The sequence below is a fragment of the Populus trichocarpa genome, chromosome 8 (genome assembly GCF_000002775.5).
Source record: "Populus trichocarpa isolate Nisqually-1 chromosome 8, P.trichocarpa_v4.1, whole genome shotgun sequence".
In the NCBI taxonomy this organism is placed as follows: domain Eukaryota; kingdom Viridiplantae; phylum Streptophyta; class Magnoliopsida; order Malpighiales; family Salicaceae; genus Populus; species Populus trichocarpa.
The window spans coordinates 13703384-13765723 of NC_037292.2; the positions used below are offsets into that span (position 1 = coordinate 13703384).

The following is a 62340-nucleotide window of genomic DNA, read 5'->3' on the forward strand; positions in this document are numbered from 1 at the left end:
GCAAATTGAATCGTTTCTACTAGAACAGAGAAAAGGAATACAGCACTCTTTTGGGTTGAAAAAATCAATTATAAAGTTGAAAAGAGAATAAAATTGAGCAAATCCTTCCAAAGCACCATAAAATCAAAACAAGTGCAAGCGGCTTATGCACAAAATCAATGATTCACAACAACAAAGGATGATGTAAATACTCCCAATCCCTTTACAAAAAAGCAAAATGGGATGCTCGCTTGCTCCCCCCCACCCCAACCCTTCTCCCATGTTAATAGGTTCACTTCTGATCTTTAATCAACAAATCTTTAAGCCATGCCCTGTCCTCTATATTCCTAAAAATAGCAACTGCTTTCTTGCCATGAAGCTTCCACTGATTCAGCCCTTCTCAGGGAAGATCCACAATGGAATGATACCCACAGGGATAAATCCAAAAGCATGCTGATGTTTACAGCTATACTTTAGCCATATCTTAAATAGCAATATAATTCTCAAGTATCCTTGTTGACAAGCAAAACTAGCACACATGTAAGCAACAATTTGACACAGGTTCTTACAGAAATACAATGCACAACCATGTGTGATAATTAACATTGCCCCGTGAATTTTAAGCTAGAAAACAAGAGCAGTTTTACAAAGATCTATTTCTATGATGTTTCTAATAGAAGAATTTTATTAAGAGAGGATCGTGAAGGATAAGACATTGTCATGAAGAAACAACTACTGAAATCAGGGACCAATCAGCTAAGGACATTCATCTAAACTTGCCCATTGAAGAACATATCAAAAGCCATGGAGAGTACTTATATACAGAGTAGTAGGCGAGGTAGATGATTGTCTTGAAATAGCATTTCAAGTACAACAAATCACCATTAAGAACGCACACTATCAAAGAATCTAGCCTCCCTTCATCCTCAATAAATAAATTCTCCAAGTTGTCAGTACAAAGCCAGTGCTCTATTAACTAAGAAAATAAACTATTCCACTGAACTGTGACAGGGCAAAGCAAATAACATATATACTGTATTCTATTAAATAGAGAAGAGATCAAGTTGTTCGCTTCTGTCAATGAAGAAGTCATCTTGCCAAAATAACATATGTACTGTATTCTGTAATGGGGTAGAGCAATTTTGTATTTTTACAATTTCCTTTACACCCACAAATGCAAAGGGGTTACAGTGTCCAAAGCCTCCTTCTATGATCTAATTGCCTACTTGTTGAAAATCTGACTGCAAGTTAGCTCTCAATAGCAATTGAAATATTAAAAAGTAGTTCTAATATGGCGTCAAGCTCTAACATTTTCATTCATCAATGCTGAAACCAACCTTGATAAATATAACAAGAACTTGTTCATATAAAAGTACCCCAAAGAAAAAGAGGATGTTTACCATAGTAGCCCATACGACAGGGATCTTAGTAGTGATTACTTTTCCTTCAAGGATTAGGGTTAGAGCTTCTAAAATATGACTAGCCAAGTAGGAATTTCTATGATTCTTATTTAGCAACCCACGTATAATTAGGATAAGAGGCAACTCAAGCTTGTACTTATACTTATAGCATTTCAATTAAAGTATTGAATAAAGTGCAGCCTCTGCTTAAAACATGAATGCGAGAAGTGTGATGCTTTCATTCAAGGAGAGGTTCCTGGAATCTATTAGTGTGAGCCTGTGAGGCTTACCGTCCTCAATCATTTTACCTTCTATTTTGTTCTCACCATGTACTGTCATTTTACCATAAAAATATCAATCATGTTCATCACGTCAATTGTCCTCAAATAGCTAGCCCAACCGTGACAAAAAGAAGTCTTAACCCTTGAAAATAACTAAATCTTTACCATCCAAATACAATAAATAAAGTGTATAAGCTAAACTAGAAATTGAAATTACCTATTTAAAAAGCAACGCGCTACAGCAACGCGCTACAGTAAACTATCAGATTTCAGATGTTACTTTAGATTTGCTCCTACATCACCATGGCATAGTTGGTCATATCCTATAGTGATGATCATGTGACAGAATATTTAAGAAACTAATCATGACAAAAACATTCATCATGTCAAACCACTTTATTCCACTAGGTGATTAATTAATGCCGATGTTTGGGTCCAAAACCACCATTTTGAATGCTCTTAGAGTAATAATAATTGATTTCTATGAAAAACACTATATTAACTGAGAAGTAAGGGGAAATTGGGGGAGCTCACTATGTACTTTGCCTCAGTTTTGTTATTGTAGTGACAACAAGAAATTTAGCCCAAATATTGGATAACATGAGATCATTCAAAAACAAGTGGAAACAAAAGGTAGCTCACATGACTGTAGATATTAATAAACACATCATAAAATCCGAAATCGAACTAATCATAACAGCATTACGATCAAATATCCAAGGCATATTTAACAAGGGAAAAAAAGAAAGTTACAAGTAAATGCTGTTCTATACCTTTGGCTGGTATTGCGCCACAGAATCTTCGTCCATATGGACTGAGAAAGGAACTTGGAACGGCACATAATTGCCAGCAGCAGCAGCCATTTCCACTGGAGCTTTAATCTCTGGTGTTGTAGTGAAATAATCAGAAGCCATGATCTTATTGAGCTTCTCCCTCAATTCAGCATCTACATAAAGAAACAGCATCCCCATAAATTAATAAACAAAAATTATTACGTAAATAATAATTATTTAAAAAAAAACAAGAAGAAGAAGAGGGATTACAGACAGGAAACGTTGACGTTCGAATCAATTGGTTGGTCAGAATTAGCCAGCCACAACTTGGCATGCTCCATGCATCGCTGCAAAGCATTCTTATGAGATAAGCTAGAATTGACAGGGCGCGAAATGATCAAACCACCACCCAGTATAGAAATCATATCCAAATCCCTCTCGCTAAGCAGATCCGTAGCATCATCAGTGACATAATCATAAGTCAAGCAGCAACCTCTTTCATGCGTCCGAGTCAACATGGTGGCAGTGAAATCGTTCTGGGACCTTACATCAAACAAGCACCCAAAATAAAACAAATGCAACAGATCCTCCACCACTCCATTACTTGCTTCCGGAACAACTGTGCTGTCAGATTTAGGGTTGAGTCGATGGGCAGCAAGCTCAATTTCTTCGGAGACAGCGACGGAGAGAGGCTGGCGCAGCTTCTCAAGCTCATCAATTGCGGCGGCGACAGAGGGTTTGGAACGGAGGAAGTCCTCTTGTTCTTTGTTAATAGGCTTTCCTTGGGCGATTGACTCTTCCATCTGGACGATTCGGTTGAATTTCTTCTTGAGACCGCGAAGGCGTTTGGTGATCAGGCTAAGGACGGGTCCCTCTGTTATTTCTGAGGTAGAAGCGGCCGCCATTTGCTAATGGATGGAGGGGGGAGATTTTTATATACTTTTTTTGTGAACTAGAAAACACCACCAAGTGGTGGTGGGGGTGGATGAGGGTTCTGCGGAGGTTTTGGAGAGGAAGGCCGGAGGTGGAAATACGAAGCGGCGGGCTGGGATTTGAGAGAGAGACTGAGAGAGAGAGAGAGAGAGAGTGAGAGAGGCTAGAAGCGTGGGTTTTAGTTTAGAACTTTAGATGACTGGTTTGGGTAGATGTGGAAGATGTGAGGACTCTTTTTGGATTTTATTTTGTTTTAGTTTTTATAATAATATTTTTATATAAGGAAAAGCAACGCAAAGCAATTTCTTTTAATTTTTTTGAATTGTTGAAACGGTATTTTTTTTAAATTGTTTTTTATTTAAAAATGTATTAAAATAATATATATTTTTTATTTTAAAAAAATTATTTTTAATATTAAAAAATTTAAAAACTAAAAAATTTAAAATCTTGAAAAAAAAATAATTTCAACTGCATACTCAAACATATAAAGAAAGTGTTTTAAAACTATCAGAATTTTGAACCCTCAATTAATAAAAAATAAAATATTAATAAGTTATTTTCTAGTTTATTTTTCATTACATAACCAAACACTGAAAAGTGTTTTCCAACTTGTTTTTCATTATACTACCAAACATCGAAAAATAATTCATTTTACTGGAATCTACTTTTTCAAAATTCACTTTCCAAATTAAAATTACTTTTCAACAAACAAACAGGATCTTAGACTGATATTTCTTTTGAAAAACCCACAAGTTTATATAATGATTCAAAATTATAGTTATTAGACCTTATCCAGAATTTAATATGATAAAAAATTCAGGTAGGTTGTGGATCATTCCAAAATAAAATTGTTTTGGAAGAAAATGTTAAAAAAATCTAAAAAAATATTGATTTGAATAAATTTTTTGATATTGACTTGATTAATTCTCACTTTGGTTTGGTTAAATCACTAAATCACATGTTAATCTATATAATTATTCGAGTTTGAATCAATTTTTAAACAAGTTTTAAAACAAATTCATCTTGTTTTACTTGAAAAGTGATTAGATAAACCTGTTCAGTCAAGCTAGATAACTATGATCAGAATTTTCAATCTCTAGGATTTCAAGTTATTTCAAAAAAAAAAAACTAAAACATACAATTTTCTTTTATAATTTAAAAAATGTTAGTTATTTAATATTGTGAATATTCCCAGGACTAGAAAAATGACTTATTATTATTATTATTATTTAAGTATTTCTAAGCTATACACTCATAACATATAATTAAAAAAAAAAAAAAACAAAGATAGAAGGATACACTTGTAACGTTATAAACAAAGATTACCTTTTTTTCGACAACGATGGAAATTTATAAAATAAAACCCTAATTATAAAATCATTTGCTCAAGTCTTTTAAATTTTAATGATTTAAGACCCTCCACCTTCACAGACATTTTGCACTTTCTAGTCAAATTTCAGTCTTTAACTAGTTAATTAGCTTTTTGTCTCGGATCGGATAAATTTTTTAAAATATTAAAAACTATTAATAGCATGAAAAAAATTTTATGGTGTTATTAAATCTGATTTAATACATTAATTTAAAATCTCGTAATATAACTCTTTATCTAACTCAAGTTTCAAACTAAATCACGTGAGAATTGACCCAAATTAAATTGATTAATTTCATGGATCAAAATATAATTTTAACGACGGTTAAAAACATGGTTTGGCTTTTAACAAAACTCCAAGATGAAATTTTTTTCACTAAAACTATTGAGACAGTGATATATTTGATCGATCTCAATCCCTAAACAAACTGTATCATGGACTCCATTGAATTTAATAATTTGTTTTTTATAAAATATTGTTTTTAATTATAAGATAAAAATATATGGTTAGAAAATCAAGCACCGATCTAAAAATAAAAACTTACTTGAGACAGTGATGACCCTAAAGAAAGTAAAACAAAATTAAGTAATATATTTTTTAACCAATCAAATATTGCAGAATAAAATCGAGAAAAAAAATTAAAAACAATTAACGAACCAAAAACCAAAAAAAAAATCAACTAGGGGGTAAACTCGTCAAACCTATGAACCGGGTAACTTGGGGTAGCATGCCAAACCCGTGAAACGGGTTATGGACTCTAGTGAGATTTGTTTTTCCAAAATTATACGCGAGAGTTGACCCAAATTAAATTGATTAATTTCATGGATCAAAATATAATCTTAACGACGGTTAAAAACATGGTTTAGCTTTTAACAAAACTCCAAGATGAAAATTTTTTTCACTAAAACTATTGAGACAGTGACATATTTGATCGATCTCAATCCCTAAACAAATTGTATCATGGACTCCATTGAATTTAATAATTTATTTTTTATAAAATATTATTTTTAATTATAAGATAAAAATATATGGTTAGAAAATCAAGCACCGATCTAAAAATAAAAACTTACTTGAGACAGTGATGACCCTAAAGAAAGTAAAAAATAATTAAGTAATATATTTTTTAACCAATCAAATATTGCAGAATAAAATCGAGAAAAAACAATTAAAAACAATTAATGAACCAAAAACCAAAAAAAAAAATTCAACTAGGGGGTAAACTCGTCAAACCTATGAACCGGGTAACTCGGGGTAGCATGCCAAACCCGTGAAACGGGTTATGGACTCTAGTGAGATTTGTTTTTCCAAAATTATTTTTTATTTAACTACATGATAAAAAAAAAAATTACAATCGCAAAATAAAACACTCACTTAATACTGAGATGTTGTAAAAAATTAAACGACAAATGAATATCAAAATATTTAACATTGCAACACGAGTAATTTATCTTATTGTGTTTAATAAATTTCTCCATCAAAGTAAACGTGTAATAGAAAAACACAAAAAAGTTTCAATAAAAACCAACACACATAAAATTTATTGAATAAAAATAAAAAATAAATGCAAGGCTACACATATAAAAAATCTATATAAAATTTTAAAAAAATCACAGATAAATCATACCTACCTCTTTAAAAATTAAGCACATCCAATATCATTAAAAAATAATCACAAACTAATTAAAACATAAACCCAAAATTTATGTGAAAAAAAAATCAACTAATGCATTTTTTTCAAAAAACAATTAGACCTAGCCCAAGCGCGTGGGCCTGTATTTTTTTTTTAAGTTTAATAGGGTACACGACGCGTCGTCTGCCCCATTCATCAGGAAACAAAATGACATGTTGTCTATTCATTCCCAAAATCCGGCTAGGCGGCTACTATGGTGGCCGAAAAAACATAGTCTTTTATTTTTTTGCCTAGAAACTCATTTTCAACCTGTTTTTTACCCAAAACACCTAGGAAACCCCCTAAGGACCTTGTTAAACCAATATTTGTTCATGGAAAACATAAAAAACCGCCCTAAAACCCGATATCCACCTGAAAACATAAAAACTTCCCTAGCTTAGATCTGATTTTTCAGGTGTTTTCAATGTAAAAAAAACACGTAATCTTAACTCCCTTCATCATATAGAACCATTTGACACAAAAAATAAAACTATTGTTTTGGTGGTCGAATTCCTCACCAGCAAACACTTTCTTTCTCTGAACTAGAATCCAACAACCTCATCTCTCTCCTCCAACTAAAAAGGGACTGAAAAATTAGTAAAATGAAGTTTGGTATCCAAATTGAATTTTGTAAAATTCAAGGGATCGATCATCTAATAGCTAAAATAGATGGGGAACTCAAATGAAGTTTTGATCGAAATTATCAATCCGTCACCTATGCTACATGTTTTTTTCACTTCAGTCCCCTTTCTTTCAATTCAATCCTCTCTTATAAAAAAAAAAAACATGCAATTAAACTATAATTTGATCTAAAAAATAGTTCAATTGTGAAAAACAAAATTAATGATCAAATTGAAAATCATCAAAAATTGCACTATTGTAATTCACATAAAAATATAAGAGGATGAACATTTTTTTTATGAATAGTAAAAATACCATGTTCTAACTTTATGTATGTATAAAATGTTTCTTGACTACATGATCTTTTAGATAAAAGAAAGCTTTTTATCACATCCTCTTCTTGACTTCATCCATTAATCAATATTATTCCCACTATTTTATTCAAAATGCTTGGAATCCACGTTAAAAATGGCATATGGTACAAGAACTCGAGAGATTCATGTGGTTCAAGTTGCTAAGTTTTTAGTGAAAGTGGAGCCGACGATTGGAATAAATATTTATAAAATGTTCCATCAAAAAAATATTAATAACATGTATATATATAAATGGTATACATTGGAGATTGATTAATAATGTCAAAAAAGTATGTCTTTAAAAATTAATTATGTTAAATAACTTGGCATCATAGTTTTTAAATCCGATCGGGTAATCAACTCAGTTCAAAACCCGGGTCACAGATTTTATCCAGGTCACCAAGTTATCCTAGATTGTCCCCAAATATTTTTTTTATATATAAAGCAAAACAATGTCATTTTTATTATAAAAAAAAGTAGTTAACAAATTATAACCTAGTTTTTTACCAGATCAACTAGATTACCAGGTTAATCTAAGTTTTTGATCAAATCACTAGGATTTTTAGCTTCTCTTAATTTTTTTTTAAACTGGCCTCGGGTCAATCCGCCAGACTGGGTTTTGAAACTATGCTTGATGTGTTTAAATATATGTCACATAAATTCAGAATGTTATATTAATAAATATAGTGATTAAAAAGTTAGATGTAATTAGAAAGACAAATACAATTAGTAATATTTATAGATAAACATAAAGTAAAAAATGAATAATGTTTTTCTAATAGGAAAAGATGAAATGAACAAATCCTAAATAAAAACAAATCCTAAAACGAACATCTTTCCATAAACATTTAGGACCTATGACTAGTTTAACAAGCACATGAAAACACTACACTAACAAAGCATTGAGTTATACCATTGGTATAAAATGATCAACAAATAAAAAATTTAATTAAAAAAGTAATTAAAATTAAAATTAAAATTAATATAAAAATCAAATCAAATTAAATTTTAAAAGATAAAATTAAAAAAGAAATTCAAAACAAAATATACAGCAATCAAAAAATTGAATATCAAATTGAATATAATTAATAAATAACAAGATATTTTTGAACTTTTCATAACTTTAAAAAAGTACTTTCCGACCAAAATAAAAAAAAATATTTTTTAAAAAACTAAACAAATTTTTCTCTGTTTAAAATTTTTTTTCATTGATAAACTTTTTTAAAAGTAAACAACCACGTGAAATCTTAAGAAATGATTTTTAAAAAATCATCTTTCATATAAAACATACAGCCTGAAATTGCATCTTCATACACAATGTCTATACATCAATAAAGAAAACATGTGAGAAAAATAAGTGTCTGCAGAGCTTTTTACCTATCCTAATCCTGTAGTAAGAGAATGAACGAGAGAAAGAAATGGTATGTCTCACTCAATCAATACGTTTACAAGAGAAGAGTCGAAAAGAAAAGGAGGAACACAAAAGCAATCTGCTGAGCGTGCCTCCTTACCTTCTTAGGATTTTGATTATCTTCTCGTGTCCATCGTTGCATGTTTTCTGTGTTTTTATTTGATAATGAGCAGATTATTCTCGTATCCGTTGTTGTTAACAATAGGGCGTAGGGGATCGATCTTCCACTCACCATCAACAACGAACTTGATCTGTACCACAAAGGTATAGTGCTGAGATATACTGTGTTCAAGGGACCTGATTATGCAAGTTGGCAAAAATGATTTACCTCATATCTGCCCGGATACAGTTTCAGATACAAAGAAAAGATACCCACACTAGACTTTTCCATCCTTCTCTGCAAAATGGAAATTCAAGTTTCACACTAGTCTGAAATGATCACATTGAGGACATGTTTAATCAATAGGAGAAATGCGGAAATTTAACAGCATGCCATTGCAAATGGATGACATGCATAGGTCTAGATCTGGTTGCCGAGGCAACAACATATAAAAGATACAAGTAAAGCAACAGAAATGGAAAGATAAAAATGACCTGTAACAGTAGCTAACACAAAAATAAGCAGTCATGACAGCTTTCAACCCGTAATTCTAAAAAATATGGGAGATAATTGTCCTATTCTAGGAACAGTGTATGATCCCAGAAATATGAAAATATTTCAAACAGTTAGACATAATTTTACTACCAAGAGGTCTCTTTTGTTCTTTATTTTGTGCAGGCTGGTGGCAGTGTGGGATCAAACCTAGAACTGCCAGTGGCATTAGCATGGGTTGGATCTAAATCTCCTTCTCCCCAGCCCACCCTGCCTAAATGATATCATCACGTGCCCAAACTAGAGGTTGCAACATAATAGAGAAAGGCGGGCAGAACAATCACAAGGATCAATAAATCTACAAACCAAAATCCATGTATTCGTGGAAAACAACCGTTCCATCAGACCCAACTCTCTCTCTGGGTAAACTACAGCTTTTGTTTTCAACTAAGCCCAACTAATATGAATGATGCCTGCCTGTGTTGTGCAACATGTTTTGTCCACAAACACGGGGCAGTACAGTGCCAGACAACCAAATAACTACCAAGTCCCAACATCCCATTAGGCTGTAGGCTTTTGATATTACGTCTCTCAATATGAGTAGCAAAGTTATGTAGGATATTTCGCTTTAGTACAAAAATAAATGCAAATGCAAATGCATTTTATGCTGCAAAACATCTCCTTGCTATAATTTAGATGAGCCAGTACCATTAATTCTAAGTTTCTGGTCAATCAATTTAGATGGGATCAAACCTGGGTTGCCCAGCCATCAAACGATCCAGATAGGAACACCTCTAAGGCAGAACTAGGCCAAACTATACAAGCAGCGCGGAGAAGCTGCAAAGCTCTAGAAGCATCATCAATCCTTTTCTGTTTCTCTTCTACAAACTTTTGTGCATCACTGTTTAAATAGAAATATGGCATTAATGATAAAGCAAATTAGAGCCATGTACCATTTATTTTTTTCAACTTAGCTATGTGCCATTAGATGAAGAGAGCTAAGCATACATTATTGCAAGTGCCATCTTCCCTTCCAACACTGCCAATTTTGCCCTTATTGACCGTAATTTATCCTGGGCATTCATGATCTCATTTTCCTGGAACTCCCAAGAATCAGAAAGCTTCAGAAAATCACCAGAGGAGCTTCCATTATCCTGGTGAAGAGTATAAAACATGATTTGTAAGAGTTCAAGATATGCTTTGGATAAGGTTCTAAAGAAACTACATGGTGAATCAAATCTACCTGAATTGAGAAAACAAAACAAAAATGAAGATTGTTAATCTGCAAGCTTACTTTCTTTTTTGTAAGAAATAAAACTTTATTCTAGCAAATGCTCCTTTAAATTAAATCCCAAAAATACAAAAGTTGAGAAAGCCTTTTTCCAATTTGATGGCCAGAATATGTGATGAACTTCTTTTATATTTAAATTTTGATTGACCCAGTTAACTAATACCTTTGTAGTTCAACTATTTCTTCGACAGCAGAGAAAAGGGCGAGACAGAGAGAAGAGAGAGAGAGATTGATGACGAAACAAAATAAATCCCACACAAGTGTTCTCGATTCAGGAAAGAAATGACATAGAGGTGATTTCTATTCAAACTTTATCTCCTTTTCTATTTCATTAAAAGCATGTGGAAGATGCATTGCAATATTACTTACCAAACAAACACCAGACAAAATTCATGCACAGGATCAGCTTATATTGACTTATCAATGTGTAACAAACAATAAACAGCTATAAGTTCAGTTCCACATTGACTTCCAGCCTTTTCTTATAAGAAAAAAAAAGTTTAAAAAGAGAAGGGTTCCAAAAATCTAGTTTTAAACAAATTGTATTCAAAGGGGGCATAGTTTAGGTACCACTTTCTGTGATAAACTTTCACCAGTGTTTGACTTCAATGCCTGCAGCACGGAGGAAAGCTCTAACTCCAGATCACGTAGACTTCGTACTTGATTCTGATTAATCCCTCCATCAGAGCAATTCTCTTGACTTCTGCTGACAGTTTCACTAGAACCCTCCTTTGTTTCAAGTATTTCATCTCCTAAAACATTCTCCTCGCTTCCTGTACGAGTTCTATTAGAGCTAAGTTCTTCAGCTGTACATCGATAAACAGACAGAAGTTAGCAGATCCAAAATGTAATGCAATCAAACCTCCTGAACATCAGCTCACATAATACCTTCAAATTGCATGTCTGAAAACCCTGCCCTCTTAATGCTCCAAATTCTCCACGTATCTGGATTTAGCGAATTTCCAGAACCATCAGTGTTTGAGAAAGATCTGCTATGATCAAGCTCACCTTCCAAATCATTGATTACACCACTGTTGGGGTTTAATAATCCAGGTATATTGTCAACATTGAGGCCAGCAACTGTCTTTTACAATGGAAAAAAAAACAGTATGAGTTAGGTTTTGTGAGGAATGTCCAGCTACTAAATCATTTTCATACCAAAAAGCTACATGTACTCACATGACGTTTTAAATTATAACAGAAGTGGTGGAAATGATGATATATATATGACCTAAATGGGATATATTAAAAATTCTATAAATGCACCCACACATCTACAATAACAAGTAATCCACATATGGCTGAGTTATCAGACGTGGACCTTAAGAGCAATTATAGGTAACTGGTTTAAATTAAAAATTAAAACTTACCCCATTCTTTGTGGTTTTAGGGAGCCAATCATGGTTAATGTCGCTACTCTGGACACGAGTAGTGCTTTCAATCTCTTTCAAAGCAAACCCTAAATTCATATTCCTTTCTTTCTCTAATCGATACAGTATACCCCCAATCCCAGCATCATCCTCAGTCGCTGTTTCTCTGAGAGCACAGAATTGGTGGATCAAAAACTACCCATAATATATACCAATTGATGAGAAAATTATAACTTGAGAATTTATGGGAATTTGGCGTGGAAATGGCCATTAAAAGTCATGAATATCTGTTAGTTTTCTTTTAATTCTGGATAAGTGGTTTCCCAATTGACAAACTGAAAAGTGGATGAAGAAAAGAATACGGAAGGAAAAAACTAAAAAGAAGAAGAAAATAGAAAAGCATGAATATTTTGCGACGAGCAAACAAAGGGGAAACGAAAAAATTGAGAGCTTTCAACTTCATGTTGCACTCATGCTCATCTAAAAACATTTGACTCTCAATCCACAGAAATAACAATTGCAACTAAAAACAAGAATGGTTAACAAAAATTAGAAGCCTCACAGTGATGTACTAGAGGACGAGCAAGAAACCTGAGAGCTTTGTCCTTTATTACACTCTAAAGCCTTATCTTGAATTTCTGCAGTACTGCATTCTTTATTATCCGTTAAAGAAGAATAGCAATCCACTACATCAGCATTATCATCAAAATCCCAACCCAACGCGAGCCAACCTCCTTCCTTCAAGATAGCATCAACAAGATCCATTCTTCCAGCATCAATCAACTGTTTCTTGCTGGGAAACATCAGTGGATTTTCTGAATTCTTCATGAACTCCAAAATCTCAGTCTCCAATGCAATATCGCTCCCACAACTTTCCCAATCCCTTCTATTACACCTCCTTACAAACCCACCACCAGAACCCCACCAGCTTCTTTTCAGTTCAAGAAATCCACTCGTCTCCTTCACTGCAAGAAAGCGTAACTCTTGGTTGCTTACTTTTCCTTTTATGAGAAGATTATGACTATTAGATGTAGCTTCAAGTTGCATGGAGGGAAGAAAGATCCGAGGGCTCAAATCTACGGAGCAGTTAGGTGCGTGAGTGATTGAGTGGAGCATGGTTCAGGCATTTCGACGAACAATTGGAGCGCGGTTAGATAAAAGAAAGAGAGACTGGTAAGAGAGTGTGTTATAAGAACAAGCAACGAACAATACCTCCTTGAAAGCGGCGCACGCATTCCAGTGAAGTAGGAGAGATAATTATAAACTAGTCCCTGTAGTTTACCGCAATTACTTGATTAATCACTGTATCATAAAAACTAAATCAAATAGTCCCTGGAACATGAATAATGATGTTATCTTCACCGAAAATGATTATTATAATGAAGGTGATAATAATAATAGAAAAAATAAAAGAAACAAAGCAGTCGTTATAATAATAAAAAAAGGACGAAAATTGAATCTCCCACACAAAACAGGAAGCAAAATAGAGTTTTTCTATTAATAAAAAAGAAAAAGAAAATAAAGCATGTGTTTGGGCAAGTGTAGATTTATTTGGATAGGGTGTGTGGATGAGGTGCACGTGGTCCTGTGATTGGTGACAAGATCCAGTCTGATCTGTTTTGCTTGTCATAGGAGAAGAAGACAACACTTAACTACTTCCCCCTTCAAACAAAATAACAATAACAACAATAATAAAATCTTGTCGTAAAATTTGACTTGTTGTACGGCTTAAAATATGTTTGGTAATGTAGTATAAAATGTTTTTTATTTTAAAATATATTAAAATAATTATATATATATATATATATATTTGATTTAATATAAATATTAAAAAAACATCACATAATGAAACATACTAAAAATAAAATTACTGAACTTTCAAGCATTCTTTTAATTTAAAGTTCATGTTATTGAATTACTGGATGAAGTTACAAACTCCATAATCACTTATATTATCTAAAACATTTTAGGTTTTTTTTATACTATATAAAAATAATATTATTATGCTTCCAAATACTTATTTAATTTAAAACTCGGGTTATTAAGTTATTGGATAAAGTTACAAATTTAATAATCACTTATTTTACCCAAAATATTATAGGTTTTTTATACATATAAAAAAAAATTCTTAGAATTAACTCGATTAAATCTCATCTTAGTCTTAAATCACTTAAATTTAACCACATCAATATTTAAAATAGATTGCTAGGTGCTTGTGAGGCCCTGAAATATTTTAGCTTTTTTTAATAGGATATAAAAAAAATATTATTATGCTTCCAAATACTTTTTTAATTTAAAGCTCGGGTTATTAAGTTATTGGATAAAGTTACAAATTTAATAATCACTTATTTTACCTAAAATATTATAGGTTTTTTATACATATAAAAAAAATTTCTTAGAATTAACTCGATTAAATCTCATCTTAGTCTTAAATCACTTAAATTTAACCACATCAATATTTAAAATAGATTGCTAGGTGCTTGTGAGGCCCTGAAATATTTTAGCTTTTTTTAATAGGATATAAAAAAAATATTATTATGCTTCCAAATACTTTTTTAATTTAAAGCTCAGGTTATTGAGTTATTGGATGAAGTTACAAATTTAATAATCACTTATTTTACCCAAAATATTATAGGTTTTTTATACATATAAAAAAAATTTCTTAGAATTAACTCGATTAAATCTCATCTTAGTCTTAAATTACTTAAATTTAACCACATCAATATTTAAAATAGATTGTTAGGTGCTTGTAAGGCCCTGTTTATTTTTGCGTTTCAAAATTGTTTTTAAAATAAATTGAAATTTTTTTATTAACTTTAAATTAATATTTTTTAATGTTTTTAGATCATTTTGATGCGCTGATATCAAGAATAATTTTAAAAAAAATAAAAATATTATTCTTTTAATATATTTCTAAATAAAAAAAACTGTACATTTTCATTCAGGCTCTTAGATTCGAGTTTAATAATAAAGTAAAAGGGAACGTTTTGTCTGCAAGTAAAATCTTGGCAAGAAAAGGCATCGAAAGGAGGAGGAAACATTGTAAAATTGCTGAGATTGATTAAGATAGAGTGATTTGGAGGGGGATGATGCGAGACTTCACGTGATTCTTAGCTTCTGGGGAGCATCAGAATATCTCTTTCTTGCTCTTTTTCAAACCTCTCTTTGTTTTTTCTTTCCTTTATATTTTAATGCATTGGTTATATGATCTCCATTGAGAACGGGTGCTTTAAATGGCTCTGTTAAAAGATACTTACGGATTAAAGAACCTAGACATTTAACTAAAGTTTTATAATCATTTTCTTTTTATTTTATTTTAATGCTGTCGATTCACGCAATGTATTAAATAACAAAGTAAACATTGTAGTTTTAATTTTTTTTTTTTTTTCAACAAGAAGGTTTGCTAGCGCTATATTGCGAGTCGGATGAAATTTTTTTTATATACGTAGCTAATATTTCTAGTTGGAAAAGGAACTAAATTATATGAAAATTGATTTGATATGATTTGGTTGATTTGATGAATTTAAATACAACATAGACGATCGATGAAAATATAGTTTCATTAAAAAAATTCAAGACGACATCATTTTAAAAAAATTGAGACTACAACATATTGAATCGATCCGAGTCAACTTGAGTTAACCTTTTAAATTTACACCCCGGGTCATGAGACCATGATAACTCTGTATAAAGCAAATCAAAATAAATTATAAAGCTCAATTCTCAATCAATAAAAAATTAAAGGATATAATTGAGAAAAATAATTAAAGAAATGACTAAAAAATGACCTAAGTCAATCCGAGTTAACTTGTTAAATTCACGATCTGGATCATGAGACCATGATAGCCTTATAAAAAGTAAATTAAAATAAATTATAAAGTCTAATTCTTAATCAACCAAGTGTTGAAGGATGAAATTGAAAAAAAATCAACTTAAAAAAAACACGAAAAAGGCTCTGAGTCAACCTGGATTAATCCACCAAACTCATAACTCGGGTCATGGGACTGAGATAACCTCGTAGAAAGTAAACTAAGCAAATAACTCGAGTTAGCCTGCCAAGCTCGCGACCCAGATCATGAGCTGGGACAACTCCATGGAAAACAAGCTATAAAGTTCAATTTCCGATAAACTCATTATTGAATGATGAAATTGAAAAAAAAATCTAAAAATATGATACAATAAAACAACCCGAGTTAACTCGTAAGACTATGATAATCTCATAGAAAATAAACCGAAATAAATGACAAAATCAATTTCTTAATCAACCTAATGTTGAAGATGTTGAAGGATGAAATTGAAAAAAAAAATCAATTATAAAAAAAAAAAAACTCAAGTCAGATGGGCTATCCTGCTAAATCGGTGATATAAATCATGACATTGAGATAACAACATAGAAAGCACGTCCTAATAAATCATGAAACTCAATTTTCAATAAATAAAATGTTGAATGATGAAATTAAATAAAAAAAATATAATTTTTTTTTAAAAAAATATTATTGTAATTAATAGTATTTTACAAGGTGATGCACAATAAAAACTAAAAAACATTACATTTTATTCCCTTAATTGCAAATGAACTCATAATTCTAAAGAAAATATAGGTAACATTAATATACTTCTACTTGAAAAAAGAAAAAAAAAAATCCATCAATCTACCTTTTTTTCCCCCTTAATTTCTCAACCATGCACTTGAAAATAAAATCAAACTATCGTATCAGCTTCATCCTTCAAAACAAGGTATCTGGTTCCTCCTTCAAAATTCATGAGAAATTTAGAAAGACTTTCTATTTTACCTTTAAAACTAAGTATTTTTTTTCCTAAACAATTACACCCCACCCCCAACCCCCCCCCCCCCTCCCACCACACACACACACACACACACACATCAATAATACATATCAAGCAGATTTTCATAGTAATTATATAAGGAGGCTCAAAAGGTTATTTTTATATCACAAAATACCAAATGCTAATTAAGCATCAACGAACTGTAGGTTAATCTTCTTTTTCTTCTTCTTCTTCTTTATTTTTAACTCAAGCAACTTGAAAGCTAACATCGCAACAAAAGCAAAAAGAATTCAGTGTTTCAATGTACGTACTCGTAAATTACTGTAAATTTTTATAATAAAACTACTAGTTTCCCTTAACAATTTAGGTTTTATAGCACGCTTCCAAGGATAAAATAATATTTTCTGGGACACATTTGCTACTACAAAATTGAACAGAATAAATAAATCTTTTAATTTTTTATTTGTACAATGTAATATCTAAAATATCCTCAAAAGTTGAGTTTCCTCAACAATAAAAGCATGAATGTTTTTTGTTTTTACTTATTAGCACAATGTTGTTGCTGTAGTGCCCTTAGAGTCAAATAGTCTAAAGCTAAGATCAATGATTTTTTTATTTTTTTATTATGTTTATTATGTTAATATTGTGTGGGGTCAGAGACAATTTGGTATTTGCATAAATTAAATAAAAAAGTTGTTGGCACGTGCATCACAAGCCTCAGCATCTGGGAGGCGTCCGTGCCTTTTGGACGGCTCATGCAGCGCCTCCCAATGACTGAACACCATATTTTGGGATAACATTTGATGCGTCTTGTTGTTGCCCCCTTCACGGTGGTCCGACGCGTGTAGCCGCCAAACATATAGTGGAGCTCCGACAATGATTTTTCTTCCCCCCCCTCTTCTCTCTCTCTTCAACCTTGGAAAAAGTGTAGCCCTTGCAAAAAATCATAAAAGTGTGTTATTTGTTAATTATATCATATTTTATTTTATTTTTTTCATTTTGATCCCTTAGCTTTTGAATTTTATATGAAATCTGTCAACTTATTTTATGATGTTTCAGGTTTAACCTTCAATATTTTGATTTTTAATTTAGATTCTTGGCTTTTTTTTATCAATTTTATTTTATTTTCACTTTCATCATTGGATCCATGATCTTATTTTTTTTTCATATTTGGTCCTCATTCTCTTGATTTTTTATTTTTGTTTTAGATTCTCTTGTGAATTTGATTTTGTTTTTTCAATTTTGCACCTCAACTCAATATTTGATGATATTTAAGGCTTAATGTTTTGATTTTTAATTTTGATTTTTAGCCTTTTTATCAAAATCTAATTTGTTTTCAATTTCATCGTTAAATCCATAATCTTTATTTTTTTATGTTGGATTCATTTGTTAAATTGATTTTTTTTTCAATTCAAATTTTAATTTATTTTCTGAGTTTTTTTTTCTTCTCAAATGAGGTTCTTATTCTCATAATTGCTATTTTTATACCCTTGAGTTTTTTTCTCTTATCGTTCGACATTTGATTTATTGGGGCTAGGTCTCCTTGGTTTTCTCATTATTTCTAAGCCCTACCCGAGAGTTAATCTAGGACAACGATCGGGTCATGGGTTGAGCGAGTTGACTCAAATTAACCTAAGTCAACCAAATTTTTTTATATAAAAAAGTCAAATCGATACTATTTCAGAAAAAAAGAAAATAATGAACGAATTTTGACCCTATTTTGATTGGATTTGCTCCGGGTTAACTGAAACATAAGTCAACTCGGGTTTTTGACCATCTTATACTAGATTTATTCTCTCCTAATTTCTTTTGAAACTCGACCTAATCTAAGTCATGGGTCACTTGGGGTCACGAATAAACCCGTCAGATCGAGTTAAGTTTTAAAATAGTAGTTTTCTAGATGCAGTGCCTTCAATTTAGTCACTAGTTAGAGTCATGGGTTTTAAAAGTTAACAAGGGTTGACGTCGTTTTCTTTATCGATTACATCCTTCAAAGTTGTTTGTTTTGAAAAATAAACTTCATTATTTTTCTTCAGTTTTCTTTTTAATCACATCATCCCCATCTCAAGATCTAGGTGAGAATTTTGTGCAGATGACTTATGTTTTTTTCAGATCACTTTTTTATTTTTTATTTTATCCTTTAAAATTCAATTCTTTTTAAATTTAACTTTATTTTTTTTCTCGTTTTGCCTTGCCTTCTATTGTATTACCCTGTCCGCATGTTTCTATTTGCAGATTTTGATAACCTCCCCTTGTTTTGATTGTTTTGATAGTACTTTGTTTTTTAAAATTTGTTTTCATTGATTTTTTTTAATTTTATTTTTTTCAATTTTAATTATTAAAGATTAATAATAATTATTTTTTAAAAAAATTTTTATAATGTTGAGCCGTGGTTTTTTTTTATTCTTTAAAATATGATAACAGCGTTTTAGAATTATTTTTTTATATCACAAAAAAATCAATTTGGCCTGCGATGACCTATGACAACGCAGGGCGAAAATATTAATCCTAGAGTTAGGCCAAGCATGAAATGTCGTGATATTCTAATATATGGGGTTAAGAACTTGTCTGAGATTACTGGTTTAAAATGTTTTTTTGTTTAGAAATAGATTAAAATAATATTTTTTATTTTTAAAAATTATTTTTAAGATGAACATAAAAAAATATATGAAAATATAAAAAAAATAATTTTTAATAAAAAAATAAAATTTAAACCTCGTTCTTGATCACTATAGTGAAATTTGATTTGCTTACTGGATGGTATGATAACTCAGTAAATCCAGGACCAAAAGGGCTGATCTTCCGCTGAGAATTCAAAATTACGTGAACTTGCAGGTGGCTCTCGGTAGAGTTTTGGAAAGTACGGAGGGGGTAGAAAGCTCCTGGTGAGATTATCTTCTTCAACTTGGGAAAAATCTGGTTGGTCTGACTCGAAAACACGATAACAATCACGGGGCTCCAAAAATGAACGTGGGCTGTCTGAGTTGAAAACATCATTTTTAGCTGAACTTTCTTCTTGTTTGGGTGTCACCATTGGCACAATGGCGGAAACATTTTCAGACACTGTATCAGGCATAGGCTCAAGTTCTGCATCCGGTGAATGGATGACATCAAATGGTTCTGAACTTTCCATACTTTCCTCTCTGCTAAGCAATTTTTCTTTCAGTGAAAGAAGCTGTTGAATCATAAAAACCGAAGCATTAGTGAAAAATTCATAATTGAAAGCCAATTAGTTGCTGAATGCTACTGTTGAGTGCTTACAGGTAAGGGTTACCTCGTTTTTCAAATTCTGCTTCTCGAGGAGGAGTTTGTCATAATCAGCCTTGAGTTTGTCAAAGCTGATTCTCAAGGAGTCGTAGTCCCTTTCCAGCTGCTTGTTCTTGAACCGAGCTCTACGGTTTTGAAACCATACTGCAACCTGGCGAGGCTGCAAACCGAGTTCTTTAGCAAGCTGCATCTTCCTCTCTGGTTCAAGCTTATTCTCCGCCTCAAAGCTCTTCTCAAGAAACTGGACTTGAGCAGCTGTAAGCCGCCTTTTCTTTTCAGATGGCTTAAGGTGCGCATCATAATCCTCATCGCTACTTTCTTCTTTGACATGTGGTTGGAAAAAAGACATGTCTACAGTGTCTCCTCCATCATTCCTAAAATTAACCATAGATTTTGCACCTGGAACAAATGATGGCAAACACTGTTATCGCTTGCAGCATGATCATGAATAGTCGCTATCTAGCGTCAGTCCAACCAAAGAAGCTAATAATGAACATGGCCCAAATTTGTTTCAATCTGTAAGCGAAACTAGCTTCGGAAAGCCCATGTATGCACGACAAGGCTAGTTCCAAGAGTAAATTAGCAGGACACCAACCACCCAAGATGTAGAAAAACAGAAATTTATGCCCCTGGCCTAAACTCTAACGTGAGAATTCTATATTTTTATGCTAAAGCTTCAATCTTTTCTTTACAGTATGATGAAATAACAAAAGCACTCTGTTCTTGAAAGGCATCGTAAATAAAAAGGAAAAGAAAAGAAACTAGTAGTAGTACCTTGTAGGCTAGCACAAGGGAAAATTCTTCTCAAGACATCTAATAGAAGAAGGTAAGTCTCTGGAATCTATAGAGATTTAGAGATAAGCAACCTCGGAATGAAAGACTTCACTCATAAAGCATTAGCATATATCACCGCATAGCAGAAAACAGATAACTTACAAACTTGAAACAGCAAAGAAAAAGAGTTGATATTACAGTTCCGACGAGACACAAAGCATGAAACTTAAAACAGATCGTAGCTTATCAGATGGAAAAGGAAGGCAGCAAGAAAATTAAGTTCAAAGAATGTGAGTACCATGAAGAGTGCTAAAAGAGGTGAGAATACAGAGAGATTCACAAGGAGGGAGCCTGCCGTTTCGAAGAAAAATGGTCATTTTAGAACTGCCACAGTCTTTATCACCCGCCATGAAAGCTAAAGCCTAATCCTGCCTTCGATGTTCTTTCTGGTCTCTTAAACAACCAAATAATATTTCGGAGAAAGGAATCAGAAAAAAGGTCACTGGTGTTTGGAATGTGATGTAAATGTTCTTTAAAAAAACATTTAAAAATAAAAACAGAAGTCTGTAACTTACGAGGAAAGAAGGTGGAAGTGTCCCCACGAGGATACATGCCATGTGGAAAGTTTGTGATGGTGCGCGAAGAAAGCTCACACCCATCAAACGCTCTCAAAGATCAAATGAATAATGACTTGTGGAGGTGAGAAATTGGTAAGCTCATTTGAACTTTGAAGTTTGGCCCTTGGATAAAGGATGGACTCTGCTTTGATACAGAAAGATGGACGGGTTTGTGTAAGAGTTTGCAATTTGAAAGTCGAAAACTTTAAGAGACAGAAAGATTCTAATCTGTCTAGGGGTGATTGATGTGATTTGTACTCTGACAAGCTAGTTGAAAGAACACGGTCAGTTGCTTTTGCAAGTTGTTTGGAAAACACAAGTAAGGCTTTGTAAGTTGTTTGGAAAATATATTTTCATTTTTTATTTTATTTTTTTATTATGAGACAAATCCTTTTAATTTTAAAAAATTATGTTCTGTTATAAAATTTTATTTTCATTATTTTCAGTTTTTTTTTATAAGAGCAGAAAAAGAAGTCACCAGATTCTAGTGAAGAGAAAAAAAACTCTTTACTAGAGTGATTCGAGCTACCAAACAAGTTAAAATTGATATCAATGAGGTTCTACTAGGTGAGAGAAGTTTTGTAATAGTTGTTTTAAACCTAGTCTAAAAACCAAATCTAAATCAAGTATAAATTATTTTTTCCATGTTGATTTTGTGGTTTGGATCGTTTTTTGGGTTTATTAGGTTGAAATGTTGGTTTCTTGGTGTCCCGTGGGTGTTTTGTATTGAAAATATTTTTCTTTTTTATAAAAAACTAGTAGACTTGATTTTTCATCAACCACAATAATACTTAAAATTTGGTCTGATAGATGACATGTCATCTACCACAACAGGTGACGTGTCGTCTGCTTATAATTTTTTTCATAAACAATAGAGGTGGGGCCCTTTTAAATAAGAAAAAAAAAAGTAACAACCCCACACGCATAAGCTTTTCCTTATTTGATACTGTTTTTTCCAATTAATATCTTTTTTATGTCTTTTTTAAATGTTTTTTAATTTATTTTTTATTAATACCCCTCCTGTGTCATTTTTTTTAATTTTTTAGCTTTTTTTCAACCACAATTATTTTTTAATTATATTAGGCGTCTTTTATTTTTTATAAGATTAATATGATTCATTTGTAATTATATATATATATATATTTCATATAGATTAAATTTATTCTTAAAAATTAAAATTTTGTATATTTTCATGATATTTTTAATGTGTGCAGCGTTATAAGTATTGTTTTCTTTTTATTTTATTCAATAAATTTTATATATTTATTAATTTATATTATAAATTGATTTTAATAAATAAATCCATCTAACATGGTCGGATAAATAACTTGTGTTGTGCTTTTAAGTACATTGATCTATATTTGTCTTTTATTTTTTTTAGTTTTATTTATCGTTATTTTTTTATCGAGTTATCCTGACCTTATAATTTAGGATGCGCGATAAACACGTAATTTGAACATATCTCATGTTCAAGTCATAGATTTAGCGTGTTAACCAGCTTTGTCCTGTGCAATATTTTTTTTCATTTATTTTTTATTGTTGTTGTTGCCTTATTTTTTTATCTTATTATCAAATTAAGCAAAACTTTACTCAATTATTAATTTTTTCTTATATCTTTAAAAACATAATCATCTTTTAATTTTTTTCAGGGCTAAAAAGAATTTAGCCTGGCTAGCAGTGTTGTGCAGGCTACTGATCTAGTGTGTGTGTGTGAGCTCATGCATGTGTTGACATTTTGGTTTATAAAAATATATAATTCTTAAAGTAAAAAAGACTGGTTGATGATACTCGAGTGCATGTGTGTATATAACAGCTGCCTTCAATTAAATAAATTAAAAATTATATGAGTAAATAAATATTATAAAGAGATATTAATATAAATAAAGACTAAATTAAAAAAGCTAAAAGATTAATGTAATTTAAAATATCTAATCTCATATTGCAATAATTATTAGAATCATAAAAGTGGATTTTAATAAAAATAATGATATACCATGGATTTTTTTTAAATATAAGAATATCTAATTTCATATTGCAATAATTATTAGAATCATTGTAACGTACGTTTTAAAGTATGTTTCTTTTGCAATCATGCAATAATAATAATAAAAAATTACGTAAAAAAATAACAGATAAAATCCAATGAAACAAAATAAAAAAGAATCACACAAGGTTTTCCAAAAAAACTGTTCTATAATTTTATATAAAAATGATATTTTGTCATAAAAAACAAGATATAATTATGTAGTCTGAGTTATTTTTTTAAAAGGAAAAATACATAATGGCAGGACAAACACTTGGGACTAGTGGCTCGGCATGCCTTCTCTGAGAGAGCGTTGGGAAACGTAATGGTTAATCCGTATTTTTAAAAAATTAATTTTTTATTAAAAAATAATATATTTTTATATTTTAGATTATTTTATTAAAATAATATTTATTTTATTTTTTAAAAATTATTTTTTAAATTAACACATAAAAAATATAAACCTATTTTATCATTATGTTCCAAATTTAAATCGTGAATCATTACTCATTCTCAATGAACTCTTGAGGTCTCGTTGCCTGGCCCAGATCAACTCATAATATAATATAAAAATAATATTTTCTAATAAAAATCACAAATAAGTAATTTTAATATTATATATAAAAATTCATTCATGAAGTCAGGCAATAGATGACAAATAAAAAAAATAAAGAAATTAATTTGCTTTATGTATTTTTTATTTTAATATAATATAATCACTTATGGGATAACTTTGTCGGTAACTAATACACTATAAGATGTGAAAAATAAGGTGGAAGATATTTCCTAAGATACTCTTTAACTTCACAATCTAATTCCATGAAAACTAATTTTTATTTTTTAATAACCAATATTCTGTTGAAAAAAGAGAGTATAATCTCTCCTTTTTTTTTTTTTATATGAACAAATGTGACTATTTTGTTATATATCTTTCATTCAATAAAAATTAAAAAGCTATTGAAAAAATAAAATAAAATTCCGGATGGTTAACCATCTAGGTGGTGCCCCAGTGGTAAGAGCTTGGGACCAAGAGGTTTGCTCCCTCTGTGGTCTCAGGTTCGAGTCCTGTGGTTGCTCATATGATGACCACTGAAGGCTTACATGGTCGTTAATTTCAGGGCTCGTGGGATTAGTCGAGGTGCGCGCAAGCTGGCCCGGACACCCACGTTAAACTAAAAAAAAAATTTCGGATGGTTTCAAAAGGGGGCAAGAGACATTTCTCGAACCGGAACTCTTTTATCTCATAGACACTTTTTTTTTTGCTTGGCCTTTTTTTTGCAATAATTATTGTTTTTTTGATGAAAATAACTAAATTCGATGTAAGTATATAAAAAAAATATAAGAACAATACATCGCTAATACGTTGTCGTAGGCAACCTTTTAATATTGTCACCACACCCAGCTCAACCGGTGAGCTAACTTGGAGACCTCTTGAACCTAACACTTCTCTAGCTTGAGTTTCAAATTGTACCGGGCAAGAACTAACTAGATGTAACCATGTTAAAATCCTGTTTGATTTCAATAAAAAAAAAAATTAAGACACTATTGTTTTAACATTTTTTTTTTATGTACTAGGATGACTATATTTTTTATCGACTCTAGTTAAATCGATCTCTCAAATCTTTAATATGAATAATGATCTCAAATAAGTTTAATCAATAGTATTTAACCAAACAATACTTGATAAAATTGAGTGATTGAATAAATTTTAAAAATCACTATGAAGGGTTATACAAAAGAACTTTTTGTTTATAGAATACAAAAATGCCATGATCTCATAAAAAAATAAATAAAAATTCAATGGTATCTAAAAAAACCTTCATAATTAGGTAGAAATATAAAATGTTTGAAAAAACCAAAAAAAAAAAAACACACCAATGCTTAGGCATGCTTGACCCATAAAAAAAGATCAGACCCACCTGCTAGTCTATTTTTATCTTTATTTATAAAATAAAACAATGCAGAAGACATATCATCTACAGATTTAGAATTTAATAAACATCTCAATCAAGGCCACAAAACACCTCAATAAAAACTCATTTTATATAATATAATCTATTAATACCGAGATTAATATTTTTTATGGTTGAAATTGATGTTAGTAAATTATTATTTTTAATGGATTATAAAAAATCCTTTTCTTTTATCTCGAATTTAGGAAGTTAAAAATAATAAAAATTAAATTTTAAATTAAATTTAAATTTTAAAAACTAAAGTGACTGAAAAATATATCAATTGAAAAACAAAACCTAAGTACGCTAATTTTAAAGTTGCCATCGAGTCTTCATATTTTTTTACCTTTGATTATTGTCTTTAATCTTGTTATTTTTTAACAAATTAAAAGTAATTAAACATCAATTTAGCCATAAAAAAAGCAAATTAAAAAAAGTTGATGAACAAAATGAAAAATAGCACTACTCTAACGTGGAGTGCACAAGTGAAATGATAGTTCTGATTGTTTCTGCGTTTCAAAAATATTTTTTAAAAAATTAATTTTTATTTTATTATTTTTATACTTTAAATTAATATTTTTTTAGTATTTTAAGATCATTTTGATGTACTGATTTTAAAAATTAAAAAATATATTATTTTAATATATTTTTAAATAAAAAACTTTTGAAAAATTAATAATAATTTAGAGATGAAAGAAAGCTATAAGGACAGGGCAGCTAGCCACAATCTTCGTTGTGGTTGGATCCATCCATCTGCGACTGCAATCAAAAGCGATCGATCAGGTAATTATGATAATAACTAATCAACAATGTGTTAAATCCAATTCAATTCTTCCTTAATATTGCTTGTGATTACAGAGGAAATGAATTTTCTGCTGCGTCCTACAACTCAGCACGTGACTGTCAAAGAACAGGTTTCGGTTTCTGTTGATGTTGATGAATCTCCTGCTGCAGTTGCGACTCTGGAGGGTCTTATAGCCGAAGATGGTGATATGGCTGCTGCTATTGGTGGTGGAAATGCCTCTGTTGTTGCTATAAAGAATGAATCATCACTTGTCCTGGAGAACCACTCTGATGTTTCTGAAGAAGAAGGATGGATCATTATCCCTTACGGTACTACAACCACTGACTTCATTTTTAATTAATTAATTATGCATTCGGAACATGTGATGTTGATAGCCAATTACCCTCTTGTTGCTTGGGAAATTATAATAATAATCTGAGATTGTAGAGCATTTTGATTTATCAGTGGTTCTTGGTTTTGATAGCAGCAATGGTTATTTGGAATGCGTTTTCTTAGATCACCATGCACTCGATCATCGGCGAACTTCACTGTTATTGAAATAGAGTTTTTGGTCTAAAGATGAAATTTGGCTTTACCATGCTGCTAATTATTTAGCCAATGTTGCATCTCTGCCCATATTTAAAATTCAAGTGCATGGTGTGGGAAAATGGAGGCGATCTTCATATACTCTAAATCAGTAAAAAATGTCATCATTTTTTTTTCATAACTTATTTCTTTTAGGTTTTGATGACTTGGTGCTTCTGATTCTTAAAAAATTGAATCATGGTACCTTAGTAGCCTCTTGTTCTCATCACCTGTTATAAGATATTTAGTATTTTCCTGTTTTGCCTGCTTCTAGTTCATATCGTTGGAACCTAATAATGTCCTAAGTGGCAATTCTAATTTGGAAAACCATTTGTTTCTGCTGTTCTGAAAAGCAGAAGTGCCCCCAAATGTCAATGTTCGTTCTTTAATAGTGTTCCCACCAAACTTTATTACTGGTTCTAATATCGAATAAACTGCAAACAGGGAGATTTGAGATCCAAGTTTTTTTCCATAAAGCAGAATTCGCATTAAAGTTCGCTGAATATACATTATACAGTGGTCCTTGTCTAAGGATATGGGTGATTAGTAATTCTATATGTTATTTAATGCTTTTAATTTCCATCAACAACCTCTAGCTAGTTTAGGGGTTTGGTTTCTTTAAAGTTGTGTTTAGTTCCTTTGTCCGGCTAATTTACTTGTTTTCTTAGCTAATCAAATCTGAATATGTGACATCCTAGCATACTTTAGGAAGTGAGAACTATATTGTCCGCTATTTTAAGTTTCAACTATTTTTTATTTTTCATTTTTATGTTTAGAGTTTCAATTAATACTTATTCAGGGGTTTGCTGATGATCTTGGAAGGGAATTCCTCAAACTATTATTAGATGGGCAAGATTTAAGGCATTTTTTCTTGGATGCACGGTTCTTTTTGCATGGGATGTTGTGCTACTAATTAAGAGCCAAACTTCTTGCTTTTTGTTAACGAGACTGAATTGGAAAATTTCAGAGGATATTCTTTTTTTCCACAGAATTTGTTTCATCAAGAAAAGTACTGTGCTAGATTGATTCTCATATCTATCGCATTTTCTAGGAATCTGTTAATTGCTCTTTTTATTTGCTTTATCATCTGACATGGCCATGTATCCGTGGCGTCAAGTCTAATAAAGTTGTCAAGTCTAATAAAGTTGTGAAGCTTCATGCCCTAATATACTTGCACATCTTATTTCTTTAGTTTAATCTAAATAGGAAGGTAATGCCAGAATTATTCACTGAGTAAAAGAAAAAAAATTATAGATCCTTTATAAAAAATCAATACTGTAAGATATTTGTCGGCTGGTATCTAGTTGGAGTGTGATTTGGGTTGGCTTAGGTTGGAATCACCATCAGGAAGGTTATATCACTTAGCCCTCATCCAACCCACCCCTTGAGACTTCTTTTTACTTCCACTATTTATTTGATGTAAATTGTAATTACATGCATGTATGATAGAAGAAGAATGTATGAAGTCTCTCATCTGCAAGAGGAGATGAGCATGGCAAGTGTCGCATGTGGGCAAGAGGCGTCGGGGAGTTGTTGGGAGTCGTCACCTAGTTGTTTGGTTTAAGGTGCTAGGAAACCCGGGTATCCTGGTTTTATCAGAGATTCAAAGGATAAGGGACTGGTTGTGGCCAGAGAAGGTATTAACACCCTTAACGCACCCTATCTGAGGTAAACTGTTTTGTGTGGTTTAATGGATTTGATGATTTTATGATTGGTTGTCTATCTATAGCTTAGGATTGAGATTTATTCGTGTGAATAAATTTGGTGTTAAGAATTTATTATGGGCTTGTATACCCAAATAAATTCTTATGAAAAAGGTTTTTCATAATTTGTATATTACGGTAAAAAATACTCTTAATTAAAATTAGTGAATATTTAGAATAACTATGAGAATTTTCTGGTTAACTCATATTATCAGCCTTGCTTGGAGGTTCAACATTTATACTATAATGTTTAACCATTAATTCTCATGAATGAAAAAATTGGTGATTATTGAAATATTAGCCAAATTCTCATGGATTCAATAAATTGATTATTAAACCCCAAAATGCATGCAAATATGTATTTTTGAGTTTTCATATGGAAATACTAAACAATATGATTTTTTATATTTTGGAGAGATATGCAACACACAAAAAGACTTTTTTTTTTGTATATTTGTAGGCTTTTTGGAATAAAAACTATCCAAAAAAATTAAAAGAGGTCTTCCTAAACATATCCTTAAACCCAAATAAAAAAACATCCAAACAAAGCCTGAAGGCAAATCTGAATTTTTTCTTTGACCCGGTCAAATGGACCCGACTGGGTTAACCCGACTGAGTTGACTCAAGAACAAACCCAATAGAAAAACCAAAACTAAAACATATCAAACTTCGTGAAAACATAAAAACTTAAGAAAATTTCAGCCAAAACATATCAAACATAAAAAACAAAAGAAAATGAATAACATTCATCGCCATTTCATAAATGCAAACCTCAATCTAGACCAGATCTCACACAAAAGAGGACATGGTTTTGTTCGCCATCATGCATAGAACAAGAATTAGGGGTTTGTTTGCTTCAATGGTCAACAAATCCACGTGATTTTGTTTAAATGAGTTTCGGTTCAAAATGGAAACCCTAGAATTAAAACCTGCTAAAACTTGTTATTGATGCATGGAATTCCTAGATTACTTACTAACAGTGGTGGACGAACCTGTGTGAATTGGGATTTGAACCAAACGAACTCTAAAACTAACACCTAAGGCAAGATTCAATGGATGAATCTGCCAAAACCCAGAAAACAAACCCAGAATGACAATTTTTAGCCTCTAAAACATGTTTTTCTTATTCCTACATACCATATTATTGATGATGAATATAATTAAGGCTAAAGAAACAACAAAACAATACTAAAACTCAAAAAATGCATTGATTTTCAATCCCAAAAGCTACCAACTCAAAAACATAAAACATCCTTGAACAAAATGACCTTAAAAATCCAACCATTATCACTTCAAAGGCCAAACCAACCACCCAGAAGCTGGGGCTATCTTTCATTAATAGAAGGTGCTCAGGGCTTTTTGCTGCTACTTTTGGCATCCATTAAATCAAAATACCATGCAATATAATGGAAAAGGGCAATCAACAACATATCAAGACATTCAAAACTTCGCATTGAACACAAGAAATCGATCTGGCAGGTCTTATGGACTCCACTTTCAAGGTTTGAATGTATATACCTTCTTAGCTTAGAAATCCCCAAATCTGAATCGATTCTTGGTATTTCCTTCCTTCCTTCTTATTTTCAAGCCTCCTTAGACAAGGTTGAACCTTCCAAATCCTCTTGGATGGAATCCTTGCACCTTAACCAAAGTTTCTTTCTTCTTCTTTCTTTTACTCTTTTCCTTCCCCATTTTCTTGATGCCTTTGCTGCTCCTGGATCCCTTCCTTTTATAGGTGGATTTAGGTCTTCTAGATGGATTTGTTAGGGTTCTCACAGACTAAAACCTAGTTGGTTTTGCCATAGAACCAATGGTTTTGGGTTTAGGTGGTTTTTTAGGAAACTTGGAGACCAAGGTGGGGTGTTTTCTGCCTTTAGATCTAGAGAGAAAGATTTTATACCCTTGATCCACCTTCCAGGGGTTTCTAAGTGGGAGCACACGAAAAAGTTAGGTGGTTTTTTATAAATGGATGTCCTTGTCAAGGCTGACTGGGTTGATCACTTTCATAGCTTTGCTGGAGCAACTCTGACGTCAATGTTACCTGAGACTACCTGAACTTGGTAGAGGAGGTGCACACCTTTCGATCGGATCCATTCTTGCTTGATTTAAAAGTTTGTAGCTCCACATTCAAACACTTGAAAGTGCTCACTCAAACAAAGTGATGATTGAAACTGTAATGCTGGCTGACTAGGGATAAGATGTTGCGGAGATCAATGGAGAATATGGGATGTCAATGTTTGATTTTAAAGACATGGGGTTGTAGAGGGGGTGTTTCTCAGTTGAATGACGGTGGTTGTTGCTTTTGGGGTGGTCGGAAACGTCACTTTTATTCGTCTAAAAGTACCTACTCGATCAGCCAAAAACTGAAGAAGAAGATGCATAGTGTCTTGAACGACGCCGCTTTGACTAATTCCTATAGATTAGGGTTTTTTGATTTAGGATCTGGCAATTTTCAATTTGATCCCTATTCTTCTGATTTCGTTTGATTTTACCTGTAATTTTCCTCTAACTTTCTAATTTCGTGCAATTGTGTTATTGCCAGATTCATTTGTCAGCCCCAATTTTGAGCGCCTTTTACAAGTTGATCCTTGGTCTTTGATTTGTTTAATTAGACCCCCAGATGACCACCAAACTTCTAATTTTCTTTGATTTGACCTCTGATTTCTCCTGATTTCAGTCCTTGAAGTCGCCCGTGTTTTGCAAGTTGGTCTTTGGTTCACAAATTGTTCAATTAAGTCCTTATTTACTCACCAGACTTTGAATTTTATGCAATTAAGCCCCTGATTTGACTAATTAAACTTTTCAAAATTCAATTTTGGTCCCTAAACCTCATTTGTTTCGATTGACATCAAAATTGACTCTTAAAAGTTGATTTCCCTTGCAATTAAACCCTTAATAAATTTAATTGAACCTTTAAAAATTCCAATTGAGTTTTTAAACACTTAAAGCATTTTTAGTGATGGGCCTCTTTGTCAATCAAAACCTTGGGTTGCTAATTTGGATATTTTGGTCTACCAACTTTCACTTAGTGTTCTTGTCTTCCATCATTAAACTTAGGCAGTTCTTTTTTAGGTTTGCTTCAGGTTTATTTCCTTGTATGTATTTTATTTATTTATTTATTATTATTATTATTATTTTTGGTAATAAATGGGTAGCAACAGCAAGGAGAATGAATTGTCCTCCCACGGTATTGAAAAGAACAAAACAAAACATTGAGACGCTATTCTCTGGTCCCTTTGAACATGGTCAATTAAACACCTTGAAAGTGCCCTGATGCAAACCTCCATAAGGAGGTCAAATAATCTATTATGTCAATTTCCATAGCAGTTTCTCTGATCAAGCTTGATCCTTGGAGATTCTCAATTTTCCATCTTATTAGCTGATGCAAACAATTTCAAACACCATAAATTTCTACAAAATTTTACAATCCTTCCCTCCCTCACCCAAAATCTGTTTAGCGCATTCATATCATTTCCTCAGCTTTGCTGTGTTGTCCAAGACGTAATCTTATAAAGAATTTGTGCCATACCTCCCATGCTACCAGGCAATTAGAATAAGTGATTTTGTGTTTCTCTACTACTATGTGGGCTTCTAACCTGCATCAGAACTTTGGCCTCAAACAAATCAATTTTGTCCCTCAAGTTTTACAAACTCTCAATCAAGTCTTTCCATTCATTTTTGGTCATGAATTCCTTCCAAATTGTACCTTTTTTGTGATAAATGATGTCGTTTTGTAGGGAACTTAATGTTTTCAGTTAAGGAATTCTAACAGAATGACCCATTTGATGAATCCAAATTATTTGTGAACAAATTTGATACAAAAAATTTGTTTGGGGGCAAAATTGATACTATCCCAATGGCTGGGGGTATATTTGAGGTTTGCCCTTTTTTGGTTCCAATTTTTTTCTTGATGTTTGTTTTTGATTCAATGACATGATTTCTCCATGTAGTTAAATAACTTTGTTGTGTTTTCTTCTATCATATTTAGCTTTTGATATGGTTTTGCAGGGGAACTTCCTGATGACTGGAAGAATGCACCAGATATACACTCATTACATTCCCTGGATAGGTCATTTGTTTTTCCTGTTACTATATATTTCTTAATCTGCTGATTCTTCCATTTTTATCATGTGTTGGTTACTATCCATTTGGGACATTCTATGTCCGTTATACAGACCTCAAATCCATGTCTATTTTAGGTGAACAAGTTCATATTCTCGCAAGTTTATCAGCATACAAGCAGGATATGGAAATTATCACTCCATTTAAAGTTGCTGCAGTGATGTCTAAAAATGGAATAGGGCAAAGCCCTGAGAAACAAAATGGAGATTTGGAAGGCGGAAGTGATTTCGTAACTGCACAAGGGGAAGTAAGTTGTAACAGTCAAGTAATAGGCCTTAATGACAATGTTGCATCAAAACAGAAGACTGATCCACAGAAGGATATTTCTGCTAGTGAATCCTTTCTCAGAATAGAGGATTACAAAAGACAAACTGAAGTGTTATTGGAAAGATTTAAGAACTCCCTCTTTTTTGTTAAGATCGCAGAGTTGGAGGAATCACTTTGGTAAAAAAGAAAAAACTGTGCTTGACCCAGAATACTCTGAGATGGATAGTCAGAACAAATCACAAAGAACCAATAAAACTGCAGATAACACATTCCATCTTAGTGCTCTTATTGATAGAGGAAATTTTGATACCAATGTCTCTGGTAGTGCCGCAAGAAATGGTGTTAGCTGTTGCTCTCTTTCTAATGGAGATATAGTGGTATGCAACCAAGAACCTCTAGGCTTATAATTTTTTTTCCCATCTGATTTCCTTTTGAAAATTAGTGCAGACTTTGACTTTTATGCTCTTATTTCCCTGCTGGGTGCTTATAATTAATGCCAACACTTTGCAAGTTGCTTTTGTATACAAACAACACGCCAATTTAGCAATAGAGTTGCATTATGTTTGAAAATTCTGCTTTGATATGCTGGATTTGCAGTACTGAATAATAAATGGTCTTTTAGAAGTTTTGAAATAGATGATTTATAAATAGCATATCGAATCTGTAAACTCATTTCTGCAGTTTGAACTGATCAAATTTTGTTTTGTTTTCTATGAGCTAGATAGAAAATGATCACTCCGTGCATTCAGCAATGCAATTTATTTTTCCAAAAGTATTGCAGTGAACATATATTTCTCTAAATATCAGTATTCTAGTCTATTTCTGGTATTAGATGCGTAATTTTTCTGGAGTCCATAATTGTGAAAGATTTTGCATGTTTCCCTAGTAGTTTAAGTCGTGGTTTTATAAACTGAATGTCTGTGGGGTATTTCTGTAGAATTAACAAAATATTTTAAGTGGTGCAGTTTATTTGCTAATATATGGAAAGAGGTTATTAAAACAGTATTTTAAGCCTAATAATCACATTGCTTTTACTTATTTTGCATGCAATTTTTTTTGGTCAATGTTCATCTGAAAGCCAGCATTCAGCTCCCATATAGTTGGTGGCTGGTAACTTCTTAATGGCACTTATGCATTGCAGTCTAATGATGTGGACATCTGTACTTGTTAGTCAGATCATGTGAAATGATATCTGTTGATAAGATGTTTGAGAGGTCAAATATGCTTGATCAATCAGCTTGTTTCCTATCTTTAAATACAGTATGCAATCATGATGCTGTAGCTCTTATGTGTACCATGCTTAACAGTTGTTGAGGTATTGATCACATTCCATTTCTTTGTTTGTAAGGGTGCAGGTGCTTTTACAAGTTAATGTCGGTGTACATTTTTCCAGAGACCCGATCATTGAGATTCTTCAATTTGAGAAATATCAGGAGAGAAATTGGTTTCCTGAGAACCAGGAGAACTTAAATTACAGTAATTGTGACCCATGTAGAGAACTATTAAAATTGTTGCTTCATGTGGATAACACCTTATCTTCTACTGTTCGCTCATTACCTCCTCCTCGGTTAAGTTCCAATTCTGGATTTGGCTGTGCATCACAGAAGTCTTCCTCTTCTGTTTCTCAGCTTTTCTCTCATTTTAGAAGTTACTCCATGTCATCACTGCCTCAAAATTCTGCTCCACCTCCGCAATCTGTTAAAGCCCAAAGCTCTAATTCCAACTTTGACCTTGAAGATTGGGATCGGTACTCATCTCAGAAGTTATGGAAAAGTCAAAAACATGAAGAGCACTTATCATTCCGGGGGGTGTCATTAGAGAGAGAGAGGTTTTCTGTTTGCTGTGGGTTGCAAGGCATCTACGTTCCAGGAAGGAGATGGTGGAGGAAACTTGAAATAATTCAACCTGTAGAAATCCATTCTTTTGCTGCTGACTGCAATACGGATGACCTTCTTTGTGTTCAGATAAAGGTGTGCATCAAGAATTTTACCATGCCAAATTTTGTAATGTGTTCATATATTTGGTGCCAAATCCCACCAATACTAATAAATTTAAAAGTTATTTTGCAGAACATTTCTCCAGAACATTACCGGATATTGTGGTATACATAGATACTATAACTATTGTTTTCGAGGAAGCCTCAAAGAATGGACTGACTTCATCATTACCACTTGCATGCACAGAAGCTGGAAATGACCACAGTTTGCCAAATCTAGCCCTCAGGTGTTCGTTCATTCTAGGTATCGTTATGTACTCTTATTTGTTGGTTCAACTGCATTTGCCAAGGTTAATCCAGTTTGCTAACACTTTTCGGGGGTGGTTTGTACATCTTTGATAATGTTCTTGAGTTGATTGGACAATCTGGCTTTACTTTGGGAAAAGTCCTTTTCTATATACAAGAAAGATAAATTTATTTCTCTTTTGCTTTCTCATCCAATTTACTTGTTCATTCTCACTCCTTTAGCTCAATCATCCTGGATTAGGCTGAAGCTTACTTCTATCTCTCGGTGGGTGCTTAGTGAGCGATTCAATGACAATTTATGGCTTAATTAATATTTGTTTTGAAATTGTTGGAGTGATGCGTGACAATGCTTCTGGTTCATGATTTTGACTTGAGCTAGTAGTCTCCCAGCAGCCTGAGAATCATCATCTACAAAAACTTCATAATGCCCTTTTCTGATATATATTGAGAAGGAAAAAACCATAAGATCATGCTATTAATTCTCAGTTTTATGTGGAAAAGAAGAGAAAACGAGCAAAGGCAGAAAAGAGATCGATTGCAATTGTATGCTGCTATTCATGTGTGTGATATATGGAATGATCAAGTAAAATTATGAATCAAACTTTTTCAGTACATTTCTTTGAATTTACAGAAGTTACCTATTTTTACTATTATTCTGGATCATAACCATAGAATTCTCAGTAAATTTTGAATTATAAGTGCATACACGGAACACTCAAAAGAGTGTTAACTATATTGACTGGTATCTTGTATAACTTCAATGGGGGAAACAATCTTGATTCACGAGTTTCATTCTTTACCATGAGCTTATTTAAGTTTTTCCCATGGCAGGAGAGGTGAGGAGCACTCATTCATTCTCAAACCAGCATCTTCTGAAAAGGATTCCAAGGTTCACAAAAAAAGGCTATCCCCATCATGCGGTCTTCATCTTGTATCAAATACTGTGGAAGGAAGAAGTGCGTTAAATGCTGATCAGCATGCAATCATGGTATCATGTCGCTGTAACTACACTGGTTTTCATTATTTTTGTGGTTTGCTTCACCATCTAAACTATTTGAAGTGCTTGTTTATTTACTTTCACCAACCTTTTGTTTCATGCTTTGTGTTGAATGTAGACTCAAGGCTGTTTTTTAAGCAGCCAACTAGTTGGCGACCAAATATCTCAAGGGATCTTTTGATCTCTGTTGCGTCTGAAATGTCGGGACAATCTTCTGGACCCAATGGGAAAGTCTCTCAGCTTCCTGTTCAGGTTGTTCTTCTTTTGCATTTTTTTCACTTTGTTGAAATATTTTTTTTTCTCATCTTCTGAAGCTGTTGTCAAATTCCCAGGTTTTAGCACTACAGGCTTCTAATTTGACATCTGAAGATCTAACTCTGACGGCGCCTGCCTCATTTACTTCATCTCCATCAGTGGGATCCTTGACTTCTACCCCAACAACACCAATGAGCTCATTTGTTGGTTTGTCCGAGTCTGCAGGTATAATAACTGGTGAGAAATATGGCTCTGCAGTGCAGGCACTGTCCTCTGTGACTACCATGTCAGAGAATATGAAATGGAATAGTGATGGTGGAGTTCAGTCTGTTTCTTTTATCGAACAGTCTTCTCCCATATCTGATGTTATTTCGAGTACAGGCTTGGGTTGCACGCATCTGTGGCTGCAGAGTAGAGTTCCATTAGGGTAATGTATCTCACTCTTGAGCTCATTTCTTTATTGGACTCTGATCTGGACATATTTTTACAACTTAGGTGATTATACAGATGTGTTCCTGTTCAATCTACGACTACCATCAAGCTTGAGCTTCTTCCTTTGACTGATTGGATAATTTCCCTCGACACTTTACAGATAGATGTTAAGGAGAAAGGTATCTTCAACTTACATATATCGTGGATTTCATATATTTTTTGGATTGTATAAAATAGGTTTTCTTTTTTTCTTCTGCTGTCAAAAGCTGAACCCTTTCATTAATTATAATGAATTCTCATTTACTTGATTTTTTTTCCAGAAAAAACTTGACCAATTTTGACAAATACTGCCACCCTCTCCTTTAAAAGCTGAACCATTCAATTATTATACTGAATTCTCATTTTTTTTATAAAAAAATGTTGATCAATATTGATGCAAACTGCCATCCTCTTCCTTTATAATAGGCATAGAAAGATATCTCTTGCAAGAATGTCTTCTGATATTTTTCTGAGAAAGTAAAAAGTATTATATTTAAACTGCATGCTCCAAGTGGTCTTCTGCGTAATGTATGCCCTCTTGCTCTCAAATGCTGAATTTTCTTGTGTATAACTTGTCTGCTCTCACCATCTCTTCAAATAAAACATGAAAGCTAATGCCATCCTGTAATGGTATTGAATGTTTTGGGAATTGAAGATGATTCTCCAAGTTTGGGTCATTGACAAAATGCATAAGCATGCATATTTATCAGTGTTGATCCTGAAGGTCGCCGTATTTGACTGGCCTTGTTTGTTATTCACCTTACCTTGGCTTTCAGATATAAGAGCTGCTGGCATCATATTGGAGTAGAATTGTTATCATCTGTTGCTTATGTTCACTATTGGAGTTGACTGCGATAATGGCTCGTATTCAATCTGTGTACTGCTATAATCTACATGCTGGCAGGTTCTGCTTCTATCAAGATCTAAACTTCTTGTGGGCAACTACTTTTTTTTGTGCAGGTCTAACTTATATTCCTGAGCACGCCCTGAAGATAAATGCAACTTCCAGCATTTCCACAAGGATCATCTAGGATTGAAGATGTATTTGTTAATTTCCATTGCTTCCCAGAGTTTATCTTCAACCATGTGAAGAGATTTAGAGGGCTGTACTCTTTGTAGATAAATCGAATTGTGTATTATATTCTTTTAGAAACCTTGTTTACTACTAATACAAAAGGGGTGCGCTGAAATTTTCCGGGGAAAGGTGGATTTGTGTGTTTATGGCTGGCATAAAAGCAGAGTTAGACTGATGTCGAAGAGACTTTTTTTTTTGGGGGGATCTGGTTCATAAAAGCAGGGTTCACTGTTGTCCAATTGTTCGTGATTTGCAATGTTTTTTTTTGTTTCTTCGGTTTATGTGTGGTAATGGATGAAAAAATATTCTTTATTTGAAAATATATTAAAATATTTTTTTAATATTTTTTTAATTTTTAATATTAATACATCAAAATTAAAAAATAAAAAAACAATTTAAAGTTTTTTCACATTTATAAATGAATGTTATTGTATTATTCGTCATTTTATCTTTTTTTCTTATCAAGAAAAAAATTTAAAAATGTTTTTTATTTTAAAATATATTGAAATATTTTTTTTTAATTTTTAATATTAATACATCAAGATAAAAATATTTAAAAAATCAATTTAAAGCTTTTTCACATTTATAAATGGAAGTTATTGTATTATTCGTCTTTTAAGTTTTTTTTCTCATCAAGAAAAAAATTTAAAAATATTTTTTATTTTAAAATATATTAAAATAATTTTTAAAATTTTTAATATTAATACATCAAGATAAAAATATTTAAAAAATCAATTTAAAGCTTTTTCACATTTATAAATGAATGTTATTGTATTATTCGTCATTTTAGCTTTTTTCTCATTGAGAAAAAGGTAAAATTTGTAAGGAAAAATAAAAAATAAAATGGTAAATCATGATAGATGAGAGATACTAAGCGGGGGGACTTGAATGTCAAGCTTCATCGATATTTAACGTGTAAAAGTAAACGAAAGGATGTGATTCAGTAACAGAGTTTAATAAAAGGGGTCAAATTAAGAATATTAACTAATAAGGGACCTCATTAAAAAAGTGAAAAGACAAGGATGTTCGTGCTAGTTAGCCATGGTTGTCAATATCATCCCATCCGATCCGGTATGTCCGAGTTTTATATTAGTTAAAAAAACAGAATAAATATTCATATATTTTATATTATATAAAATCTCATTTTATAACGTCTTCGAGTCGCTCTGCCAATCATTCCATTTCTTTCAACAGTTAAAGATAGACTTTTTCACCAAAATTCTTCATTAAATCACTTATAATATTTATCAAATTTGATCTAACAAAATTATCTACAAATTTTATTGAATCTTATTGCTTGATGTTTGTGAAAATTAATCTACTGGTTGGAATAATATTATCCACTTTCCTTTTAAATGATCATAGATACTTGTAAAGCAATTCAAGGACGTGTCACAATCTTTTATTTATTTATTTATTGTAGAAAACATTAAAAGATATGTTTTTTTTTGCGGTAAATAGAGTTAGCGTGTTTGGAAGTGTGGTTGCGGTTGCTTTTCAAAGTGTTTTTTACTCAAAAATATATCAAAATAATATATTTTTTTATTTTTTTAATTATTTTTTACATCAGCGCATTAAAATGATCTAAAAACACTAAAAAAATATTAATTTGAAGTAAATAAATTTTTTTTTTCAAAAACGCTTTTGAAACGCAGAAACAAACATTGAGTGATTTGATTATAATTTATTTATAATTTAATACACCCTGGATTTATTATTTATTTTTTAATAATTTATTTTGGTCTTTTAAATTTTATTTTGGGTGATTTGATTATAATTGAAAACCAATTGTATTTTTTATTTCTTAAACAAGAGTGAAATTGAAAGAAGAGAGATCAAAATAAAAACGACACCAAACATGGGTGTCATGCTAGGAATTTCATGAAAAATACACTTAAATTCTCAATCTTTAAATATAACTTAATTTATACAATTTAGATCCCTTTAAATTTCAAAAAATCACTAGATTTTTTTGGTTTCCACGCAATGAGATAGGTTTGATGGTGGTGTTCTAAAACCTTAATATTGCTTGAAAAAACCAAATTTAAATCAAGGGAGATAAATCTAATCTAGTTTTATTTTGGGTTCTTGTGTTTTTTGGTTTGATGGGTTGTTTGTAGGTGTTCAAAGGGTGCTAATTAAGTTTTTTAGCTTGAAATAATTTAAAAATAAGTTTTTAGAGCAAATGAAACATTGCTACTATAATTTAAATAGTTGTCTATAAGTCCAGATTCCATTCCAACCACTACTATGTTGGCTGAAAAAATAATAACAATGTTTTATTTGGGGAGAACTAGCATGTATAATTTAGCATATAATTTTTTTATCTACAAAAATACATTGGAAGAACTAGCATGTATAATTTATTTTTAGGAGAAAAAATATCTAATCCGCGGTAAAACGTGGAGCAAATAGCTAGTTTTTTCTATAATATATAATGATGCAATAACATTACATTACATGTATATATTACTTAATTAACTAAGTTTTTTTATACGAACTGGAATAACAAATTCATCAATAATAATTATTTTTAATTATATAAAAATCATGCTATATATTATAATATTAACTTTGAAATAGAACAGTGAAATAAATCTATACTGAACCTTTCGTATCAATTGAAAATCAAGAACCACCTCCGGAACTGCCTTGTAAAGAAGTAGTTCTAATTTTTTAAAATATTTTTTTATTTTTAAAAAATTATTTTTGATATTAATATATTAAAATGATTTGAAAATATTAAAAAATATTAATTTAAAATAAAAAAATAAAATAAAAATATTTTTTAAAAATATTTTTAAAACACAAAAATAATCAATAAAAATAGTAAAGTGGGCACATTATGAAAATATAAAGAGTAAAAGGACTAAATGTACAATTAATCCTCAGTGCTATTATCGAGAGAGCAGCGGACATTTCCTGGTCTTAACTGATTAGAAATATGAAAAATAGAAGACCAAACCATGTTGTTGTCTGTCTCAATGGTTTCCACAGTTTGATTATTTTTAAAAATCTTTAAAAAGGGGCTATCAATTTTTATGTACCTGACGTGATCTAGCCCTTCTTTTCTGTTTTTCAATTGGGGTTGTGGGTATTGAAGAGAAATTGCTAAATTTGAAACCTCTTTTTTTGGATGTGGCAAGTGGTGGGATTTGGGGTGTTGGTTTGATGAAAAGTGGGTTTTGGAATTTAGGGTTTTTGAAGAGGAAAGGAGAGGATGGGTTTAGGCAGTGAAGAAGGTAAAGTGAAGTCTTCTTGGGATGTGTGCAAATCAAAGGAGAGGAAGAAGAAAGATGGTACAAAGGCGGGGTGTTGGGTCAAGTTAAGGCTTGTTGGGGGCTGCATTTCGTCAAGATCCAAAGTTGATAGCTCTGTTAGTGGGACTAGTACCCATTTTGGTAATTCCGATTTCTCTTCACTTCAATTTTTTTTTGGGGGTTTGATCTATGTGGATTATTTGTTTTAGTTCAATCAGTTTGTCAGTTAAGATTGGCATGGTTTCCTTCCTGGGATGTTTGTTCAACCAAGAATGGTTTTGCAACCGAATGTTTAGTTTCTATGTGCGTGCGTGTGTGCATAACAGTGACTTTAAAAGGAACTAGCAACAGCTATTTTCACTGCTTGCACCATTTAAAAGCTGCATGAATACCGAAGCCTGACTTGGCTGTGAGATCCATTGACAGGGTGAAGGTTTTTCTATGAAAACTTGGAGTACTTAGATTTTGCAGAAACTACTTCAGGTCATGCTAGACATAAGTTGTTTTCTTTCCCGCAGTTTATCGCAAACATGCAGAATTACTATTTGGAGAGTCATCTCTAACAGTTTTTTGTTTATTTTATATCCGCTAGCTTGGGGAAGCCGTTTTTTTTAGTTCAAGCGGAAAATAAAGGAAGGGAATTTTTCCGTATTGGTACTTGACTGAGTCATTCATTTACTTGATTGACTTGATGTTTTTGGTTAGATTTGGTTCTTTAATTTCTTTTTACCTTGGTGTTCTGGTCAGAGCTTTGCAATAAATGCTTGGTATCATGATTTCCTTGATAGTTTTTTTATTATAACAATTATGTTCCTCGTTTCCAAAAGCAGGCTTGACTAAAGTCTTAACCTTTTAGTGATGTAGATAATCTGATTTAAGTTTATCGAACTTGCTTTTTTTTATTTCTTCTTAGAAATGATTTTTTTCTTATTTGTTGAAAACATTGCCTTAGTTCGAATCAGCTTCAATCCCATAGTAGTGTTGAAAAGATGTGTATAGTTCTTGGCTTTGGCAGAAAGTAGGACCAGCTGTTTCATCAGTTTATTTGAAACAAACTCCTTCAAATGATTGCAGCCATTTCCAGAATCTCAGGAAAATGGCAGTGAGTTTGGAATAATCATTAGTGTGCTGGTGATGGTAGCATGACTGATGAGTTGGTAGGTGTGTAATGGAAACATTCTAGTGGTGATAATAGTGGTAAAGATTGGGTTGCTGAGCTGCCCAATGGATTTAAGGAAAATTTTACCAGGTGAAGGACAGATACTTTGGTTTCAAAGGCACCTGCGATAGGGGCTGTGTGAGGTTGGAAGAGTGACTATCATGGTTAGTTTAAATAGCAGAATGTGGGAATCTATGATTTGTGTATGTGGAGAGTTCAAGTTAAAAGAAACCACGATTATCGTTACAAGGATATATGGTATTACCGTGTAGTTTCATTTTTGTTGAATTTACATGTACATGCTACACTGTAGTTTATGCTTCAATTTTTTTCTTATTTACCATTTTAATTATGATCTGGGTTGGGTGTCACATCTCTTTGTCAAACCTGCACACAGTGGCATGCAGTTTAGCATTTCATTGAAAAGCTGGTGTGTTTGTATCCAGAAGGGCTTGTAGCGCACGGTGCTTTATTTGTCTATTTCATTGTTATGATTATCATCCCTTAAGATTTCATTTTACAGTAGTCTGTATTCTAATAGTGTAAGTTTGTGAATCAACAGAAAGTAAATCCATAAATGATACAAGCACAGACCAACCAGCTGTTCCTGTTGTCTCATCGTCAACCACAAGCAATACAGAAAGTAATTCATCCCTTTCCAAACTTGAAGAGGAGCTTAAAGTTGCTTCTCGACTGCGGAAGTTCACATTTAATGATCTCAAACTGGCAACTCGAAATTTTAGACCTGAGAGTCTTCTTGGTGAAGGTGGCTTTGGTTGTGTTTTCAAGGGATGGATTGAAGAAAATGGAACTGCTCCGGTGAAACCTGGTACTGGCCTTACCGTTGCTGTTAAAACCCTTAATCATGATGGGCTCCAGGGTCATAAAGAATGGCTGGTACCAGACTTTCCTAATCTATTTACTTCACATATAAAAGTTCACTATCATATTTTCTGTGCCTTTTCATTTTCAATAATTTTGTTTCCAAATCGTTTGGATTTCTTACTCCTAGGTTTGCTTTTAATTGTTGGATCTGTGTGGCAGGCTGAAGTAAATTACCTTGGTGATCTTGTTCATCCTAACCTGGTTAAACTGATTGGTTACTGCATTGAAGATGATCAAAGGCTGCTAGTTTACGAGTTCATGCCTCGAGGAAGCTTGGAGAACCACCTATTTCGACGTATGCAACCACCATTTGCTTTTCTTGTTGGCCCTTTTTTCTCTCCCTTAAAAAAAAATTATGGTTTCTAGTATGAAAGTAATTTAAAATGTGCGGTGAAAAATTATTCTCTCTACCCTTTTTCTCTACAGTAATGGACTTTTCCAGAATAGAAATTACAAAAGCATTTACATAAAATAGCTGGGGACATCAGATAAGCAATGCTTGCACTGGAGATTGGTTGTGTGTATTTATGTGTATGCATGAACATATCTCTATTTATGTTCAGAAGTGAATCAAATACATGCGAGATCGTTGGTGATGAAGCTCAGGATGAGCTGTGAAAATTTTGAATTCTGTCACGTTTACCTAAGGCCACAAAGTTATTGAAAGTTCTAGCAAATCATCAAACTTGTATCAGATTTCCCCTAGATTTTTATCAAACAGCCAAGTTTAACAATGAAAAAGTAACACAATGAAACAGCTGAATTTTATAAAATGGAGCTGTTTTATTACCACCCTTTCATATATATGATTTTGATACGCAGATGCTTTTTCTTACATGGCTAGAGTTGTATTGACATTGCCAGGTTTTGCTGTGTTGCGCAATTTGCTTATTAAACATCATTCATTTTTTATGGAAATTTTATATGCAGGGTCCCTACCTCTTCCATGGTCTATAAGAATGAAAATCGCTCTCGGTGCTGCCAAAGGTCTTGCCTTTCTTCATGAAGAAGCTGAAAGGCCAGTGATTTATCGTGATTTCAAAACCTCCAATATATTATTAGATGCGGTACATAATATTACTATAGCAATATTTTTCCTCTTCCTCCTCTTCACTTAATTGGTGCATCCTACTAATCAAATTCTGTATCAGGATTACAATGCCAAGCTTTCTGATTTTGGACTTGCCAAAGATGCTCCCGAGGGAGATAAGACCCATGTATCAACCCGGGTGATGGGAACTTATGGTTATGCAGCCCCAGAGTATGTAATGACCGGTAAGCATGATTTTCTCTTAATCCCTCAGTCATTTTCTCATCCTAATTTGATGAAAGATTTATTCTTTTCCCTAAAAGCCTAGATAAGCATATCTAGCTTTCTTTTTAACCCTAATTGCCTGCGTTACAGGCATATTCCAGTTGGCTCTGGGAAAAACTTTAGCTTTTCTGCATGAATTAGGAGGATAGATTTTGTATCTGTTCTCTGCATGTACCAAAGTGTTTATATTAGGATTTTGTATCTGTTCAGTGCCAGAGTTGAATCAAACTCCATGCGAGGCTGACGAAATTGGCTGGGGGGGGATTTGGTGTAAGGGGAGGGAGGGAAGGGGAGGATTTTGAAAGGTGCATGCCCCTCATATAATAAGAACTATCAACCCTCAAATTGGGAGTCAAAAGCAGTAAAAAATCCAACTCAATCTCTCTATTCTTAAATAACAAAACACCCTTAATTTAAAATTAGAAAGGAACTACATTCCCCTCATTAAAGATATCCTCTTCATCAGTTATCTCTGGTCCCCCTTCCCCTCTCCTAGACCGACACATTTGAACCAGAGAAGGGCATTTAATCCAACCGTTCCTTCTTTCTGTACCTTTACAAATCCTTCTGTCCTTGTTTAGGTATTTTTTTTTTTATTCTAGATAATAGGTAAAAATGATAGACAATATTGGATTTGCATGTATCTGTAGTAGGCATCCGATTGTATGCAGTCATGTGCCTCCAGGTAGTCAGTCCTGTTCATATTAGGTAGGAAAGGTTCGCAACATTCTTTTGCTGCTGCATGTGATCATCATTACATCAAGGCTAAACAGGCTAAAACACTTCTGTCAGGACATCTTACATCAAGGAGCGACGTCTACAGTTTTGGTGTGGTCTTGCTTGAAATGATAACCGGCAGGAGATCCATGGATAAGAACCGTCCTAATGGAGAGCATAATCTTGTTGAGTGGGCGAGGCCATATCTAGGAGAGAGAAGAAGATTCTACCGGCTGATAGACCCTCGACTTCAAGGTCACTTTTCAATAAAAGGAGCCCAGAAAGCTGCACAGCTGGCTGCTCATTGCCTTAGCAGGGATCCTAAAGCCAGGCCTCTAATGAGTGAAGTGGTCGACACATTGAAGCCTCTGCCCAACCTCAAGGACATGGCAAGCTCATCGTATTATTTCCAGACCATGCAAGGTGACCGGGTTGGGTCTAGCCCAAATGCCAAAAATGGTGTCCGCTCACAGGCTGGATTGTTATCTCGGAATGGGCACCAACAAAGGAGTTTTTCAATACCACATGGTCCCCATGCTTCTCCTTTCCACCATCAATATCCCCACCAATCTCCAAAACCCAGTGGCAAACCATAGCACAGGATCAGTGAAGTATCTGCTTCTTTTAGCTGCCTCTTTTCATTCATTTCTTTTTTCACCCTTTTCTTACTATAGATGTATTTTCTGTGAAAGCATTTGTTCTTGTACAACTGAGAAGGCAATGGAGGAACATGTCCCTATATGTTGTATTTAGAATGATGACCATCCTTCACACACGGGGTAATGATGAGGCTTATGGCGCAAAATGTTAGTCGATTGCCCTCTACAGTCCAGAAAATGTTAAGGAATATTAGGTCCTGTCTGATTGAATCTTTTTTCATAACTCGATCGGAAAAATCCGATTGGGATTGTTTCCATGTTCCATAATAACTCGACGTTATTCAGCCGGACAGGTATAAATTGCCTCTTTCAATCAACAAAAAATGGTGAGAAGGGTGGTTAAAAGATTATAGCATGTTAGAACAAACGTCCAATAATATAGGTATTGTGAATAAAGTTTATTCATGTACTGTGATTCATGATATATGTACTTATGTAAGGATCTCAGCCTTGAAGACCACTTCTTGAGTAACTTCTAGCGATCATTCTTTGTCGTCTAAATAGTGATTCATCTCACCCAGTTCGCCTTGTCAATTGCTCTTTGGATGTGCTCTCAAAAATCTTATCTGCATTTCCAACCTCAAACCCATCTCGCCTGTGAAACTCCTTGACCTGTTGAAGATGGTTATGGAAGTTACTACCTCGTAATTGAGCATTAAAGAAACAATTCATTTCTTGACAGTCAGATTAATGAGGATCTTGATGTCTATCAATCAGACTGCTCTGGTAACAATCCTCGATATGGCAGTGATCTCAATAGGCTTGGGAGAATCAAAGTGAAAGAAAATATCATTTCAAGGAGAACACAAGGGAATCCTTTACCTCTTCCTTGCGTAGATTTTTATATTGTGGCAACACAAGGCGTTCGGCAAACTCTATGTATGAGCAGGGAACTGATTCAGTGAAGCCATCAGAAAACTTGAAAGAGATTGAGTCGGCTACAGTTGAGCTTTGAAGCAGGAGACCATCAGGGCTCACTGGCAGTGGAGGAAAAGAAATCATTTAATTATTATCAAACCTCTCAGAGAAAGAGTATGCAATTCTAAACCAATTATAAATAACTAGTACAGTAACTAAAACAACATACTATACTTGATCTATGACAATAAGAGTATAGATGAAGTCACTCCACAATCTCTGAGAAAGACCATTATTTATGGTCCCTTGGCAGGCAGTGCTAAAACAAATTCAAAAGTAGCTGAGATGCATGGGAAGCAGGAAAAAAAAATGAAGTTGCTAAAATTTCTAGTATTGGATTGAGGTCATAGTTATAGAACCCAAACAAAACATCTCTTAATCCATTCAGGTGAAGTTTTATTTGAACAGGAAATCTAGGACAAAACATTCACCCATAATTATTATCAGCAGCACTAGACAAGATAATTTCCTACAATTTTAGCTTACAAGAAAACTAGCACGGGGACGCAAGATTAAAAAGAAAGAGTTACCAAACCTTTGAGAGCACCCCCTTCAGAATTCAGTTTGAATCCATTCTCTTGGAGGAACTGATTGAGGGCTCTGATATTTGTCAAGTGAGTTTTCAGGCGATGAGTGGAAATAGTGACATGGTTGAGTGCATAACCATTGACAAGTGTCCAGGCAGCATATTCACTCTCCCTAGGCATCAATAAAAATATATAACAGCACAGTTAAAACACAAATCTTGTATTGAGAAAAGAAAATTGAAGTACAAGTTAAAAGAGTAAATTACTACTTTGCCAATTGCTGAAAGTCAGAAAAGAAGGGCTTCTTCCATGTTAACGACCCCAGAGCACTAGCAAGAGTTGCATGCTTGTATCCACTGCCTGATGTTTCTATGTATTTTTCAATAATTTCCTAACACATGAAGTTAATTAAATCTTCAGTCTACACAGAAGAGGATGGATTAATATAATTAATGATACAATGAAGTACCAACCATCACTACTATTAGCACTACTCACTTGAGCTTGTGGACTTAATTGATCAACGAGAAGCTCTGATATAAAAATTCTTGGCAAAGGGCCATTAACACCACTGCCAGTGGCAGCATCCTCATGCGGGAGGCCACTGGGAGGTGAAAACCACAGAGCTTTCAACTTTTTTGCTGGAAATCTCAGCTCCTCCTGTTGTTTATACCCATAATCCAGGAAGAAACTTGCCATGGACTCAATCCCATGACCCTTCACCTATAATGATAATAATAATAATACTAATAAATCAAATCAAATTAAAAAAAATCTATCAAAATCAATTAGTTTCTTTTCAAGTTTTATGTAATTAACAAAAAAAATAGATACCCCAAAGGTCCTGAAAGCAAGATGATCATAGCAGATATGGTCAGCATCATCAACCGACTTAACCAAGTCTAGTATAGCTTTTGCTGTTGGATTTCTCTTCAAATAAACCCTTTCCATGCTTCCTAATACACTCCTCATCAACAATAATGAATCTTCTTCATGTCCCTGTCATTTTTTTTTTGAAAAAATAAATAAATAAATTAACTCTATCGATTTAATCAATCTGTCCAGCTTGATTATTAATCAATCAATCACCTGAGATCTGGAAATCTGATGATCAACTTTAGATCTTGAGGCATGAACGGTGGTGGTGAAGAGATTCCGACTTCCGGTCACGGGAAATGATTTTTTCTTCCATGAGATTATGGAAAAGTGAGGATTGATCGTTGATAAGTACAGTGAGGGCATCTTCTCCGTCATCGTTGTTGAGTACAGTGAGAGCATCTTCGTCGTCATCGTTGAATTTAGTTTCTCCGACGAGAATAGCTTTTCTTTTTCGGTCCGAAGATTTTTTTATTCCTGATAGGCTTTTCTTCTTTTGGTATAGACGAGAATGGCGATCTCACTCCAAAAAGCGCAAACGTGTCTAATGGCACAGTATTTTTAATTTTCGATTGTTATATTATTTTATTTTAAAATTTACCATAACATACCTTCTGCCTTATGGGCATAACACCCGGGTCAGACCGATAATATTTTTTTTCAAAAATGATATTATAGGTTATTTGGAATTTTTTAAATTGAATCTAATTAAAAAAAAAATAATGAGATTTCTTGTTTAAAATATTTTCTAGTATTAAAAATATCAATCTTTAAAATTGTTATAAAAGTAAATTAGAGACCAATTTCTCTTATTTACTATACTAAAAAAAAATTAATGTTAAAACTAGTTTTTTTAAAAATATTTATTTTTTTAGAGATATTTTAAAAAATAAAATGAATTCAGTTTTTATCAATTTTTATCAATTATAGTAAATAATTAATTACAAATAGCTAATAAAAAATAGATTAATTTGTATCAATCTACCAAGTTAATCTAAAAATAATTAAATAAAAATTAAGGTAAAAATAGATGAAATTTGAAATAACCAAACTCAATGTTCAAGATTATGTTCACATGTAATACAAAAGAAAAGATCTTGAATTATCAAACGGAGAAATGTGAGAAAAGATACGTCAATCCTAATGTCGATTATTTGATTAATGCTTTCTTGTATGGTACTTAATTGTCAATTGTGGGGTCTTTAAGTTCTATTTGTTTTGTGAAATGAGTAGTTAATTGATTTTTGCAATTAAAATTATACATATACATAATATTCAATTTAAATATAAAATATGAAGAAATTATGTTAATATATCAAAATATATGAAAACACAACATTAGAGATGTTTTTTCATGTATCGAATTAGGTCTTTACACTTCGAACAAGATTTACACTGTTTGGCCCGCGGCCATCAATATTAGTGGATAAAAAAAATCAAATTAGATATAACATAAGGAGTATATCTCTCGGCTCTCATTCACTTTACCAACTTAGTCATCCATGAACGCAAGAAAAAATGATAATTTTATTCGATTTGTTGAATATTTAATATTATTCAATCTAAAAAATTTAAATTTTTATATGGTTTAATCTAAAATGAATAAAATCTCACTCAATGTAAGTGGGGCTGTGTTTCACTCGTATTATTATTTGATCTGATTTTTTTTAATTTTTTTATGTTATAATTTTATTTTTTAATATTATATATGGATTTTTAATCTTTTGACTTGTAGATTCTTATGGTTTTATGCACTTTGTTTTCTATGCTTCGGTTTTATTTTTGTAAAATCAAGTTTTTTTTAAAAGGATTGGGTTGGTTATGCTATGGCATCCACCAAGTATAAAAAAAATTAATTTTGGAGGTAGTTTAACTGGTCAGATCTTGAATTTAGTTTCCAATAATTATGAGTTTGAGTCCTCTCATGATCAATAAAAACTTATATAATTATTAATTTAAAAATTTATATGATTAATTAACATACATATAAACTGATAAAAAAAAAGTTACCTATCTGATCCTCCGTTAGAAGGGGAAGGGAGGCGACGAGGTCATTGGTTAGCAAAATCATTGCCTTCCCAGATTAAAGAGGCAAACACTAAAAATCTGCCACGTAGCATTAAAATTAAGAGTTCAGCTTTAATAAAATCATTCCATATGTTCTCACATTAAGATGGAGACTTCTTTATCGACAATGATAACCATAATACATAGATAATGATACGTATGGATAAGGATATAGTTATCACAACTATAATCAATCTATATTATATAATTGTCACTCTACGGTGTGCATCGATGGATTCAAAGTTTCTTAAAATGTTTTAAAAATATCCAATGATTCCAAGAAGAAAAAAAAAATTAGAACTTCTGAAACCAACTAATATCATCCAATTAATTTTACAAGTTCAAAAATAATCTGAACAATTAGAAGAAACATAATTTGACTTAAGAAATTCCTAGATATTTTTTATTAAAAAAAAATTAAAATAAAAGCATCAATCCAAATTAACATTTATAATCTACAATTCGGGTCATGGATCATTATAACCTCATAAAAATAAATAAAAAAACATTTTAAAACTCAATTCTCAATCAACATGATATTGAAAAGATAAAATAAAAAAAATCAATAAAAAAATAACCAAATCAACCCGAGTCAACTTGCTAAACTTAGATCATGCAACCGAGAACCTAATAGAAAAAAATTCAAAACAAATTATAAAGCACAATTCTCAATTAATCCAATGTTAAATGACAAAAATAAAAAAAATCAATAAAAAAACAAAATTAAAAGAATAAAAAATAATCAACTAAACTTATGACTCAAACCATAAGCATAAAATTAAAATAATCTCATAAAAATTAAATTAAAACAAATTATAAAGATCAATTCTCAATTTATCTAATATTAAAAGATAAAATTAAAAAAAAATTAATTACAAAAAACAAGTCTACCAAGTTAATCCGTCAAGACTTAAATCATGATTCAAACAACTCTATAGAGAACAAATCAAAAAAACTTATTCTCTAATAAATCTAATGTCAAAAAATAAAATTAAAAAATAAAATAAAATTAGTATTTTTTTTAAAAAAAAAATTAATACTAAAGATATCACAACTAGAATCAATCTATATAATATGATTGATGTTGGATAAGTACATAAAAGGACTAGAGTGTCATGATTATTGATATATGACAATAAATTTTCATAAATACTTATCATAAAACCATGTTAGTTTAAATCCTATTTATTTTTTAAAAAATTTAATTTAATTTTTATTTTTTTTGTTTTAAATTAATATTTTTTTAATATTTTTTAATTATTTTAATACGCTAATATCAAACATAATTTTTAAAAAATAAAAAATATATTATTTTAACATTTCTGAATTAGAATTACTTTGAAATGCAACCAGAATCCTAAGTAGACATGAAAGGAGACTCGGCGATACTCAACAACCAGGAAAAGAAAAATAATTAATATGATCAAACCAAAAATATCCAAATGCAGCAACTCTGCTCCAGAACATGTATACCCTCTTATTGAGGGCGGATGCAAAATTTTGAAGAGTAAATTGGTGCCTGACACCAATTAGAATTATTTTCTAAGAGACCATAACCCTCAAATATGTGAAACCCAAACACATCACAGAAACTGATGGAAAGTCTGTCATCCTTCAGTGTATTATTGCTCTCTGCAACGAACAAAACAACTGAGATACAGTCACACCACCAGAAGTTGCCTGGTCTAGGGCTTGAGAGCCAAGGCCAATCCAATCTTAGCGCTCTTTTCAATTGCCTTCGTATCAACCTCCCCCGAGATTGTGAAGAGAGACTTGGGGCGCCACTCATGCTGGATAAGGGCACTCGCTTTCCCATAGTTGTTCAACCGAGCCTTCACTGTAGTCAGGGGGTCGAGTGCATGCTGCGTGCCAATGGTCAATGTGTTTTCATTGCTTGAAAAACTACGGGTCAGCTCTGCACCAACGGCTGTACTGGTCAATGGTCTCACTGTGTGGTAGTAGGAAGCAGTAAGGGTGTCTCCCTTATCATTGCTGTGGTCATCATCAAAAACATTCCCATCAGCAAAGGGAGACTTCAAATAAAAAATATGCACAAACAGCAGAAATAACTCCACTTTAATGTTTTAACATCGAGCTAATCCCAAGTTCAGAGTAAAAATGGTTGTCCTAGATGATACAAGAGAGTAGACCTTCCACAAAAATCAGAGAAATTAGTTCAGTGAGCATCTTTAGCAATACTGCCAGTAAATAATTATTCACCAGCAAATGCCTTCAAAACTTGCATTTCTCTGCATTGAACTACAGCTCAAGCTCTTTAATGGGATAGTGCCAGCAAAAGAATTCTCACGCCAGTCTTTAAACCGGTAGAGCTCAATGCTCAGTGAACATAATCAATGAAAGCAACAGAAAGTAACAGCTATTAGAGTAATTAACTAAAATGTAACTTCTTTCACCGCGTTGAATTACTCACACTGTCAGAGAAGCAATCAGGTCAGCATTTGTATAACTCAACCCTGCATTGTATTTAGTGAAGTTCCCAGTAGCAGTATCAAATGAGAGATCCGTCCCAAGAGAAACAACATTACTCCCGATCACGCCTGAGAAGTTAACAATGGGATTTGCAGTCAACCCAAGGCTAGTGCTTATCCCAGCATACTCATGCTGGTACTGGAGTTCCACCTGTTAGCACAAGAAATTAAATCAGATCATAGAGTGGCAAAAAACAGCCTCATTAACACTGTGGCATGCCCATTAATGCAGTAAGAAGTTCCAAATAGACAAGACAACCATGACCTCAATGTTTAACAACAAATACAAAAAATCAGACCAGCAATCAATAACCATAACCGCAAAATAATGATGCTCCCAACAGCCAAGCAAAGCAGGAAGTAGAAACAACTGAAAATGACAAGATAAAAGTTAATTGACAAGGAAAGAACCCTTTTACCTTGCCAGATCTCTGATCAGGGACTTTGAAGCTAAAGATGGTCTTGAGCCCAGGAGCAGGTTCGTCAATAGTAATAGTTGTGAGAAGCTACAGATGAACACAAAACTATCAATTGCACAATCAAAGCATCATATTACTAGTTATATAATTATCCAACGAATGTTCACTGCATGGAAAAAAGTTATTCTAATTAGCTGCGATGAATGCCAAAAGGAATTTCATCTTTTGAAAAGAATGCGAACAAACTGCTTTACAACCTTATGTAGTAAAATCATGCTTTGGTCCAGCAATACAGGCATGGGGTATGTCCTAAAGAACAATCTAACAAATAAGACAGCAATACATGTAATATAAAGCAACCCTGCAATGCTCTATCCTTCACATCTATAGTCAACTGAAGTAAACGCTGTATTTAGGGAAATTTGTTTCTCGTAAAATATCTTACAAAAAATTTGATCTACATAAATATTTTATGGTCAACCCACAAACTTAGTTCGTTTATTGGAAAAAAATTTCAGCTCATGAAATTTTGTAAGATATTTTACAAACAGTAATAAACTTTAGCTATCACACAACCATTTCAACCACCTTCACCACCACCATCCCATCACCACCACTATCACCTCTACCACCCCACCATCACAACACATCATCATTGTTTCACTACCACTATAATTTCAATTCATTACTTACCAAAAATCATAAAATTTGTTCTATGTAAAATGTCTTACGGAAAATATTTCAAATGTAAATTATAATGCAAAAGATTTTTTCTAAAACAAATACTAGGGGTGAGCATTGGGGTATTCAAGGGAATGCCATTTCCAATACTTATCCCAATTATCCAAAATATTTTTTTCCTTACCTAACCCTATTTCTTTTACCCGATCAAACAATTTGGGTAATTCAGATAACTCAAATTACCTGAATTTTTTACCTATTACCCCATTAATTTTTCTTCCCCAAAGTTTTGACTACATGAGAATTAGGTTTAAGGAACATTACAAGCCTATGAGTTTTAAAAATTTATGAATTATTATTGGATAACCTGATTTTTTTTTGTTTAACCCGAATTACCCATTTTCTGCAATTTTTAAAAGTTTATAATCCAAATTAGTAGTTTTTTTAAATGCTCACCGCTACCAACACCTCCTTAAATGAAAAGGAGTTATTGAATCATGGTGGTATACTGGTGAATTAATGCGATAATTCGCCATATCTGGGATAAGAGATCACATACAACTTGTTTGACCATATAATTGAGATGAATACAAAAATCCCATCTTCAAACAATTTACACCGGTACTCAAGAAATGTAGAGCTTCATAGCTCACCAACCCAGAGCACAAAAGAGAAGAAAGTACCTCTGATAGTGACTTGAAGTCTAAACAGGATCATCAAACAAGGGCATAATATACAAATCACAAGCACAGATAATTATCATTTCTGATTTGTTAAAAGTGAAAGAACAAGAAGGAGAGCAGGCAAGCTTTAATGTCTTACATTGGAGTTTGTGTCCACTTTTATATCAGTTGTGATGTTCTTGTTCTTTAGCTGACCGCTGACATCTGCTAAAAACAGCTCACCTTTCTTGATCCCAGTTGAAGTGAGTGCCTGGAATGCGAAATAAATATAATGTCAGATGATAATATTATAGAAGGTTGTTTTCAAAAGAAACAAGAACATATGCTTCAATGCAATTAACTTGATAGAAGACATCGAAACTAAATATCCAATCTAAAGGATTTCACATCTGCACATCCAAAACAGATGGTCCATTCTCAGGTGTAATATTTAACGAGTTAAAGAGTCTCGCGCCAATTCGAAACCCATATGCCATATCACCGATACCATAATTGCGAAAGAATTAATCATGGTAAACTAAACAAATCAATGCAATTATAATCGCGGCAGTGTTTCCTTTTATTTTCAAGGCTACACACACATGGTTGTTGCTTAATTTTCCTTTACTGTTTGTGAATCGTACAAACAGCTCAATTAAATCAGCCAAAACGACATGCTGAGCAAAAAATCCATAAATGCAAATAAAATTATCAAAATAATATAGAATCCAAATCCTGCTGCTAAGAGCCAGTTTGGTATTATGGTAACGGTTGTTTTTCAAAATAATTTTCGCTTGGAAATGCATGAAAATATTTTTTTTATTTTTTATATCAACATATCAAAACAATTTAAAAAAACACAGGAAAAACAATTTGAAGCAAAGAAAAAAAATAAAAAAAATTCAATTTTTTTCAAAAATGCATTTGAAACACAAAAACAGGCTCTAAGTGCAAAGAAATTAATCGTCCAGCACTTAACAATGGAGATTGACCAATTCATTTCTCATCAATAAAAAAATTATTCAACTTAACTGTTTTCCTAGGCCTAACATTACAACTTCTACATGGAATATAAAGGGGGAAAAAAACATGAGGATTCATCTGGGCAGTCCGTTAATTAAAAAAGAACATCAATACCACAATTTAAAAAAAATATATAATTAATAAAAAAAATAAAAGGAAAAGGAGAGAAAATTACAACTCCAGTTGAGGTATAAGTAGTGACAGTGAACTTGTGGTCGCTCTGGTAATCTTTATAGAGAAGATCTGGAAATTTCGAGAAATTAAGAAAAAAAATATCAAAATAATCACAAAATGAAAATAAATTAAGGAGTGAGCAAAAAATGAAATCCCTGTTACCTCTAGCTTTCTTGCCAATATCGACGTAGAGACCTGGGCCTTTTCCCATGATTTTTTTTTTTTAATAAATGGTATGAAACAAAAATATATTGAGAGAGAGCTTTGGATTGCTCCAGCAGAGGATTCTATAAAGAAATATAAAGAAAAAAAAAAGAAAAAAGAAAATTGAGAGAACCCTACCTACTCTTTCGCAACCGTTTGATATGGACCGTTGGATCTGATGGTGTGTTAGATGGCCTCGAGGATCCTTCCTATTCTTTTGTAACCGGTTGATATCGACCGTTGGATCTGAAGCTAAGGAGCTGGTGGTTGTATGGCCTCGATAGTCGGGACGGGAGGTACTTGGGCATATTCGCCCATGTTTTTTTTTTTGTTTTATTAAGAGTTAATGTTATACTGGGGCTTGTTTGGTAATTTTTAAATTTTTATGTGTTTGTTTGTTATTAGAAAAATTAAATAATAAAAAATATTTTCTGGTCAACGGAAAATATTTTCCAGTCAAAGAAAAATTTGGTTTGGTTTTCAGAAAAGTATTTTCTTTTTATTTTGGGTGGAAAATATTTTCTGAAAGTTGTGAAAATTTTAGAAATGTCATATTATTTACTGATTATATCAAATTTAGTTCTCAAACTTTTGATTGCTATATATATATATATATATATATATATATTTTTTGTTTTGAATCTTTATTTTTCAATTTCATCCCTTAGAATTTAATTTTTATATTAACTTTGATCCTCATTTTTATTTTGCTTTTCCCTTATTATTTTTTAATTGAAATTTTTTATCTATCAAATTTGGTCCTCATTCTTTTGATTGTTACTTATTTTATTTGAAATAATTTATGAAATGTTAATTATTATTATTTTAATTTCTTCATCTTTTAATTTTTTTATTTTTTATTTGATCTCTATTATTTTGATTATTATTTATTTTATTTGAGATAATTTATGAAATTATATTTTTTTTCAATTTCATTCTCATTCAACTTTTTAATTTGTAAAATTTTTTTCTCATTATTTTAATAAACTTGAAAAAAATATAACATTAATAAGTTATTTTCCAGCTCATTTTCCATGACATAACCAAACACTGGAAAGTGTTTTTTAACTTATTTTTCATTACACTACCAAACATTGGAAAATACTTTCCCGAAATTCACTTTAAAAAAAAAATTACTTTCCAGCAAACAAACGGGCCTGAGAAACTTAAATTATTTGATTGTAACAATTGAGTATTTAATCTTTAAATTCTTATCAATAGGTATCTATGCGTCTGAATTTTTATAATTTTTACCATAATTATAATTGTTTTATATAAGTGTTTTAATTATTTGAAAATAATTTTATTTTTTTTATTAATCAAACTCCATAATACAACTATGTATTTCAGTTTAATAACTAATTGAATATTTGGTATTAAAAAGCATGTTTGATATTGTGATAACGATTGTATTTTAAATTGATTTTTGTTTGAAAATACATTGAAATAATATTGTTTTTTATTTTTTAAAATTTATTTTTAATGTCAGTACACCAAAACTATTTAAAAACACTAAAAAATAATTTAAAATAAACAAATAAAATAAAATAAAATACTTTACGTTACAAGTGATAAATTAGAGAATGGATTTCAGATTTTCTTAATTCAAATACCTTTCTTGGAAATAATCAAAATTCAATTAATCATGTTTATTAAGTACAATTTTTCTAAAATAAAAAACAATATCCTTATTTTACTTATATTTCAAATAATAGCAGAAATTAAGATAAAAAAAAAATTGATAAGCCAGACGAATCCCTTAATTTCATAGTGAATTTTACGGTGAAGAATTAAGAAAACAGCCTTTGTTGGTATCTCACTGAACTAGAAAAATAAAAAATGTGTTTTCTCAAGAAAACAACATTTAATTTTTAATTAATAAACATGTTTTCGAAAACTTTTCCACGATGTTTCTTCCAGGCTCCTTTCCATCTTCTAATCGAGGACTTGAGAAAAAAACAGAATTACTATGTATTAAAAGTACTTAACCAATCCAATACTTATTTTAGTTCATCAATAAACCTACAAGGAAATATAAAACAAATATTTCTATGATAATTTTGAAATATATTTTAAAAATTATTGTGTTTCTTATGTTAATCAAATGCGACCCATAATGTTCGAAAAATAAGAGTTCATCAAATATGGTACATAACAACTTTTCTTCAGCTATTGTCTCGATATGAACAAGAAAAAACAGCGATGCAAATAATCAGTCCCTCTGAAATGTCAAAAGGGAATACAAGACTTGGATCCTTGTACAACCGAGTTGCGTTCATGTGAGCTAGTGTTAGCCATGCACTTGGTTCTTCACAACAAGAAGAGAGAACCTATCAGCAAAAACAGCAAGTGATAGATTAGACCAGTATTCTTGGCGGTCAAATTGGCTGCATTGTAATCCGAACCGTCTGTCTTGGAAGTCACATAACTTCCCTCAGGTGTGCTTGTGGTCAGAACAACAACGATCCAGTTACCATCAGAACCAATCCCAGCTCCTGTAAACTTAGTATCATTAAGGTTATCGGAGTATGGAGTCCGTGTGAAGTTAGTGAGCACAAGACTTGGATCCAGGTGGGGAACACAAGCAGGCATCACAGCTCCATCCCTTGTGTTGGAGACATTCAAATGGCATTTGGCTAGAAGGCTCGGGTAATTGGGGAACTGCGGCTCAGTGCCTGGTACTGTGTTGGAACCCGTGGTATTTGTACAAGGTTGGTTCTTAAATTGGTCAGCTATCTCCTCAGCAAGGCACTCTGCGTTATCATTTTTTGTGAGGGTAGTCAAATTGAAGGATGTCCTGTAGTTGTTAATCCCTTGAAGAAGGGCATCCTCCTGATCACCTGCAAATAAGTGGTGGAATGAGAAGCTTAGTGTTAAGATATCAGCCGGGAAGAAAATCTTAACTTGGGCAAATTAACATGGAGCAATAGACTCATGGGACTGTACTGAAAAGAAAGCCCAGACCACTTGGGATCTGGGATCATTTCCAGCTTCGTGCGCATTCTAAACAAGCAGCAAAAACTAGTTTTTGATAGCAAGAGGACAACAAGTTTTAAAACCATTTTCTTGACCTGAAGAACAAGTATCAGCAAATTGCATAAAAAAGATTTTAACAGAAAAACAGATTAATGGGAGAGAAAAAATTAAGCAAAGACTTGACGAGCTTGCCAATGCAAATCATGAAAGCAAACTATAATACTAGTTGGATTACAGCTATTTCTTAGTTAACTGGGTCATAACAAGCAATCTTGCAAAGGCAAATTCACTGCATAATGTAACAGCCCGTTTGGAGACATCAGATTTGAGTAGAAATGAAATCAATTCAAGACCATTTACCAATTCCAGCGTTTTGGAAAGTTGTAAGCAATACAGATGAATTAAAAGTATCCAGATTAATTGTAATGCACATATATATTATAGAATTGGATCTACAAGACTACAGCTAAAACGACAGATTCAAACAGATATCTCTAGATCAAGAATCAGTAATCAGATCTCACATGATAAATTAGATAATGTAAAAAGAAATAAAAGAAAGCAGATAATTACCAAGTAATCCCAAAAATAAAGAAAAGAAAAATGGTTACCGTCACAAATGACAGGGTGACTGATCAAGCAGAGAATAATGAAGAAAACAAAGAATGGGAAGAGAAGAGAAAATCTTGAAGAAGCCATTGCTGCTGCTGCTAATTGAAGCTACTGTTGTTTTTCAAAGGAGAAAGGCGTCGGTGATGAATGTATATAGGAGAAAGAGTCCTAGAGAGTACTCCTAGTAAATGAGGAAGTGAGCAGCTTGGAAGATAGATTGTTCCTTTCTTGTTTGTTGGGTAACTAACGACAGCTACCGTGCATCTGCGACGTTCTTCCTTCCACTTTCTTTATTCATAAAAGCGTTGCCCAACCAACCCCCATCAGATTTATACGCTGCCGTTTTTAGTGGTCATTAACAACAACAACAACAATAATAATAATACTGCCGCGATTCTCGTACATGCTGTCTGCATGCCGCGCGTCTTCCTTTTCTTTCTAAAAACGACACCGCTTACCGCAAAACACGATTGCCCCCCTTTTTTTTTTTTTTTTTTTTGAAAATTCACGCATTTATTTTTAATGTTTTTTTGGAAAACTAGCAACAGTCAGTTATTTAAAAAAAAAAAAAAAAGAGCACAGTTTGATGGAAGTCACACGAGAGAATTGTGACTTTTTTAAAATTCATAGTTAAGAAATGTGAAATTTTAAATAAATGATCAACATGTGCTGAAAATGATGTACACAGTATTCTCGGTAGTATTGATGAGATGAGTAAAAAAATCACTAATATAGCTGGAAGCTCATGTGCCCCACTGTGACCATGTATACAATATACTTTAGTTGCATATTAAAAAAAAACTAAAATGACTTAGGGCTTGTTTGGAATTGTGATGGTGGTGGTGGTTCAAAGTGTTTATCTTAGAAATGCATCGAAATGAAGTTTTTTTATTTTTTAAAAATTATTTTTGACATCAGTACATCAAAACAATCTGAAAATATAAAAAAAATTCATTTTAAACCAAAAAAAATTAAAATTTTTGGGAACACAATCTCAAACACTCCCTTAATATTTCGCTATAGACCAAAACATATTATATTATGGATTGGAACAATATAATTATCATTTTGTCCTTATATGAGAAAATCATAAAACCAGCTATTAGAGTTAGAGAGGTAAAAATTTATTTTCCCAGTGCTCACTAGTCTTTTCACATTTTAAAGCATAATAAAAGTACACAGTTTTCTTAAAAACAAAATTATTTAATTATTTTTAGGGTTTTTTTCTATGTTCACTTTCTTAAAGCACAACAAAGCATGCGTTCTTCGAGAGGTGTGTGAGGTATCTTTTAATACCCAAACATTATCTTCCGCTATGATATTTGAATTGTCTCGGTGGCCTATCTATCCCTAGGCATCGCGTGTAGCCAATGAACATATGGTTTGGTGCCACAAATCTTTTTTTTTTCTCTCTCTCCTTGATTTATGCATCTAGCCCTCTAAATTTTCAAAGCAACCATTCAATGTTTTTTTCTTTCAGATTTGGTCCAAGTTCTTTTGATTGTATTTATTTTATTTAACATAATTTATAAAATTATAAATTATTTTTTGTTTTCACCCTCCTTTAATTTTTTATTTATTTATCATATTTATTCATCATTCTATTAATTGCTATTTGTTTTATTTGAGAAAATTTTTAAAAGTGATCTCTTATACGATTTCATCATTCTTCAGTTTATTTCCTAGCATATTTAATTCTCGTTCTTTTGATTGCAATTTTTTTTTACTTTGACAAATTTTTAATTGATATTTTTTTCCTGATTTTATTCTTCAACATCAAATCGGTTAGGAATTAAGCTTCTTAATTGTGTCCGTGTTTAGAATTTCACGGGTTATGACTTTGAAAGATTGACCTAAGTTTAGAAGATTCACACATGTATGCTTGTTTTTTTTTTCTTTTATAAGTTCATGTTTTTTTCAGTTTAATCCTTTAATATTTATTTAATTGGAAATTAAGTCGTATTTTATTTTTTTGCTTTCTATAGGATTTTTCAGTAATCTTGAAAATAACTTGGGTTATCTTAGATCTTTTTATTTTTTGTTCTTTGTTAAATTTAGTTTTTTTAAAGAAATTCTTCTTTTGAGTATGATATTAATAGCTCATTTTTTATAATTATGGTCAATTTATATTGTTTGTTTTATTTAATATCGATGCTATTTTTAATAATATTATTAAATTGATCAAATTTATTGAATTCAATTAAATTAATGACCCGAGTCTTAAATTTATTTTACTTTTTTTTAAAATATCAACATTATCTAAATATTTTTTTTGTGTTAGGAAATAATTGACATATGGCGTCATACAAGCCACATATCTAGTGATATTGTTAGGAAAAAAAAATCACATTTAGCTTTCATACAAAGTGTCTTATTTCGTTTAAAAATTAAATGTAAGATAAAAATGTGCTAGCTTTATAAAAATATTATTTTTCACAACTAAAATTTAGAAAATGTTAAAAAAATATATAATATAGTAATCTAACTCATTGTTAATCCTTCTTTAAACTTACATATACAGTAAGCTTTTATATGCATATCTTATTTCGTTTAAAAATTAAATGTAAGATAAAGATGTGCTAGCTTTATAAAAATGTTATTTTCCACATGTAATTTTTTTTATAATATTATTTAGAAATAAAAAAACTAGAATTTAGAAAATGTAAAAAAAAATGTAATATAGTAATTGAACTCATTTTAAATCCTTCTTTAAACTTGCATATACAATAAGCTTTTATATTCACACTTAAAA

At 32.1% G+C, this 62340-nt stretch overlaps 7 protein-coding genes and 1 pseudogene across 10 annotated transcripts in view; 2 read left to right on the forward strand and 6 right to left on the reverse strand.

The window, feature by feature from the left end:
* The window catches only part of LOC7469077 (uncharacterized), a 5776-nt gene extending 2217 nt beyond the window's left edge, over positions 1 to 3559 (reverse strand). The window contains exons 1-2 of the mRNA XM_002312668.4: positions 2708 to 3559; positions 2434 to 2606 (exon numbers count right to left, since the gene is read on the reverse strand). Coding sequence (XP_002312704.3) covers positions 2434 to 2606; positions 2708 to 3338 — 804 coding nt within the window. The 5' untranslated portion in view covers positions 3339 to 3559. The remainder of the gene's footprint in view (positions 1 to 2433; positions 2607 to 2707) is intronic.
* Positions 3560 to 8626: 5067 nt separating this feature from the next.
* Positions 8627 to 13351, reverse strand: LOC7469078 (protein PTST homolog 2, chloroplastic). 2 transcript variants are annotated; one of them, XM_024606479.2, is made up of 8 exons: positions 12606 to 13321; positions 12044 to 12209; positions 11562 to 11757; positions 11244 to 11479; positions 10391 to 10536; positions 10136 to 10283; positions 9119 to 9187; positions 8627 to 9041 (listed from the first exon to the last, which is right to left on the reverse strand). In XM_024606479.2, the coding sequence occupies exons 1-8, from the start codon at positions 13157 to 13159 to the stop codon at positions 8946 to 8948; spliced, it is 1611 nt and encodes a 536-aa protein (XP_024462247.2). In that variant the 5' UTR covers positions 13160 to 13321; the 3' UTR covers positions 8627 to 8945. The 2 variants fall into 2 exon arrangements, with proteins under 2 accessions (XP_024462247.2, XP_024462248.2); XM_024606480.2 differs by lacking the exons at positions 8627 to 9041; positions 10136 to 10283 and having other exon boundaries at positions 10336 to 10536; positions 12606 to 13351.
* A 4187-nt stretch (positions 13352 to 17538) lies between these two features.
* On the reverse strand, positions 17539 to 21659 carry LOC7469079 (homeobox-leucine zipper protein HAT5). Of its 3 annotated transcripts, none has more exons than XM_002312670.4 (4): positions 21171 to 21405; positions 20106 to 20497; positions 19586 to 20006; positions 17539 to 17764 (listed from the first exon to the last, which is right to left on the reverse strand). In XM_002312670.4, the coding sequence occupies exons 1-3, from the start codon at positions 21280 to 21282 to the stop codon at positions 19602 to 19604; spliced, it is 909 nt and encodes a 302-aa protein (XP_002312706.4). In that variant the 5' UTR covers positions 21283 to 21405; the 3' UTR covers positions 17539 to 17764; positions 19586 to 19601. The 3 variants fall into 3 exon arrangements, with proteins under 3 accessions (XP_002312706.4, XP_024462665.2, XP_024462667.2); XM_024606897.2 differs by lacking the exon at positions 17539 to 17764 and adding an exon at positions 21448 to 21659 and having other exon boundaries at positions 19502 to 20006; positions 21171 to 21325; XM_024606899.2 differs by lacking the exon at positions 17539 to 17764 and adding an exon at positions 20873 to 20939 and having other exon boundaries at positions 19502 to 20006; positions 21171 to 21324.
* Positions 21660 to 26131: 4472 nt separating this feature from the next.
* Positions 26132 to 38093, forward strand: LOC7473252 (uncharacterized; annotated as a pseudogene).
* Positions 38094 to 40887: 2794 nt separating this feature from the next.
* LOC7473253 (serine/threonine-protein kinase PBL34) lies at positions 40888 to 46116 on the forward strand. The gene is made up of 6 exons (XM_024607739.1): positions 40888 to 41366; positions 42947 to 43281; positions 43429 to 43564; positions 44200 to 44336; positions 44421 to 44544; positions 45377 to 46116. Exons 1-6 carry the CDS (start codon positions 41186 to 41188, stop codon positions 45895 to 45897), a joined length of 1434 nt encoding a protein of 477 aa, XP_024463507.1. The 5' UTR covers positions 40888 to 41185; the 3' UTR covers positions 45898 to 46116.
* A 168-nt stretch (positions 46117 to 46284) lies between these two features.
* On the reverse strand, positions 46285 to 48826 carry LOC7473254 (uncharacterized). Its single transcript, XM_002312671.4, has 7 exons — positions 48495 to 48826; positions 48240 to 48404; positions 47904 to 48128; positions 47675 to 47796; positions 47414 to 47577; positions 46783 to 46937; positions 46285 to 46572 (listed from the first exon to the last, which is right to left on the reverse strand). The coding sequence occupies exons 1-7, from the start codon at positions 48693 to 48695 to the stop codon at positions 46474 to 46476; spliced, it is 1131 nt and encodes a 376-aa protein (XP_002312707.2). The 5' UTR covers positions 48696 to 48826; the 3' UTR covers positions 46285 to 46473.
* A 2908-nt stretch (positions 48827 to 51734) lies between these two features.
* On the reverse strand, positions 51735 to 56125 carry LOC7469081 (mitochondrial outer membrane protein porin of 36 kDa). Its single transcript, XM_002312672.4, has 6 exons — positions 55959 to 56125; positions 55798 to 55865; positions 54760 to 54870; positions 53257 to 53343; positions 52780 to 52988; positions 51735 to 52340 (listed from the first exon to the last, which is right to left on the reverse strand). Exons 1-6 carry the CDS (start codon positions 56005 to 56007, stop codon positions 52034 to 52036), a joined length of 831 nt encoding a protein of 276 aa, XP_002312708.1. The 5' UTR covers positions 56008 to 56125; the 3' UTR covers positions 51735 to 52033.
* A 1921-nt stretch (positions 56126 to 58046) lies between these two features.
* Positions 58047 to 59869, reverse strand: LOC7469082 (uncharacterized GPI-anchored protein At3g06035). The gene is made up of 2 exons (XM_002312673.4): positions 59588 to 59869; positions 58047 to 58840 (listed from the first exon to the last, which is right to left on the reverse strand). Exons 1-2 carry the CDS (start codon positions 59673 to 59675, stop codon positions 58311 to 58313), a joined length of 618 nt encoding a protein of 205 aa, XP_002312709.2. The 5' UTR covers positions 59676 to 59869; the 3' UTR covers positions 58047 to 58310.
* Between the last annotated feature and the right edge of the window lie 2471 nt (positions 59870 to 62340).

Bases quoted from the DNA above. Each gene is read 5' to 3' on its own strand.
- LOC7469082 (XM_002312673.4), bottom strand. From the start codon at position 59,675: ATGGCTTCTTCAAGATTTTCTCTTCTCTTCCCATTCTTTGTTTTCTTC. The intron at 58,841-59,587 runs GTAACCATTTTT...ACTTATTTGCAG, and splicing joins TCACCCTGTCATTTGTGACG to GTGATCAGGAGGATGCCCTT.
- LOC7469081 (XM_002312672.4), bottom strand. From the start codon at position 56,007: ATGGGAAAAGGCCCAGGTCTCTACGTCGATATTGGCAAGAAAGCTAGA. The intron at 55,866-55,958 runs GTAACAGGGATT...CGAAATTTCCAG, and splicing joins TATTGGCAAGAAAGCTAGAG to ATCTTCTCTATAAAGATTAC. The intron at 53,344-54,759 runs GTAAGACATTAA...GTTCATCTGTAG, and splicing joins AAGTGGACACAAACTCCAAT to CTTCTCACAACTATTACTAT.
- LOC7473253 (XM_024607739.1), top strand. From the start codon at position 41,186: ATGGGTTTAGGCAGTGAAGAAGGTAAAGTGAAGTCTTCTTGGGATGTG. The intron at 43,282-43,428 runs GTACCAGACTTT...TCTGTGTGGCAG, and splicing joins AGGGTCATAAAGAATGGCTG to GCTGAAGTAAATTACCTTGG. The intron at 44,337-44,420 runs GTACATAATATT...ATTCTGTATCAG, and splicing joins CCAATATATTATTAGATGCG to GATTACAATGCCAAGCTTTC.
- LOC7469078 (XM_024606479.2), bottom strand. From the start codon at position 13,159: ATGCTCCACTCAATCACTCACGCACCTAACTGCTCCGTAGATTTGAGC. The intron at 9,188-10,135 runs GTTTGATCCCAT...TCCATTTTGCAG, and splicing joins TTGATGGCTGGGCAACCCAG to AGAAGGATGGAAAAGTCTAG. The intron at 9,042-9,118 runs GTAAATCATTTT...TTTGTGGTACAG, and splicing joins TGTATCCGGGCAGATATGAG to ATCAAGTTCGTTGTTGATGG.
- LOC7473254 (XM_002312671.4), bottom strand. From the start codon at position 48,695: ATGACGACGAAGATGCTCTCACTGTACTCAACAACGATGACGGAGAAG. The intron at 48,129-48,239 runs GTATCTATTTTT...TTATCATTATAG, and splicing joins TTGCTTTCAGGACCTTTGGG to GTGAAGGGTCATGGGATTGA. The intron at 47,578-47,674 runs GTAGTAATTTAC...ATTGATGCCTAG, and splicing joins GACTTTCAGCAATTGGCAAA to GGAGAGTGAATATGCTGCCT.
- LOC7469079 (XM_002312670.4), bottom strand. From the start codon at position 21,282: ATGGCGGGTGATAAAGACTGTGGCAGTTCTAAAATGACCATTTTTCTT. The intron at 20,498-21,170 runs GTACTCACATTC...CATTTGTTCCAG, and splicing joins CTCTTTTAGCACTCTTCATG to GTGCAAAATCTATGGTTAAT. The intron at 20,007-20,105 runs GTAACCCTTACC...ATGATTCAACAG, and splicing joins AGCAGAATTTGAAAAACGAG to CTTCTTTCACTGAAAGAAAA.